Here is a 72,089-nt window from a genome sequence, read left to right on the forward strand (position 1 = left end):
TTGTACCAGTTCAAAAACTGGCTCTGACTAAATTCCTCTTTATCAACAAAAGTTAGTAATTGTGAAGATCAAGAAGTCTGGCATGAAACCAAGTATAACTAAATTGGTTTTTGGAAACTGAACCTTTGGCTTTATTTAACCAGATCATTAAGAGGCCTTGTTCAGCTTTCAGAAGGCTATCCCTGCCTTTGGAGGATTTTTTTTTCTAAATGTATTCTCTGATACCTAAAGTTATTAAACTCATGATTCTCAAAAACTGGAGTTTTATTTTATTTCTTGGAATTGAACAATAACAAAGTTCAGAATACTTTAAGGCTTTGTTTGGATTATTTTTCAGAAGTTCATAGAAAAGGGTGGAAAGTGAAAAGACAGTTATTACCAATAAAAGGAGGTCTGGGACCTTCAAGTGAGATCCCGAGACAATAAAATAGGCCTTTTCCTATTTTATTGCATTAATTTGCCTTTTTAAAAAATTGTAATTATCTTCCACAACCCCACATCTTTAGAAATAGGAGTGCAAAGAATCTTTAAAACATAAGGTTCGGGAATGTAAGTATATGATGAAATGCACTCTGCTGGGGAACTAAAAAGCACTGACTTAGGAATTTTAAAATGATTTATGTTGTCAGTTACATTGAGCCTTTAAAGAAATGCAAAAACAAACAAAAACTTTCTCCATAGAGCTTAAGCTTAAGCTCATGTGTTTGCCTCTCACATTTCAAGGCGATCTATTCAATCAATGACATCCTCCCTATACATTTTCCTCATTCCATCTGGGGCTTAGACAATGCAGACATAGAAAACACAGGGAGTCATACCATACTGTCACCTCTTTGAGGGAATACTTGACCATATATAGTCACTCCAGAAGTGAAGCACTCTTCGGGATGGAAATGATTTCTATAGAATGGATTTAGTTATTTATAAGCAATAACTAAAGAAGTTCAATGAAATTTACTCTACACATTGTTCTTTCTTAGATCACAGTCAATTACTTGAAAAGTTTTAAAGACAATCTTCAATTGCTTTTCCTGTTTAAGATAATCTCTTATTCTTGTCTACATGTAGGTATGGCTCCTCATTTGAAAGAGGATGAAAACAGATGTCATGTCTAATCATGAACATGGTTTATAATGTGATTGGTGTATTGAAATGATGTATCCCTTTGAAGATAGAAAAAGAAGATCAAAACTACAATTGCTGATCAGGTTATTCCATTTATATGTAACCTAATTAGAAAACTCTGGTCTCAGCATTTTTTAAATTGTTTATTTGTGGGCTCTTTTTCATATGTGGTTTTGTTTGTTTTAATAAAGTTAGTCATAAGATTTGGCAAATTACACCCTTGGTTTACTTGATTAGTAGCGTGAAGAGTTTAATAGAACTTCCACAATTTATCTACAGTCTAAATAAATATAATTTTAAAAATTTATTTGTTCTAATCAGTTATACATGACAGCAGAATTGTGCATTAATTGTACACACATAGGGCACAATTTTTCACTTCTCTGGTTGTATATGAAGTAGTGTCACACCATTCTTGTAATCATACATGTACATAGGGTAATGATGTCTGTCATATTCCGCTGTCTTTCCAATCCCCATGATCCCTAACCCCCCCTCTCCTTTGCCCAATCCAAAATTCCTTCAATAATCCCATGTCCTTCTCAACCTCATTATAGATTAGCATCTACTTATCAGAAAAAACATTTGGCCTTTGGTTTTGGGGGATTGGCTTATTTCACTTAGTATGATATTCTCCAACTCCATCCATTTACCTGCAAATGCCATAATTTTATTCTATTTTAATGCTGAGTAATATTTCATTGTGTATATATACCACAGTTTCTTTATCCATTCATCTATTGAAGGATATCTAGGTTGGTTCCACATTTTAGCTATTGTTGATTGTGCTTCTATAAACATTGATGTGGCTGTGTTACTATAGTATGCCATTTTTAAGGCCTTTGGGTATAGGCGAAGGAATGGGAAAGCTAAGTCAAAAGGTGGTTCTAATCTAATATATATTACATTTATTAATCTTTTATAATATGACTTCTGCTTTATGTCCTTTTTTAAAAAGCTTTCAAAATTTTAGGTAAAAGTAACTGTCTTGTGATTTCTTCTAGTGTGCCTATGTTTTCATGTTATAATAAATCTGCAAACAAACTAGGCCTTATTGTGGTTTAAGTTATGAGATGTAAATATAAATTTGTTTTTCCAAATATTTATCCAGTTGTTTGCAACACCTTATTGGAAAACCCTTTTTTAATCCATTTTAAATTACATTAAATTAAATTGCAGATAATTGCTATCTTTGTAAACTTTGATTCCACTTTAATGAGGACGTGGTACATCTGTTAATTTGTAATGTTTTCTTATTCATTTAGGGTTTCTTTTAAAATTTCTTTCTGTAAAACTTGTATTTCACAGGGCTTGGTGGCACAGGCCTGTAATCCAAGTGGCTCAGGAGGCTGAGGCAGAAGGATCATGAATTCAAATCCAGCCTCAGTAAAACTGAAATGCTAAGTGACTCAGTGAGACCTTGTCTCTAAATAAAGTACCAAATAGGGCTGAGGAGGTGACTCAGTGGTCAAGTGCCCCTCAGTTCAATCCTCAATACCAATAAATAAATAAATAAATAAATAACTTGTATGTCTCTGTTGAGTTAAAATTTCTATCAGATGATAAGAATGCATGAACCTGAAGTGCATGATTGGTGATTTAATCAATGCATTCATCTGCATAACCACCACCCAATCAACACAGTTGTTTCTATCCTTCCAGAAAGTTCCTAATGTTCACTTCCAGCCAAGGCCCACCAGCCAGAGCAAGGGCTATTTACTTTGCATCATAATAGATTAGTTTACCTGTTCCTTAAAACTTCTTTTGAGATTCACCCACCTCGTTGTGTACACCAATCTTCTTTTTGCTGACCAATATTCCATTTTATGCATGCACCACAATTTTTATTCATTCTCTAATTGGACATTTTAAATAGTCGATCCTTTAAATTTTGCCAATATTTTTAAGGCCAGCCATAGTTTTTATATTTCTTCTGAAAATATATAGAAGTAAATGGCCAATCACAGGTTCATTGTATGCTAAGAAACTTACTGAAAGCATGTGTAAACTTGCATAACCTCAGCATCATCTGACAGCTTCAGTTGCTCTGCTTACCAGTACTTACTTACTGGGCTCAGATGTAACTCATTTGTGTGGGTGTGTAGTGCTAACTTTAGGTTTAATTTGCCTTTGCCATTTTCTCATGATTAATGAAATTGAGCACTTTTCTGTGTAATTATTGGCCACTTGAATACCTTCTTTATTGAAAGGTCTGCTCAATTCTTTCTTATTAGAGTGTTTGTATTCTTAAAATATCATTTATCTCAACACATTATTCATGTAAAATGCCCTCTTTTAAAAGTATACAATTTGAGTGAGTCATGAAAAAATTCATATTTTAACCAAAACTAAAATTAAAACACACATTTCCACCAATTTGCCTCTTCCATTTTTATATCACCCACCCACCCCCCACTTGATTAGCTTCAGGTAACTACTGATGTTATTTTCTGTAACCATTGATTAGTTAATTCCAGAATTTAATACAAATGAAATCCTGCCATATGTGCTTTCTCATGTGGCTTCTTTCCCTAAGTGTAATGTGGTTGAGATTCAGCCATGTTAAGAGATGCTAGCATTCATGTCTTATTATTTTTGAACACTGTTCCATTATGTTTGATGGAATCAAAATCCACTGATGGATTTTGTGTTTATTTCATTTCAAAGTATAACAACCATAGCTGTTTTGAACACGTTTGTATAATTATTTGTTTTGGCACATGATTTTCACTATTTTTGTTTGTGGTAAGCATATGGAGTTTATAGTAAATTGCCAAACCATTTTACATTTGCACAGTAATATATGAATGTTCCCAGTTGCTTCAAAACTTCACAAACACTTGGTATATTCGGTCAGTTTAATTTTTAGCCATCTTCATGGATGTTTAGTGGTTTTCTCATCAACTGAATTTATATTTCATTGAAGACTAAAGGGCAGAGCACCTTTTCAAAATTTATTGGCAATTTTCATATGTTTTATGAAACATAAACATTAACACTTCACAAAAATATTTCATTGTGTTTTGTGAAGTGTTAATTCAAATATTTTGTACTTTTAAATGTTTTTGCATCTACTTACTGAGATAGAAGTGTTATTTATATATTCTGAATATTTATTCCTGGCCAGATGCAGTATCAAATGTTCTCTTCTCATTTGAATTTAGTCAGAAAATGTAAATATATAGATAACTTAGAAAGTATTTTTATTTTAGTTATTTTAAAAAAATTCTTTTTAGTTATAGGTGGACACAATACCTTTATTTTATTTATTTATATGTGGTGCTGAGGATGAACCCAACACCTCACATGTGTGAGGAAGGCACTCTACCAACTCAGCCACAACCCCAATCCCTAAAAAGTATTTTTAAAGCATAGAAAGTTTGGAAAGTTTACTGACACAGTGTGCTATTTTGAGTTAAGCATTGCTATTATTATAAAACATCATATAGTTTAATCCTATTTGATAACTTCCTCCCTTAATTTTTTCATGTACCTGTCAAAAGCAAAAATGTTGGGAACAGATATAAAAGTATTTCCATTTTCCTACATTGATAGATCCAAGTGGAATTTCCCTCCTGGTTAAATTGGAGCATAATTCTTGTTCTATCACTAACAAGGACTTTTACCCTTATGCTTTTAATAGAGAGCTGTTCACTATATAACTCCTCTACCAATTTGTGATTTTTGCTTAAATTTTAAAAATCTATTTGTCTTAAGAAAACTAATATTTTATTAAAATTAAAGTGTGTTGAATCTGTAAAGCATAATTAATTCTTAAGTACACGAGATTATATATTTTGTATACACATATTCTTTTCTAGAGCAGAAAAATTAAGATACTAATTTCCAAATTTCCTTTTTTTAATGGTAATCTCATACTAATGCTTAGTACCTTAGATCTTTTCAGGGGTCATTGTAAATCTATAACATTAAAATTAAAAAAAAATAGCCATAGTTGTATTTATATATCACTTTGTGTTCATCCATATATTGTGTTTATTTAAAATGAGTATTCAATGAACAAATGAATGAATAAACTAGATGAATATAAATTTTCCACTGTTGTATACAAAGTGATGTTCTGGACACAGTAAAGGAAGCAGTCACCTAAAGATTCTCCAATATGAATTAGTTATTTTCAGTTTTGGTCACATTACTTTGCTACCTCTGTATAAACATAGTTTTGACTTTCTGAAAGTAAACAAAATGTCTCAGGAATAAATGACATTTACTAGTAATTGTTGCATGTTGCAAAAATAGCTGTAATTATTTATTCTGTGATAGTTCAAAACCTTGTCACCAGTTAGCTGAAAAAAAATCAATCACATCTTGATTTTGGTTTTTCATCTTGGTATTTATTTATGGATTACATGTCAGAAGAATGTGCTTATGATGATGAAAAACCATGCCAGTCTCTAGATTTACTCTTTTAGCTGAGATTTAATTGAATGAAATACAGACAATGTTCATATATTTTCATTGGTAAGGACAATAATATCATTGGAAAATAGCCCTGGTAGGTGAGGAGGCCTGATCCACATGCAAACTCAGTATCTGCATGGCTTCATGTCCAATAAGCAGACACTTCTGCATCTTACTTTTGTTTGTAATGAAAGTTGGAGTGGGGTATATAATATCAAAGAACACTTCTGGCTTAATATCCTATGTATTTTAAATCAGAAAATTGAAGAGCATAAACTCAATTTGAACACTCTGAAAATGCGCCTTATGAAATGAGCCAGAACACCCTATCCACTGTGGATGATTCAATTTACATAATGTGGAAAGAAAATGTCTCAGCTATTGCAGGCATGGCCATGCATTGTTTATTTACATATAGGCAAGGGCTTGTGTGTCAGAAGAAATGGAAAGGAGGAGGATAGCTAGTTATGGAATTCTAGAAGAATCTTTCATGCATCTTTTTCTGAATCCCTTGACATGTCATGTTGTGCATAACTAATATATAATAAATTCACACCTGCAATGTGGAGTGCGTGTTTAACAATGCCTATCTAGGTAACATTTGTATCTGGGCTCAGAGAGTACACATCTCCAACTGTAATGTCTTGTTACTGACTTCTTGATCTCAGAGAAAAGTTTTGATCTTTTAATGTGTTTTTAAATTATAGCATCCTGAGATAAGGACCTTATTCTATACAGTTGTAATCTTTCACCAAGATTTTAGCATGCAAAATTAAAATAAAAAAATCCTGTTTTTTCGTGTTTTTTTTTTTTGTTGTTGTTGTTGTTTTTACAGTTAGCCATCCTCTAAAGATCTTACTCTCATTTCATAGTGTGTATATGTGTCTACAATGTAGCTGTTCAATTCCTCTTTCTGGGGAATCATATGGGGTCCATACAACTAATTCCAGGCAGTGAACTGTGAACAGATGCACTTCCAGGCTGACATGGTTAAGAAGTGAGTTTGTCCCATTTATCCTCTTTTCTGTTTAGAAGACTCTGATGTCTCAGGAGATGGCAAGATCACAAGAAGAACCCTAGCTTTCTGAATCACGGAGTGAAAGAGACAACTTACACAGTCTAGTGGACTGTTACATGAGTGGGAAAATAGGCCCGCTGAGCCATGGGAATGCTATTGTCCTCACGTGGCATTTACAGTTCAAACACAATGAGCAAAAATACTTGAAGAGATTATTTTCCATATTGATGTAAAACTATTAAAAGAAATCTCAATTGCTTCAACATAGTTTTTTTTCCTTTGACAGACTATTCTAGACAGACCTTAGTTCCAACATAAAGAATTATTGGGGAATAATCTTCTGCCTTATCTTGATACTTATTTACCCAGTATTACACCTCTGTATATCTGCATTATATTTGTTATGCTCAGTGGTTAACCATGACACATTGGACAATGATTAAAAATAACTGGAAAAGTCATTCTGTATTCCTGCTAAGTCTATCCCTGAGGCGACTAGTTTTCTCCCTCTTTTCAGTTTACTTCCTTCCATGATTCTTAAAGAGCAGTGGGAACAGTTGCTGAAGCAATCCTACAGCCTCTCTAGGGAGACTTTTGGTGAGGAATGTAAAAATCAGTGTTGATCAAAATGTATGCTTAAAAAAAACTTATTCTGACATCTCAAAAAAAAGTATTAAGTAGATAAGCATTTCAAAAAAAAGTTTTGTCTAAATTTTAGTGTATAATTAAGCAACTTCTTCAAGCATACTATCCAAGTGATTACAATAACAGCAACAATCTCCATTTGAAAATGACTCCTTTCAATTACAGCTTGGTAATTCTTACCAGCTTAAGATATGTAGTTAAGTTTTTCACTTGCAAAATGCTAGCATTATACAGATGTTCCTTTCAGATGGAAAGTACAGCTGACCATTTTCCATTTCATCCAAATGCCCCAAATATAAGTTAAAGAAAAGCCTTTAGGAAATTGAAGCATTTTCTTTTTCAAATTCTAGGATATATGGACTTTCAACCTTAGGGCATTCTAAAGGACAATGGCTTTTAAATTGTTACAAATTTCTTGAAACTCAGGAAGAATAAAATATGAAGAATATACATACACCATTCTCTGTAGCAATACTTTAAGAATTGTATCGAATATATGGTCAGTGACTTCATTTTTCAAGATTAAAATATCCAAATAGAAGGTATAGATTCAGAAGCGTAGATTTAATTTTAATTTTTCTTATTTTGGCATTGCTAAAAAACAACAACCAAAAAACTATCTTCAACTTCAATGAATTTGTGAATGCAATTAAGTGGAGTGGGTCACCTTTTTAAACATTTCCTAAATACTATTATGTGTAATTACCATGTAAAGAATCATGGAATCCTCCTCAAAATGTGTTGCAATATTCAAATGCTATATTAGGAGAAATACATTTATGTTCAATGGACACTAGATTTAGTATATTTACTAAATTTGTATCCTGTAAATTCTATTCCCTCTATTCAAAATGTGTTTCCTTCATTTTCTACTATTTTATCAATGTTAGGTTTTTGCACCAAAGTGTCTGATATGCATTTATAAATTAATATTTTGACCAATCTACTATCTTCTATGGCAGTATTTCATTTCCCATAATTTGTATCCATCTGTACACTTGAAATCATATCATATTCTGGGATAAACCTCATGGCTGGTCTAGGAAATGTTAAAGGAGGTACAGCCTTGAAATTAACTACCTTCAGCACCCCTAGATTGGTTCCATACAACACTGGCTTCTTTATTGTTCTATGTACACTAAACACCATTTTTTTAATGCCAGATCTCATGAAAGAATCTCAGACTTGTCCCTTCTTCATGAATCCCATCTTTTATAGTAGAGATCTAATCTGAGCTTAGGGCCTTACAATTGAGCTCCAGTACCTATGGGACTTTGTGACATAATACTAACATTTCTTAAATGTGGCTAGGGCCTCAGACAGGATGTCCCTGGGAGTTAAGTGGCTGAAGCTCAGCAACCTATTCTGGAACCTAAGAAAGTCACAAGAATCGCAGAAAGCTCCACCCTGCTCCACATTCCTGCCCCAGTCAACCAATACCACAACTGCCTGTCCTCAAACATCTCACTGTATGTGAGCATAAGTCCTGATGTATTGAGTTGCCATTCTACAGTAGTGTCTGCTATGAACAGCCAGACAATACTGTTAGCCAGTCTAGTCCGAGGACATCCTGTTTTCCTTTGAGAGCTGACATATATTCTCCCTCTGATAATGAAAGCAAAGCACTTCACCTATTGCTCTGGTTGCCAAGAATCACAGAGCCAGCTTTCATACTTAATTACAACATTGCTGGTGACTTTTATCATTGGTTTATATGTTCTCTGCTGCACGCTTCACTGTGTTTCTCTTCCTACTCTCATTCCTAGAGTATCTTCTGAAAACTCTCTACTAGCTTATTTGAAAAAGAATGGGCATGTGGATTTCATTTTGAAATGTGTTAATTTGCAGGTCTTCATAAGAATTATATAAGACTATATAAAATTAGATACATAATGATCATTTTTATGATTGATTCTCTGTTGCGTACCAGATGTCATTAATCATTAAAGGATTTCCTTGAGCATATATGCTTTACCAGGACCTAAGCTTGTGTCAGGTAGAGGGAGGAAATCAAGACAGTCATGGACTTAATACGGCTACAATTCATAAGATTGAATACAACTTAAAAATAATTTGTTTAGTGACTTTACATTTATTGGTTAGAACAACTAAGTGAATATTTAAGTCTAAATCCAAGGCAAGGTTATTTTAAATTGATGCTGACTATCAAATACCTGAAAAATAAAAATGAAAGATTTTTTTTTTTTAAAAACAGAACATCAGAAGAAATAACATCCACTTTTATCATGACTTCTTTTATCTTAATTTCATTTTTGTCTCATGAATGCTAATGATTTGGGCTGTAGTTTCAGTGAACTCATATCTTTGCTAATATTCAATGCCATGTTATTCCAAAAAAAAACAAAACAGCTGGAATTGTACATATTAAAAGCATTTTAAGAGGAATATCTGAGCTGGTAGTCTGCACAGGGTCAGCATTCCCTATGTATCTTGTTATTTGAAATGTTGCTTGAAGTCAGGAGAATATACCTGGCTGGGATAATTTGTTCTCCAGAGTAATAAAATGTTATAGTTTGAAAATAGGGCAGAGACTTGATAGCTTCCCAATAAATATAAACTGAATGAATGCACAAATAAAAATGCAGCACATTATAGAAAATCGCAGTTAAACCTTAACCCAAATAAACAGGTAATACAAAGAGCCAGAATTGGCACCATAGCATAACAACTCTACTGATACGGGTGTTGTCTGTATACTGAAGAATCCTCAGGTTTCTTGGGGTTTGTGAAACCAAGATTAAATTGAGCTCACTAGAAAGTAGTAATAAGTGGTTTTTGTTTTGTTTTGGCAGTACCTGAAATGGAACCCAGGGTCCTCTTCCACTTAATTATATTCCTAGCCCTTTTCATTTTTTCTTTGGAGACAGTCTCTTACTAAGCTACCCAGACTGGTCTAGAATTTGTGATTCTCCTGCCCCAGCCCCCGATGTTGCTAGAATTGCTGGCCAGGGCTACTGCACCTGGCTGTGATAGTGGGTATTTTTTTGTTGTTGTTTTGGAAGATTCCTAAGTCTGTTTATTTAAAGCTGGTAATTTGTGTTACAGCAAAATACTTATTTTGCTATAAATCAGGGTATTACTTCTGTAGGCTACTTTCTGTTATTAAAAAATAATCATATGAACTTCAAAAAACTTACCTAAACTTGCTCAAGATTTACCAACATGTATTTTTGTTGTTGTTTTGTGTTGTTTTGTTTTATGGGGTGGGGGTGTTTGCTTTTATAGCAGGGTTTTTTGTTTTTGTTTTGTTTTTTGTTTTTAATCACAGTGAACAGTCATTACTAAACAGGGGAGGGAAATTATTTGCGTCAACCCTGTCCTTTCTGGGGAGAGTAGGCAATGTTTCACCACAACCTCATAGAAAGCAGTACATTGTCTGTCCTTTTGCTACCTCTGCATTCTGCTCAGAGTAAATAGCATCTACTCAGTGCTCAGTTGTTTCTAGACTGCTGAGGTTGGAGACTAGCAGAGCATGCTCGGCACTCTCAATTAAATCTGAAGCAGCCTGTGTAGTCTCCTCATTTGATGTTCAAGTAAGAAGCTGTCGTGTGTATTGTACTGGGGACAAGGGGGGCCATCTCATTCCTAGAGAAGGACAGACTGGAGAACATCCTGTTTGTACAGTGTGGTTACAAGAGCACAGAGCCTCAGAGACAGCTGACCTTATTTTTAGGCTCTGCTGTATAACACAAAATTGCATGGTCACTTGTCAATTGGGATGTCTTGCCTACAATAGGACACTCATAGAAAAATGAGATGTAACTAAAGACTCAAGGAAAGATCTTTAAGATGCAAATTACCCCAAAATCCACCAGCTGTGCACCACAGGGATTCTCCATGGAACTTCATCTTCACACAAGGGTGACTTAGAAAGCCCACTTTTTAAACAATTTTCCTTCCTCTGTCTGACATTCCTCTGGATAAATCTTCAAATTAAATCGCCTGAAAGCTTTGAACACTTCCATCCATCTGACCCTTTGCTCTCTGTTTTTAAGTCTCCCTTGTCTTTTCTCCTGACACTAATCAATTGCAGATACTATAAAGGCCCCAAACATGCCCATTCAGTCAGAACATTGTAGATACTGACTTTAATTTAGTTCCAATGTTTTACAATAGTTATAATCATTCTCTTTTGTCTATGTAACAATTCTTTAAAGTATAAGGATATTTAGCTTCCAGATACTCACTGCCCTTTTATGCCTAAATAAATGGTTGTCAAGTAAATTTTCTCTCTTAGTGACAGTTAAAGTTTTATAAGACAGATGGTCTCATTAGCTTGAGATACCTGAAGATATCTATCTTTTCCCTAATTGGCAGTTCATCATTTTTTAAAACAATATCATAATAGAGATAGGCAAAGATATCTGATATAGAAACTTCTCTGAGTTAATACTATTTGGTTTTCATGTTTAAATACTAAAGAACAGAGCTTTTTGGATTGCATTCAAACAAAAGCAGGTTAATAAATATTTGATACTTACATTTCTGCAGTTAAACAATTTCACCCATCTCTTACTTTTCATTTAAACCAAATATATTGAATATATACAAGAGTGTCAGATTACAACTAAGAAGAATAGGCAAAATATTATACAAAGATATCCAGAGGGCATTTGAGATATTTATGACCTTGGGGGAAATCTACCTTGGGACTCCTTAGGGCATTGAGACCAACGTTTCCTCCATCAAGTCTCAGTTGAAAGGCAGATTGACTGGCTCCTGAAGGAGCACTTCCACTCTTGAGATTTCTTTCTATCACTGCCTCCTACATAGGAAACAAGTGCCATCCTCCTGTATTGTTACCACTGAAGGATATACAGGTATATATATATCCAATATATCCTGGAAGAATTTCTCTAATAGGTACTATGGTGGGGCAAGAGGTAAGAAAAAGGTAAAGAAAAGGAAATGATACGTACAACATGGTTCCCTTAGGGGAGATTAAATTCAGACATAACCTGGAATATGAAGATTTTAGTTAATTCAAATTGACAACACTTTATACTGCAGCATTTTTAGTTAAGCTAATGACTAACAAAATTATTTTCATGAAAAACAAAAGTGCATTTCCACTTTTAGCACATAGATAAGTCAAATGTGCTATGTTTGTAGCATTTCCAGATAGTTAATCATGCCTAGATTTAGCTATGCTCTTTTAAATATTGTATGTGCAATAACATGAAATCAGCAGAAAGTGACTAATCCAGTCAGCCAATTAACTCTACACAGATGAGGTACTTCTGCATCTTATACCACTTTGAAGCAAAAAAGGACAGAAATATTTAATCAGAGAATAATATTTTGTAGAATATTATGCATAAAATAAAATATATGTTGATTGGTATGAGTATACCCAAATTATTTGTATTAATACAATATCCACCCAGGCAAAATATTGTTTTGTCTAAACTGTTACTTGCACTGAGGTGTGGCAAATAACAAAACATTATTTGAGCTTCCAAAATATTATTTCTCTCTGTTTCATCATGTTAAACATTGCATCCTTATTTTGCTATAAATCAAATATACTTCAACATTTCTACTTGCCAAGCAATCAGTTTGTCCCATCAAATCAAGTCGTGTCTGACATCACATTTGCAAATAAAATGTACTTTTGTAATTCTAATCCTTATATAATTTTATATTAAAACACACATGCAAGAAAATAAAATGTTGTTTTGGGATGTCTTATAGTAAAGAATACATGCCCTTTTTATATACTTGGAAGCATACATATAGGGTTTGCATCCAACTTCAGAACCTTGCAGCAGCATTTGTGAATAACCTTAGACCTTTCTTCAGAGTGGTGAGAACTTAGTTGGTGAGAGACATTTGGTTCTCTGAAGGGCAAAGAGTATTAGGTCTCTAAGAAGAGAATATGAGTCTAATAATTATTAAGAAAAGTAGAGTAAGGCCAGATGTGGTAGTACATGCCTATAATCTCAGCAGCTCAGAAGGCTGAGGCAGGGGGAACACAAGTTTAATGCCAGCCTCAACAACTTATCAAGGCCCCAGAGCAACTTAGGGATACCATCTCTCAAATTAAAAAATAAGAAAAAAGCAGGCTGGGGATGTGGTTCAGTGGCTAAGTACTCCTGGGTTCAATCCTGGTACAAATAAAATAAAATAAAATAAAGAGAGACTGGGAAAAATGGAGGAAATAAGTTATGCAGAAGGCAAGAATGAAATGTTCAGCCATGAATTAATCAAGAACAAATGATCACAACAGGTTAAGGAAAGGAAAGCCACATGCAAACTGACAGTCAAATGCTGGTTGGCTGAGTCCAAAATGTAATTGGTTGAACAAGCTAACATTCAATGTTTTACTACTTTCATGGTTTCCTATCCTCTATCATTATAGAATTAGGGTGTATCTATCGGGTATTATCAGTGTTAAAACAAATTATAGACCCAAAAGAATTTTTTAAAACAATGTTCTTAAATAGAGATAGGGGAAATGAAAATTGATGATAAAAATTACACATGTTCTACAAACATTGTAAACTGAGTAATATTTTCCATTACTTTGAACATGAAGATTGTACTGTGAAAATATATTTCCAAAATTTCAATCTAATATGGCATTGGCATTTGAAAAGTGTTGGATAGGATTATTATTTTTTAATGTTATATTTTACAAGATGAAAAGAAGAAAGACAGGAAGGCAGGCACTTTTAATTTTATGAAAATAGTGACGGTTTCTTTTCAGTTAATAGCTATTTGTGACTACCCCAAATTCATTTTTCTTTTTTAATTGTTTTTTTTAAAAAAATAAATGACAGCTGAATGCATTACAATTCTTGTTACATGTATATAGCACAATTTTTCATATCTCTGGTTGTATATAAAGTGTGATGACACCAATTTGTGTCTTCGTACATGTACTTTGGATGATGTCTATCAAACTCCACCATCATTGCTAATCCCCTGCCCACTTCCTTTCTCTCCCACCCCTCTGCCCTATCTAGAATTCATTTTTCTATGCATATCTTAGTAAGCAAAGTATTTATGTTTAAACATATAGTATACTTTCTTCCCATTAGATATTTTAAACCACACTCATTTAACCATACTTCATTAAATTTAATTTGTGTAGTATATATTGTTTCCCTTTTCTGATCTAAGAAAACATTATCTTTATTGAAATTGTGAAAAATATATAGTATCATGAGGAACAGTAAATAAAAATCACCTTTAATGCTATCTCCAGGTTAAAAGGAGGATGTAGAAAACTGAATTGTTTCTTAGAAAGAGTTTTTAAAAATATAAAAATGGAAAGAAGGAAAAATACTAATATCAGGAATATATGCGTAAATATCACTATATACCTAATAAATATAAGAAGATAATTTTTGAATATTCTAACATCAATTAATTTAATACTTTAGATGAAACATAAAATGTTTCTGTAATTTATAGTAAAATTTACTCAAATTAAACAGAAAATATTAATTTTGTATTAATTTTGATAATAAAATTTGTTATCAAAACTACTGCACTAAGAATTGTCCATCTCAGGAGGCATCACTGGTTGAGTTTTATTAAGTATTTTAGAAAAACTCAAACCCATTCTGATGAATTAGTTTTTAAAAGGAAGGGAGAATACTTCTCATTACATTTTATAAAACCAACATTATCCTGATAGCAAAAGAAAAAAAAAAAAAAACACCCTTCATAAGACATATATTGGCCCCCATTTATTCTGAGCCTAAAAACAAATCTTAACAATATTAGAATATATTGATATAAGATATATCTAAGATTAATATATTCTTAGAACAAAGTACAGTTTGTCCCTGAAATCCAAAGGAATCAAAGTAATTCTTCATTATTCACAGACTAATAAAGAAAAAGCATATAATCAATTTAAAAGAGGCCCCAAATTACCAAAATTCAACATCTGTTCACAAAACAAACCTCTCGGTAAACTAAGAGTAAAAAATAAAGTCTTCAAATTGACAAAGCGCAGCTACAAAGAACCTATAGTAAAAATCAAACTTAGTAATAAAACTTAAACATTTTTACCCTATGAATGGGAACAAAGCAAGTATTTCTGCTTACTGAAGTTTTACGTAGCATTTTATTTTTTTTAAAGAGAGAGTGATGAGAGAGAGAGAGAATTTTTTAATATTTATTTATTTTTTTAGTTTTCGGTGGACACAACATCTTTGTTTGTATGTGGTGCTGAGGATCGAACCCGGGCCGCACGCATGCTGAGTGTGTTACCGCTTGAGCCACATCCCCAGCCTTTATGTAGCATTTTATTGGGATGCTAACCAGTGCAATAAGTGCAGAAAAAGAAATTGAAAGCATACTTATTGGAAAGGAAAAAATAAAACTGAAATTATTTATTAAAGACATGATAATAAGAATTTTAAAAATCCATACAAATCTACAAAAAAAAAACTTATTGGCAAAAATAAGTGAATTTAACAAAGGTGCAGATTAAAATAAATATAAAAAATCATTTTTATTTTGTATATTAAGTGGAAATTATAATAAACACAATATAATTTTCAGCAGTAAGTCTTGAAATATTTTGGAGCAAATTTTAAAAATAGGTATAAGATACTCAAATCATCTCAAGCAATTACAGAAATGCAAGTTAAAACTACACTGAGATTCCATCTCATGCCAGTCAGAATGGCAATTATCCAGAATACAAGTAACAACAAATGTTGGCGAGGATGTGAGGAAAAGGGACTGCTCATATATTGTCAGTAGGACTGCAAATTGATGCAACCTCTCTGGAAAGCAGTATGGAGATTCCTCAACAATCTAGGAATGGAACCACCATTTAACCTAGTCATCGCACTCCTTGGCATATATCAAAAGAATTTAAAATCCACATACTACCATGACACAGACACATCCATGTTTATAGCAGCACAATTTACAATAGCTAAGTTATGGAACCAACCTAGATGCCTGTCAAAAGATGAATGGATAACAAAATAGTGGTATATATACACAATGGAATATTACTCAGCCATAAAGAATAATGACTTTTTAACATTTGCCAGTAAATGGATATATCTGGAGAATATCATGCTAAGTGAAATAAGCCAATCCCCAAAAACCAAAGGTCGAATGATGATATCTGGAAGCTAAATCACAATAAAGTGGGGAGGGAAATAATAGAGGTGCAGTAAATTAGACATGAGACTGAAGAAAAGGAAGGAGGAGGATATGAATAGGAAAGACAGTAGAAAAATATATATATATATATATATATATAAAACATAATTTTCCTAGATACACATAGGAAAATACCTAAGTGAATTCTACCATAATGCTCACCAACAAGAATAGGGTCCTAATTAGAATAAGATGTATCCCATTCTTATATACTTTTCCAAATGTATTCTACTGTCATGTATAATTAAGAAGAACCAATAAAACTAAAAATGATAATAATAATAATTTTTTAAAAAGGAAGCTGTTTTAAAAATGTGGTGAAATATTGCAAATAAATTATTGTTATTAGCACACACACACACACAAAAATCCCTGCAAATATTAACCAGGCTCAGTTATGCATTTTTGTAATACCAGAGACTCAGGAGGTTAAGGCAGGGAATCTTAAGTTCAATCCTCAGCAACTTAGCAAGGACCTAAGCAACTTAGGAAGAACTTATTTCAAAAAATAAATAAATAAATATTTGAAAGGTAGATAATGTATGTAACTCCATGATAAAGCACCCTGGGTTGAATCCCCAGTACCAAAACAAAACAATAAACTGCAAATATGGCCAAGAGAAATTGAAGATCTATTTAAACCAATAAGAAAAAAATATATTTACAGATTTAAAGAGTCAAAATTATTTGTTGCCAATTCTTAGAATATGTATTAGTTGATAAATTTAAGAAAACCTAAATCAACATCCAAATAGTTTTTCTTCTTTAGGAAGGCTTATTAATACTATAACTTATAAATAATAAGTTGAATATTACCTGGAAATGCAAAGGATCCATAGGAGTCAAAATCATTTTTTTAAAAGAACAAGAGTAAGGTAATTAATAATATCTGATTTCAAATCTTATTATAAAATTACAGTAATTAAGACAGGAGGTATAGGGAAAAATACATCTAAAGATGTTAATGGAAGCGTATGAGGGTTCTAGAAGTAGACCTGTACATGTATAATAAATAAATTTTTGAAAAGAAAAGATGAAAGCCAAAGTTTTTCAATGAAGAAAGGGTAGGGCCTGGGCACATGACTCTAGTAAAGTGCTTGCCTAGTATGGGCGAGGCCCTGAGTACAATTCCCAGCACTGCAAAAACATAAAAACAGAAAGAAAGAAGAAAAGGGGTTTCTAAAAAAGCTCTCTTGGACCAACTGGATATTCATTTCAATAAAACAACAACAAAATTATCATCACCACCTAAACTCTTGCTCAGGTCCTGTTGAAAAACTTAAGTGGATTGCATATTTAAATGTAAAACATTGAGCTGAGGGTGGAGCTTAGTGGTACAGCACTAATCTTGCATGTGTGAGGCCCTGGGTTTGATCCTCAGCACCACATAAAAATGAATAAAATAAAGGTATTATGTCCATCAACAACTAAAAACCATATATATTTTTAAAAATAAATGTAAAACATAGGATAACTTTACAACTTTTGAGAAAGGAAACATGCTAAAATGAAAAAAAAATCACAAACTATAATAAAGCCTGATAAATCTACTTTAAGACAATATGAAGAAAGTGAAAAGGCAATCCAAAATTGGGAATTATATTCAAAACGTCTGTATGTAGGTTGGAACTATGAAGGATGTGGAAGCCTTGTAATTTTCAAAGGAAGGCATGGAAAGTAAACCATAGTTAATTTTAGTCACTTTGAACTCTTGGCTCTGTAGCAGTGGCCAGTCTCCCTCCACAGCTCATGGCAGGAGTACAGGAGTCACAAGGACAGCCCATATGCAGGTCATGTTGATAGGAAACAGAGCAAATGAAGCAGTGGGTACATGAAGTTGAGGAAATAATTCTATTTTTCCTCTGTGCTGACCCCTACAAGCTTTCTTTTCTATAATGCATTCTACTTGCAGCCCTACCTGGCTTAAGTCAACAGCGTATGATACATTCCTCTGTAAGGGACTTGTTATAAGCCCAAAATGCGATGGAAGAACACAGGTTACCCTGAAGGAGACTTCTGTGACTCTTAGACTTAACAGATCCCAGTATTCATGGAGATGAGAATAATTCTCCCTAACCAGAAACACTGTCAGAACAAGCTCTAGTTAGGACTGGTTAGCATGGGCCAAATTGACCTAGAGTTGTCATGGCAGTGGGGACTTGAAAGTCTGATGTCATCCTGATGTCAGTCAAAAGTCAAAAAAGGAGGAGGGCTCAGGACTCTCAAGATACTCCCCTGGGACCATATCATGGCATATCATCCATCCCCTCTCTGAGAAGACCCACTCTTTCCCTGGAGAGTGTCCCCTTTTTCCCTTCCCTATCCCTTCTAATAAACTCACCCTGTTACCTTGAGCTACATGTCTGAAATCTTTCTGATTTGATCACAAGACCCTGGGTTTGAGGAGGGACCTTCATGCTGTCTCAATTTCCCAGAAGGCCCAATGTTCAACCAATGGTGAACTGCAGCAGGGGAATGGAGAAAGGAGAATAATCAGGACTTTTTTTCCACCATCTATTCCCTATATGGTAGTGAAGAACAGGAAGATCTCTCCATACCATACCCTCTCCAGAGTCACGATTTCCAATCCTTGCTCATTCAGGACAAAGCCTCAGGTACTCCACTGCTCCCAGCGCTTCCTATACCTTTGTAAATGCCCCTCTCACCCTTAGTGCAAATGATTCAACTGGAATATGCCTTCTGTTTCCCAAGAGAACTGATAAATTCACTTTTTTTCTATTCACATTTTTATTATTCAGAAGCATTAAAACGTATTCATACATAATGTAATTGACTATATAATATTTCATGGAATTTACCTTTTTCCTCATTTTCCTCCTTTGGGACATTTGAGTAGTTTCCATTTCTTCAAATCATAAATGATTTAATGAACAACATAGTTGTGCCTCAAGCTTAGATTAATTTCCTTCAAATTAATTCTCACATTAAAATTGCCAGGTAAAAAGTATAAATAATTTAAAGATACTTAATTTGCAAAGCCAAATTGCTTCTCCAAAGTATAATGCTAATTTATAAGTTCAACCAACACTATTCAAACTCTTCCTTTCCAGGATAATTGACAATTTCTAGTATTATTTTAAATAGTGACTAATATTATACAATTCTTATTCTTTGTATCTGCTCAGTAATGAAAAATATAATACATTATACCTTCTCTAATTTATAAATGACAGCTTCCCTCTGTGGTATAGGTAAATAAATAAGCTTCTTGAAGTTTTGTGTAGATATAGTTTTTTCCTATCAGAGAGGGCATAAGCTGACAGAGCACGCAAACTTGCTTCAATCATGTAAGGGTACAAGATATTCACCTGTATGTCACACTAACAAGAAGTGCTTTGAGAAGTTTGAAGTCCAAACCGAATAGACAGTCCCAGCACTGATTTAGGATGCATTGAAGAAGACCAAGAACAAGAAGAGTAAATAGTGCAGATGTAAAGACATACAACTAAAAGCTTAGAAATAAGAATTGAGTGTGAAACCAAATAGATAAGAAAACTCAAGAAAGTAGAAGTGTTAACTAATGAAATGAATAAGCAATGAGATTCAGTGACAGAAAGGGCAAAACCAAGTAATTACTGGAGTTATGGTAGTTTTTAGATTTAATATTGGTGTAAAGAGCTTAGAATAGTAGCTGGTGCATATTAAGTACTGTATAAGCATTTGTTAAGTAAATAAATATGAATAATTTGCTCCATTCATATCACCAACATATACAGAGGTCAAAACAATAAAAATAGCAAAATTAGGAAAAAAAATGCTAGTTTTTAAGTTCTTAAAATGCAGTGTTCTTTTGGAACTTAGTAGTTGATTTATTATTTTTAATTATTCACAAATATTTATTCAAGGTTTATTTATGTTTCTAGTTCTAGTCATCAGGGATATAGCAGGCAATAAAACAGATAAAATTGTTAGCAAAAGGGAGATTATAAAATATATTATATAAATATTTCTATTATATGGAAATATAATACACTAGCAGATTGATTTAAAATTTTTTTTGTATATATATATATGCACAATTTAAATTATATATTTTTAATATATAAAATATATATATTTTTTTCAGTTGTAGATGGACACAATATCTATATTTATTTATTTTTATGTGGTTCTAAGGATCAAACCTGGTGCCTCACACATGTGAGGCAAGTGCTCCACCACGGAGCTACAACTCCTGCGCAGGTTGATTTAAATTCTAATATGAAAATTAAAGTAGGACAAGGGTTTATATATAGTATGACTGAAGATGATGCTGGAGATAGAATAATTAAGATAAGCCTCCATCATATTGTGGTATTTCAGAAGACAACTGATGGAAGTGAATGAATGGGCTATTCTCACCCCAGTGACATGTATTCCAGGAAGATGGCACAACAGATTTAGAAGCATATCTGGTATATTTAAGGAACACTAAGACACCTGGATGTCTGCAGTTTGGTGCATGGAGAATAAAGAAGATGTGGGCTACAAGTGGCATCCAGAGTCTGGACTATGAAGGGTTTTATATTAGTGAACAAAAACTTGTCTATTATTTTATATATGTAGAGAAATAATTGAAGAATTTGATAGGAAAAAATGAAATGGAGATACCAAGGATAAATTCAAATTTCAGAGTGTGTAATTTCATGAATGGGGATGTATTCATGAAGAAAAAAATAGTGAGGTAGGTCATTCCGGTGGTAAATTCTGTTTAAAGACATAATTATAAAATTGAGAAATATATTGAAAGTAGTTATATTGAATGTTTTAGATGGGATTTCTTAGGGAGTAAGAATGGATAGAGAAGGAAACTCAGGACAGAGCAATGAGGTACTCTAAACTTTGAAGGTAGAAAAGTTAAAAAGGAACCAGTTAAGGAGTTTTAGAAAAGACTTGTTGAAAAACAAACAAACAAACAAAAACTCCAGAAAAGCATATTTGTACCATATTTTCTTTATCCATTCATCAGTTGACAGATACGTGGGTTGATTCTATAACTGGGTTATTGTAAATAATGCTACAATGAACATTGGTTTCTGGCATCTCTTGAACATATTGATTCCAATTTTTTAACTTATACCCATTAGAGAGAATTACTGAGTAATACAGTAATTTCTGTTTTAATTTTTGGAGGAAGCTCTATACTCTTTTCTAAAATGGCTATATTGATTACACTCCAACAAGAGTCTACCAGGTTTCCCTTTCTTCATATTCTCAACAATATTTGTAATTTTTTTCAAAACGAAGACATACAAATAGACAATGAATAACTGAACAAGACCACTAACCATCAGGGAAACCACAACAGATAAGATTCTATACCTATTAGAACAGCTAATATCAAAAAATGGATGTCTTTAATAACCTAAGCTAGAGTGATTTCAAAATAATGGTAAGTATAAATTCAAAGGATTTGTAAGAATGGGAAGTAAGAAGAAAAATATAGATAACTTTCAAGTAATTCATGAATTGGGTTGATATCAAATGAAATTTGGGTTTCAAGAGAAAATAATTTTAAGGTAAGGCTTATTATGGGTTATTTGAATACTGATACTAATTATCCGCAAGATTAGGAGGAGAAAGCTGATGATCCAAGAGATAAAGTGGGCAATTATAGAAGTCAAGTCTTTGAGAAGAAGACACAGAAAGAACCAAGTGCCTTTATTCATCTGTGGTGATAGGGTAAAAATTAGGTAGTAGGTGTATTGGAGAAAAAATGGAAATTTGTTTCTGTTCCCTTATAATTTCAGTGATTGACCACATAAGATCATCAACTGAAAGAAGGTAGAATTTTCCATCAGAGTAGAAAAGAATTGGAAGAGAATTGCCTGGTAGCACATTTGAGGCTTTTGTCTTGAATTTAGTGAGAACAGTCAATGGAATCATCTAGATTCTTGAACACTACCATGACATCAATGAAGAAATGGGTGAATTAAATACAGGGAAAGAGGGAAAAGACAGCTAAGGATGGATAAAGGAAAGATAAGCTAGTTAAAAAAAAAGGCATTAAGAATGACAGAGAATTGAGACAATCCAAAGCAGGTAAACTCAACTATAGGGCAATCAAAACAATTATTAGAGCTGGTGACTAGAAGAGCCTGAGATGGAAAATCAAAAGTTTATAATGAGAGAAGGGGATCATTGAAATTGAGATTTTGAAAATGGCTGAGTTACTGGTATGGATGAAGTCTAGGTTATGATCCTGAAGTGGAGATCTAAGCTGAGGAGAGGACCTGCTGGATGTTTGGAAGTTTTGGACTTGAGAAGCACTTATTGGAGTCATCATCTGTACATATGGGGACATCATAACAATATTAACAACTTAACATATCAATTATAATCCTCTCTCTTGAAGGCCCCAGCTCACACCCCAGCCTCTTGCCTCTGCTCACACCTGCTTACCCAGCAGTAGCCCCTCCCTCTCTACACCTCTACAGCTCTTCAATCCTCCCCCACTATCTATAGTACTCCCTAGAGCTTAGACTCCTGTCATTGCCAGTAAAATATGACTCACAGGATCAAAACTGGAGATCTCAATCCACCAGATGAAAAGTTATTTTTCTTACCAGCTTTAGTAAATAAAGTTCTTGGTGGGAGTGTAAATCCATCCACTGAAAATGCTACCCATTTTCTTTTATGTAACTCACAGAGACTGCTCTTTTAGAACCAAGAGGCTAATTTCCTTGCTCAGAAAAGGAAAAGCATATCAAACCAAATAAAGGAATATGCTTTAATTAAGGCCTATGGGGGATAAACAGCAACTCCAAAGTGAAATTTTTCAAGTCAACAGACATTGACTAACCCACCAAATGTGTCAGCTATGTTGCTGTTGAAGAGGAGGGAAGTAGAAAGTCAAGGCAAGATAATGATCTTGAAGAAAAAGCTAGCAGTGTGAAGGTCATTAGGATAATGGGCAGAGCCATTCTGAACATCTTCAGAAGAGAAAGGCAGAGAAACAAGTAGAATCTGAGACAAGAGCAGTGAAAACAAACACAAAATCTGCTAACGTAAAAGTGAGTCCAAAAGGGTCAACAAAGACAGACCCAGGATGACCGGTCATCAGAGAGTGACAGAGGTGGTAAGTGAAGAAGACAAGAAAGAAAGGTCAAGAGAAGAACAAACTAGAAAGCAAGTCTGAAAGGACTAAGGACAGAAGAAAAAAATAAAGCAGGTATTAGGACAACATCTGATTCTGAAGAAGAAAGAGATGATTAAGAAGGTGAGAAAAGAGAAAAGATGGAGTAAATTCTCAGGCTGCTCACAGAATATTCTGAAAGGCCACAAAGAAATAAGCAGTAGATATAGAATACAAACAAGAAAGACAAAAGGAAATAGCATCATAAAAAGATGATGTCAAAAAGTCAGAAGTTAGAAAGGTGGAGAAAAAGCAAGAAGCATTAGTGGATTCTTGACTTCAAAGAATGCTCACTTCAGATCTTTCTGCTGTGCTTTTTGTTCTCAGTTTTCATGGGCATTCTGGCTTTAAAATAGTCAACAATACCTACACCACAGTCTGCATGCTGGGATGTTTTGAAATTTTCTCCACCTGATGATAAACTAGCCTGTCACCTTTAAAGTCAGCCTCCATCAAGTCTCATGGACAAAATGTAGACACAAGTTCTTCCTCAGAATAGAATGCAAGAAGCCACTAGTTCAAATTCCAAGAGAGTTTTCATTTCCATCTGAAAACTTTTAAGCTTGGCCTTTTCTGTCTGCATTTCTATCAGCATTCTGGTCTTCTGAGTTCCCACAGAAATCTCCTGAATGTTTCTAATCTGGATTTCTCCAAACTTTTCCAAACTCCTCTCATAAACCATTGCCAAAGCTTCTAAACCACATTGTCAGATTTAGTCACAGTAATAACTTCATTTTCCATACCAAATTTCTGCATTTGTCAACTTTCCATTTTTAAGAAAAAGTACCTGATATCAGGAGGAAAAATTAATTTTGGCCCTTGGATTCAAAGATTTTAGTCCATAGTCACTTGACCACTTTGTTTTGGGCCAATGACAGCACAGTGCATCATTGCAGAAGTGCAGGACAGATGAGGCTGCTCACCATTTGGTGCTAGGAAGAAAAAAGAGAGGCAGGGAGGGACCACAGTCCCTATATCCCCTTCAAGGGAATGCCCCAGTCAGGGATAACCTGAGTTCCTTTCACTAGATGTCACATCCTAAATGTTCTAACACCTCCCAGTAGGATCATCAACTGAATATCAAAGCTTCAATACATGGACCTTTGGGGAGCATTTAAGGGCCAATTCTTCAATTGTAAGAATCTTGAATGATTGGTATTCTGGTCTGGTTTTTAAAAGCCTCATTAACTCCATGTATCCACTTAACTGTGCCTCAGACCAAATAATTGCCTTTTTCCCCTATTTTTCTTTAAATAAAAACAATAAAGCCCTGACTACCTAAAACACAATACATGTAGGTGGTCATAATGAGTTTGAGTGGTGAGAAATGTTCAACTAAGTAGTTGGGTTATGCAAATCAGATGTAGGAAAGATTCCTGAACACCTCTACTGTTAGGTGGCTCTGCATCACAGCCTCCAGTTAGGGACGTCATATATGCTACATCCAGGCTCTCCCCCAAACTCATGCAATCCTCCAGGTTTGCAGAAAATGTTGCAAAACTCTGAAGACCTGAGAGATCAAGGAAGTTACTAGATGGAAGAAACCTGGTTTCCTGAATATCTAGAGGCCTAATATCTCCTCTATTCAGCCAAAATTACATTGAACTGTGAAATGATGAAGAAATATAACTTTGTCATTTTCATCTACTAATATTTCTAAGTTCTTGGTTAGAGAAGCCAGATATGATTCACCTTGAGTCAACTTGATCTGAGTATTAATTCTTGTTACACCTACATATCACAAATCAAAAAAATTAAATTGTGGCTTAGTTTTCTCATGTGTAAAATTTGGATGCTGATACTTATTTAAAAGATTATGTTAAACAAATGAAATGTTTTCTACAATGCTTATCAAAGGGTAGGATTGACATTTGGCAGGTATTATTATTATTTATTTATTTTGGTACCAGGGATTAAACTCCAGGGCACTCAACCCATAAGCCACCTCCCCAGCCCTATTTTGTATTTTATTTAGAGACAGGGTCTCACTGAGCTGCTTAGTGCCTCACCATTGTTGAGGATGGCTGTGAACTCATGATCCTCCTGTCTCAGACTCCTGAGCTGCTGGGATTACAGGGATATGCCACCTTGCCTTTCTTGGCATATATTATTACTAAATATGGTTTCTAATTTAATCCTTTAAGTGTTACCACTTTTCTTTCAACAATGAGAACACATTTCTAAAGTTAATTATTCATTTTCAGGAAATCATTTTCTCTTAATCAGCATCAAATGACAATAATGACTACCATATGTCCCTGAGATGTACATTCTTGTGTAATATCCATTTGATAACCACTTCTTTCTAATCATGTATCTCTTACTCATTGATATGAATTGCATCACCTCTAATGCAATGTGATGTTGCATAGTTAATTATCAAATTCATTACAAAGGTAAATTTCTCAAAAATTATTCTTTCGCTCTCTCAAGAATACTTCACACTCGCATTATCTATGTCAACTAATTCATCAGTAACATTAAAAACATTAAATACTTATGCATCACAAACACAAAGGATGATAACAAAAAGCCTTGCCAGACTCATTTGTTTTTTTCTTCTGAAAAAAAGAGAATTTTAGATATTCAGCCCATCCTCCTATTTATTAAAGAAGTCCTCTGACTTCACTCTCAATAGGTCACACAGCCTCTGGTTGAACGCTGTTAGTGTTAGGAAGCTCACAAGGCCACCTATTCTGTTTTCAGAATTTATCTGCCTAGGGAAAAAAATCTAAACATTCCAATACCTGATGCCCTGAAAAAAAATCTATTGTTTGGCCTTTGTTGTGATCTCTCAAGCAAATAAAGCAGATCTATTCCCTATTACTGTCATGCATTTTTAAAGTGCTGCTGAAGGTAGAATTTGTTATAGAAATACATATATACAATTAATACAACCTGAGGCTGGAACCTAGCAGGAAATAGCTGGAGCCAGTAAGTGAAAAGTTACAAGAAAACCAAACAGCTTCTTTCTGTATATCAACTTCAATCATACCATTTTTTTTTTTTTTTGCAGCCTACTTGGCTGCAATGAAAGGCTTCCATGGTCTGAGAATCTTATTGTCTTTCTTTCATGTCAACTAATTTTGATGGTGGTCAACGGGACTACCAGGGAGTGAAACTATACTCTTGTAGTGAAAAAGTCTTCAAGCAGGGCTCTTTCTAAGGTTTGTAAATCCCCCTGCCTCAATCACAAAAAGTCATTTAACCCAGCAACCCCACTTCCCTAACATTTTTAGACATCTTAGCTATCTCACATATTCTTGACATATGCCTGTTCAAGATATTGCACTGAAAGAATGTCTTCTTCTAGTTTATACTCAGTAGATCTTCAGTAATTTTGAAATGTTTTCAGGACTAGAGAGAAAATGCCCTCCATTTTATTCTAATGCCAATATTGATATATTTAAATATAATCATATTTTATTTCAAAAATTTTTATGATAATATTCTATGTTGAAAGTATCATTTTAAGGGACAGCCTATTAATCATTCTATACCTATTTAGTTATTAGTCTTTTATATATTTTATCTGTCTCTTAAATTCAGAGGTAAATTTCCAGGTTTTTTGCATTTAAATGTGTGCTATAATGGATACATTTGCACATAAGTATCTCTTTGGGTGGCTTTTCTTGGTTGCTTTGAAAGGATCTGGCCAAATGTGTGTTGCTAAGTTGATTTTCAGAATGTCTATGTCAACTAGACTCACAAATGTGAACAATATATCATCCATTTTTTTCCTCTGAAAAGAAAGTATTCATAAACAAATATAGTACCTATTAATCTAAATCCTATGATATTTAGATGCATCAACACCAGGCTCAGCTTAAGAATTAGATTTTATAAATAAGTCCTATGAATGCTACTTATAGGTTGTGTGTGTGTGTGTGTGTGTGTGTGTGTGTGTGTGCTATCAATTGGCTATTTCACTTTAAATTAATATTAGCTGACTCTGGGTCTATGTATACTATTCTGACCCCTTCAAAGTCTTTTCCATGGGGCTGGAGTAGTGGCTCAGTGGTACAGTGATTGCATAGCACGTGTGAGACACTGGGTTCAAGCTTCAGCACCGCATAAAGATAAATAAATAAAGGTATTGTGTCCATCTACAACTAAAAAGTAATTTTAAAAAAGTCTCTCCATACTACACCTAGATAGTCTTTGATAAAATGTGAATTTGTTCTTATATTTGAGCCCTTTTGTTCTTATGGTTATGATGAGACTATTTGTATGGCATAACATCTCCCAAAGTATTTCTCTTGATTTCCTCACCAACTTCATCCATTACTACCATTCTGTGACTCTGAACTTTATGCATATTGGTCTTGTCTCTTTGCATTGTTTGTATCATGAGGCCTGCTGCTATGAGGCCACTGTAAATATTGCTTCCACATACTGAATGATCTCTGAACCCACCCGCCCCACCATCTTATTAATTTGGCACTGTTGATAAGACAGCAAAGAATGATCTTTTTAGTATGTAGTTTATGAGGCAAATGGACAGTTGAGTAAAAGATGGAATTGCTAGTATCAGTAACATCTCCAGCATAAATAAATCCTATCAGTATTGTGCAACAATTGGAGACTTGAGTTCTGAGCCCTTAGGAAGAAGGATCTCCACCAACTACAAACTTGCTGAGTCAGGAGCTAGTATTTACTCTCAGTCCCTTTCTCAGAATGGAAGTTGTATATACACATATATGTAGCTTTTAATTTAACATATATAATCAAATTAATATATACACATATGCTGACATATATATACCTATATTTATATACTATTAAAATACTTATTTAAAAGTAAAATTGTTGACAATTACAATAAGTAAAAATATTTTATTAGAAATCTTTAATCTAATATTATACCATGTATTATTAATTAAGAAGATTCTAATATAGACATTCAGTGTTTATTCTCTAAGGAACAAAATGGTAGAATAGCTCTTTTTTCAATAAGTAGCTTTCCATTAAGAAATTTGGCAATTAGATAAATACATGTTCTCCCCCGCCAAAAAAAATACCACTTTCATAATGAAAAACTATTGCTTTTAAAATTGCATTTTCACAATAAATTTAAGAAACCTAAAAGAAAACAAATTCAAACATAACTAAATTATTAGATAAAAATCTAGCTGTTAGATAACATACTGAATCAGGATAAAGGCTTGTAGCAGCCCCATAAATTTGAAAGTACTCTTTCAGTAGAGAATGAACAATTTAATGAAATTTTTAAAATGCCTGTGTATTTTACATTCCTAAATGGACTGCAGAGCATTTAAAAACATAATTGTCATTGGATGCTGATTTAATTTGTTTGACTTTCATCTCTCCAGACTATGCCATCATTTAAACTCATATATATTTTGTAAATGATTTTCTTTCCTTGGTCTCAGTAGACCTGGTATCTAATGTTTGCTGCAATCCAGTCTCCTTAAAGGTTTTACTGTACTAATTGAGCAGTTCTTACAAATTACCAATAGTCTAGATTCAAAACAAGATATGGCTATCATTAGCTCTCAATCATTACTATATCACAGATAATTATTTTTTTTAATTTTAATTTTTTTTATTGGTTGTTCAAAATATTACAAAGCTCTTGACATATCATATTTCATACATAAGCTTCAAGTGAGTTATGAACTCCATTTTTGCCCCAAACACAGATTGCAAAATCATATCAGTTACACATCCACATTTTTACATAATGCCATACTAGTAACTGTTGTATTCTGCTACCTTTCCTATCCTCTACTATCCCCCCTCCCCTCCCCTCCCATCTTCTCTCTCTACCCCATCTACTGTAATTCATTTCTCTCCTTGTTTATTTTCCCATTCCCCTCACAACCTCTTATATGTAATTTTGTATAACAATGAGGGTCTCCCTCCATTTCCATGCAATTCCCCTTTTCTCTCCCTTTCCCTCCCACCTCATGTCTCTGTTTAATGTTAATCTTTTCTTCCTGCTCTTCCTCCCTGCTCTATTCTTAGTTGCTCTCATTATATCAAAGAAGACATTTGGTATTTGTTTTTTAGGGATTGGCTAGCTTCACTAAGCATAATCTGCTCTAGTGCCATCCATTTCCCTGCGAATTCCATGATTTTGTCATTTTTTAGTGCTGCGTAATACTCCATGGTGTATAGATGCCACATTTTTTTTAATCCATTCATCCATTGAAGGGCATCTGGGTTGTTTCCACAGTCTAGCTATTGTGAATTGTGCTGCTATGAACATTGATGTGGCAGTATCCCTGTAGTACGCTCTTTTAAGGTCTTCATGGAATAGTCCGAGAAGGGCAATAGCTGGGTCAAATGGTGGTTCCATTCCCAGCTTTCCCAGGAATCTCCATACTGCTTTCCAAAGTGGCTGAACCAATTTGCAGTCCCACCACCAATGTACAAGAGTACCCTTTTCCCCACATCCTCTCCAGCATTTGTTGTTGTTTGACTTCATAATGGCTGCCAATCTTACTGGAGTGTATCTCAGATAATTATGAAACACATATATAGGAAGGTAGCAAAGGACATACAGATCAAATAAAAATCAAGCTGTCAGAAAATATGCGAATTAACTTTATAGAAAAAATCTCAAGTGAAGAAACAGTAAGAAAGTGATAATATTTTTTATAGATGCATGTATCAAGATTTTAACTGAACTTAAAAGAGATTCCCTTCAAGAATATTTCAAGTGCAATTACCTCCCTATGTTGTTTGAACGTTCAAATTCTGTTATTCATTCTTAATAAATTTCACTTCATAAGCTACTTCATAAGTTAATGACAGTAGTCAAGATCTTTTACAATATCTCATCACAAAACTGGCTTTTTCTTTGACATTTTGATTGAATTTTTGTTTTTCTACTCCAGAGTCTTACTTTATCTAGAAATATAATAAACCAAAAATTTTCCCTTGAGCTCTTTTTAATATTCATACTTAGATAAGAGGAAATTTGGGTCCTTTGTTGATTTATCAGCATAATTTCTAAGCCTAAAACTTGTATTTGTACTTTAATTCATTATTTAAACATGCTTTCCCTTTCTCTTCAGACTTAATCACATTTGAAAAATTTTAAGGCTTTGGTATCCACAGAATCCCAGGGGATCACAACTATTCTCTGCCACCTTTCCCCAAAATCTTGGCTTTAGGGAAATTTTTTACACTTAATTTATTTCTTTGCAAACAATCACTACAACTATTCAGCCCATCCTTCCTTTCTTAGGCACAAAGTCTTATTTACATGTGAACTCTATGTAAATTAGCAATTTAAGTAATATTCACAAATGCAGAAAGGAGAAAGATACGTGGGGAAAGGCAGGAGAACAAAGGAAGCCTAGGACATATAAAAAGGGCAGAACACCTGCCTCTTGGGATAGCATGATACCAGCTATGGCCCCCTTCTTCCCCGTGGGAGAAGTCTATGTTACCCCTTTTTAAATAAACCCTGCTTCATATGCTTGCCTCAGCGAGCTTCTCTAGTGTTCAAACTTCAACATGTGGGGAAGCAGGACTCACCAATAACAGGCAGTATTATATTTGGAGGTTCCACCAAGGTCTGCACCAAGGTAAGCTCCTCTCCATGCACCCCACATCTGTTTGAGGTGCATCTTCCTGTCCCTTTCATTTTGAAGGATGATGGGCACCTGTTGGCTATTTAAATGCAGTTAGTGCAGCCATTACTCTTCAAGACACATGTGAAAGGTTTCCTAATCTAGGCAGCTCTCATTCACTTGTTCAATACAGAGCAGGTATGTTAGGTTCTGTGGAAGCTGCTTCCTACTCTTCTGTTCAGGCCCGGAGAGCAATTGGTGTGAGTACACAGTGTCCCTAGTCTCCATATGCCTTGGATGGATGGAGGTGGATGAAGAAGTATGGAACAACTGCAGAATTTGTGGCCCGGGCTACATTCAGGCGAAAATCCTAAGGTTCCTTTTCTGAAAACTCCTCCCGACTGCACTAAGGGGTATCTAAGGTGATCAGTAGATGAATGGCACTGAGGGAAAGCCCTAATTACATTTGCCTCCGCGCAGGACACACAACACTCCCAACCCTGCATCTATTCCCTCCTGGATGCTCCCTTCCTTTGCCAATCAGAAACACTAACAATTAAGATTGTGGAACTGAGAGAAAGACATGGGATGATTAGCAAGAAAACATCCCGGTTCCCTTTGTTCGCTTAGTTAGCCTTCACAAGCCAGTTTAAAATCTCCCATTACTATTCCTAAACTCAGATGTACATAATGTACTCAAATAGAGGCACTCTATTTGAACCAACTCCTCCCATAAATTCCTCCAAGAAATTGTGTTTGTTATGTGCTTAACAACCAACAGATGTTCCCCTTACCCCTAGGAGATTCCCTTAGTCTACAGGACAGCAATTAGGCACAAAAGGTTATGACATATACAGTTATCCCCTTTTTTTTCATGGGTTTTTCATAATCAGGAGTTATAGTGACAGGGAGGAAAGCAGTAATGCTCTTGAATCCTCTCAGGGTCTCTGATATAGGGCAAACTGGAACCCTAGCACTTTGTCAGAAGAACCCAGAAATAACTTTCGCAAAGGCAGGTGATGAGAGTAAGATTTTCTGGACCCTAATTAAGCTCAAGTTTAGGGAGACATCCCTAATCCATTACTCAGGTGGGGCTTCTCTCTCAAGTCAGTTTGTAGATTGACCACAAGTCCTCAGACTGGGAAATTACAAGTGACCAGGAAAAGTGCCTCATTTTCCTGTGTTGTCAGGCCTAACCTGAATGTCTACCAAGAGGGAAGGCTTTAAGGAATCACCTACTGAGGAAGAGAAATCAAGAGGACCCCCCCACACACACACCAGCTTAAAACAAATAATAACAAATTCAGGGAAAATTTCAAAGGATCTAAATAAATATATTGGGATGTTTCTAAACTTATGCCAGGTGCTTGACCTTACCTGGAAAGACATTATATTATTACTTAGCAAACTTTAGCCTCCAATAAGAAGGAGGCCACCCTAAAGCAAGTAGCTAAACAATTTGGGGATGGACCTATATCTTGCCCAGGCCCCAACATCACAAACTAGAAACAAACCTAATTATTCATCTAGAGCACAGGCAATTTGCATCCTGACTGGGGCCCAAATGATGAACAGGATGCTTAAAAGATTACACATTTCTAAATGTTGCTCCTTGAAGCCCTCAGGAAGACCAGGCAAAAGCCCATTAACTATTCCAAGGTCTCTGAAATTACTCAGGAGCTCCTGGAAAGCCCTGCTTTTTTCATGAGAAACTCAAGGAGACAATTAAAACACTACCCTAAATCCTGAATCCATAAAGGACCACCTACTTTTAAAGGATAAATTTACCAAAAAAGTTTACTCCCCCTCTGAGTTATGAACAGGTTTTGGAAGCCTTTAAGACATTAAAATGGGGGGGGGGAGGGGTGTCTTATTTTGAGCCCCTGTTCTCAACTTACCTATGGAGCAAAATTTAACCTGTTTGTTGCTGAGGCCCTAGGAATCCTCACACAAACTAATGGACCTGCTCAGGAAGGAGCTTAATATCATAGCTTTGTTCTCAAAATTAATAGAAAATGGGGTATCATATTTTTCAACATCCAAACCTGACAAATTACCAACTAGAAAAAAAAAATGGTTAAAGTGCCTTAGGCATGAGGTTTCTGCTCAGAATAGCAGTTTTTCCTGCTCCTTCCAGACCTCAGCCAGGACTTACATTGAAACACAAATGAAAGAAGCCTGTGAGCTCAGTAGGAGACTGATCTGAGGCCCAAGGTGGGGAAAAAAAGTAAAAGTGTCTTTTACCTGAACTCAAACTAGACTAAACCAAAAAGTAAATTGTATGGTCTTTACTAATTACTGGCTGGTCATTTTTTCCAGGACTCTTGCTTTTACTTAGATTCAGTATTTTTTTGAGCTCATGATTGATTTTGATCCTACAGACCTAGGTTAATGTTTTTCTGATCTGTTCTATTTTTATTTAACGTGGAGTTTTTAAACATTTTTTTCTTTTTTTATTGGTTGTTCAAAACATTACAAAGTTCATGACATATCATATTTCATACCTTAGATTCAAGGGGGTTATGAACTCCCATTTTTACCCCAAATACAGATTGCAGAATCACATTGGTTACACATCCACCTTTTTACATAATGCCATACTAGTAACTGTTGTATTCTGCTACCTTTCCTATCCTCTACTATCCCCCCTCCCCTCCCCTCCCATCTTCTCTCTCTACCCCATCTACTGTAATTCATTTCTCTCCTTGTTTATTTTCCCATTCCCCTCACAACCTCTTATATGTAATTTTGTATAACAATGAGGGTCTCCCTCCATTTCCATGCAATTCCCCTTTTCTCTCCCTTTCCCTCCCCCTTCATGTCTCTGTTTAATGTTAATCTTTTCTTCCTGCTCTTCCTCCCTGCTCTATTCTTAGTTGCTCTCATTATATCAAAGAAGGCATTTGGTATTTGTTTTTTAGGGATTGGCTAGCTTCACTAAGCATAATCTGCTCTAGTGCCATCCATTTCCCTGCAAATTCCATAATTTTGTTATTTTTTAGTGCTGCGTAATATTCCATGGTGTATAAATGCCACATTTTTTTTTATCCATTCATCTATTGAAGGGCATCTGGGTTGGTTCCACAGTCTAGCAATTGTGAATTGTGCTGCTATGAACATCGATGTGGCAGTATCCCTGTAGCATGCTCTTTTAAGGTCTTCAGGGAATAGTCCGAGAAGGGCAATAGCAGGGTCAAATGGTGGTTCCATTCCCAGCTTTCCCAGGAATCTCCAAACTGCTTTCTCCATGATTAGCTTTCCCCCCACCCTCTGTCATTACTGAGGCACTTCCCACTGACGGTTTTGGTTGTTGTTTTTCATTTCTTCCTTGTGTAGTGTTTTGCTCAAGACGCTTTGCAATGCTGGTTTTCTGGCTGCAAATTCTTTTAGCTTTTGTTTATCATGAAAGATTTTTATTTTGTTGTTGTACCTGAAGCTTAATTTTGCTGGATACAGAATTCTTGGTTGGCATCCATTGTCTTTCAGTGTTTGAAATACGTTGTTCCAGGATCTTCTCGCTTTCAGCGTCTGTGATGAAAAATCCGTTGTTAACCTTATTGGTTTACCTCTGAATGTAATCTGCCTCCTTTCTCTTGTAGCTTTTAATATTTTCTCTTTGTTCTGTATATTGGCTATCTTCATAACAATGTGTCTTGGCGTTGGTCTACTGTAATTTTATGTGCTCAGTGTCCTGTATGCTTCTACAATTTGTATATCCGTTTCCTTTTTTATTTCTGGAAAGTTTTCTGTAATTATTTCATTCAGCAGGTTACTCGTTCCCTTGGTTTGAATCTCTGTACCTTCCTCTATTCCGATGACTCGTAAGTTTGGTTTTTTATGTTATCCCATATCTCTTGGATGTTTTTCTCGTGATTTTTTACCAGCCTTTCTGAGTTGGCTAGACTCTTTTCAAGATGATATATTTTGTCTTCATTATCTGATGTTATGGCTTCTACTTGCTCCACTCTGTTAGTGATACTCTCAATTGAGTTTTTAATTTGGTTTATCGTTTCCTTCATTTCTAGAATTATTGTTTGATTTTTTTTAATAATCTCTATCTCCTGATAAAGATGCTTAACTTCTTCTTTTATCTGTTTATGTAATTCATTTTCAATGTGTTCTTTCACTGTTTGGATTTGCTTGGAGCTTGAATGCAGCCGATCCGGGCTCGGTGTGTGTTCTGAGAGGCCCAAACTGTTCGCCCTAGATCCACGTCAGCTCAGCATTGCGTAGTGATCCTGAGAAAACAGCATTTAGACAGTTTACGACTCCCTATGCCCGTGTAGCTGGAGAGGTCAGAGACTTGTTGGATTGACCCGCAATCGAGTTTTTAAACATTGCAATGGATATTTCACCTACAAAAAACTACAATGCCTTTACTATTGTGTTATATGTGCACACTTGTGTTATGTGCACATGATATATGGACATACGCACATATGTCTATATGATGCACATGATATATGTGCATGATATATACTTTATGTGCACATGATATTTACACATACGCACATATAGACATATGTGCGTATGTCCATATATCATGTGTGTGTATGTCCATATATCATGTACATGACATGAAAATTGGCAGATATATAAGGAGCGCTCACAAAATTTGAAAAAAAAATTGATCCAAATATCTTTAATTCACGTGATTCAAATAGTTCAATTTATATTGGGTAAACAGATGAAAATAAAGATATCTTTAAAATAAGCTTACAAGTCTTTCTAGGTGGTCAATAAAATTAATCTTAGAAGTCTTTCTAGGTGGTCAAAGAACTAATAAAATGTTTATGTCTATAAATTTTCTAATATCCCTTGGTTCTAGAACTTTTCTTCAACAAGGAAGAAATGGCTAATACTGTTAAATACACTTTTTCTGATATTTTGGTAAAATAAGTAAAGTAGATTTGAATGGGATTATTTATATTTATAAGTAATTTTCTTAGACATCCAATTAATTTACAAGTTTGAAATGCTAAATGTTAAATATACCATCAAGTATTGATGTTTTTATAACTTGGTAAATGAAATAAAAGGATTTAAAGTTGCTTTGCCATCACTGAAAAATGTTACTAAAAATTTAAAGTCCCAACAGGTTCTATATATTTAAACATTGTGTTTTCATAAAATGGTAAACAGATGTGATTCTACATACAAAGGTTTATAGAAGATTTTATATACAAAAGCCCAAAAGTTTCAACTGTTCCAATTAAAAGTACTGTAAGTAAAATAAAGTATTTCTTTTTATTAAAATAAAATAATTTGCCTAAATTCAGAAATTTACAAAGATTTTTTCAAAATGTGAACAGAAAAGGAGGTTAACAGATAGGATGGAGGAATTAGAAGTTTCTAGGTATGGAAACCATATTTTTAATAAAAGGGAAAAAGTGTTTCTGGATAAGAAAGTCTTTATGTGATGAAGTAAATAAGAAGGTTTATTTAAGTAATAAAAAATAAAAAGGTCTGTGTAAGTTTGTTTTTATAATCAGTCATATGTTAAAAGGACAAAGATTTCTTAAAACATTAGTTCACCCATAAAATTGTGTTTATTAAGTTTTATTTCTTTTTTCTAGAGCAAGTAACATTAAAGAAATTAAACAACTGGTTAAACAAAAACTCTTATTTTAAAGCATTGTACTGTCATTTATTTAAAAGGTAAACTTGGTTAATATAGAAACATCTATGTAATTGGTGCTATTACTCTTCCTTGTATATTGTATGTGTTCATATCTTCCAGGTATACAAGTCTTTAAGGTTAAAAACTTTAAAAGAGCATTATATCAAGCTGGTGTTCTCCAAACTAAAGTTGTATGGTAATTTTAGACTTAAAAGAAAAACATATTGGGGATTCATTTATATCATTTAATGTTCTATAATTGGACCTGGTATCAATGAGATATATAAAGCTTTATGTTACTTTTTACACTGGGGTAAAATTTAAATATATTTTTAAGTTAATGAGAGCCTAATCTATGTAAAGGTTAATACTGTAAAACATAAAAGTATTTTGCTACTTTTCCACAAAAGGTTAAAACCTTTCAGCCTTCCTTTAATTCATGTTTTAAATGTGATATCATATTGTGTTAGGTAATATCATGTGACCTCAAACAACAATTTATGTAAACTTTGTAAAATGATATTTAAGAAGCAAAGATCAGCTTCACAACTATAACACTTTATTTAAGATTTATGAAGAGCCTTGCCTTACCTGAGATAAGGTTCTATGTCCCATATCACTACATGTCAGAATGACTCCACAGTAGACCAGATTTCAGTTCATTTAAAGTTGTGTTCAAAAGTTGGTTTTTGTCAAGATTACTAGGATCTCAAACAGGAGATATAATGTATAACTCAGCCAAAATTCAAGGTAGCTATTACATGAACTAAATATGTTTTTATTCTTGTTAATCTTATTTTGTAGTTTCCTTATAAACAGTCTAAAAATTGATTGCCTGTTAATGTTTTGCAGAGGTATTGCTTTAAGAACACACAACCCAAGTTAATTTAAGATAATAAGCCATCACCTATAGGACAGAGAGATAGACATTAAAACCCAGTAATTTTAAATAAGACAGATGAGACTGACTTGCTAGATGTTTAAGATCAAGACTTAAATTAAAATTAAATTAGAAGGGCCAAGAAAACCAATATTTGGCTCTTGCCCTCTGAGTCAGTCTGAATCCAGGGAACAGGGGACTTCTCTAAAGAGCTTTGCAACTCTGGGCCATATAACCTCCGAATCAGGGAGATTAATGAGACTCCTGGAGAACAGAAAGCCAATGAGTATATTTGCTATGAAGAGGACTGTTATTGGAGAAGGGAGACATCCCTGATGCATCTAAGGGAAGCCACATGGTCAAGCAAGACCTGGACCCACCCTAGCGCAAATGGCACTAGCTAAGAAGCTGCTCTCAAGGGCCCCCAGGAGTGACTCCCATGGAAACTCAGCTGACTATTAGCAATAGATAGAATCAAAAGTCAGTCTGACCGCTTCATCTTAAACACCTAGCAAAAACAGGAAGGAGAACGATGAGAGGGGGAAGGCAGGAGATCAACGGAATCCTATGACATATAAAAAGGGCAGAACACCTGCCTCTTGGGATACCATGATACCAGTTATGGCCCCCTTCTCCCTTTTGGGAGAAGTCTATGTTACCCCTTTTTAAATAAACCCTGCTTCATATGCTTGTCTCAGTGAGCTTCTCTAATGTTTAGACTTTAACAAGACATGTGAGGGAGCAGGACTTGTCACCGATAGCCAGCGGTATCAGTGTCAAAAAGAAGTATTCTTTGTTTCTGTTGTTGTTTAGAATTTTGAAAACATATTTATATTTAGGAATGACTGATTACTGCAAATTTTGTATATTTGAGATTTATATGGATAAATAACAAGGATCATAAGTCTACAACTTCAAAAATTCACATGTAGTTCATTTTCAATCAAGATGCTCAACCAGGGTAAAAGAAGCCTGATATGCTCCTCAGCTCTACTACTCCCTCAAGGAGTAGCACAGGACAGGCCTCTATCCCTCTGAGCTTCTGTGTACTCCACCATTAAAAAAAAGAGTTAATGATCTTTAAGATACTGCCCTTTGCTCTCATTGGGAACAACATTATATGTAATGAGATATTTCTGATGATAGAAGGCCTGAAAAGGGAAACCATGGGTAAAAATAATCTTTAATTTATTACTTATGGTTCCCAAATTGTACTAAAAAACAGTCCAGCGTTCTGTGAGTTTCTATCAAGAGTCTTGCCTCCTGAGCAGCAACATTTTGCCCCATGTATTGCTGCTCTCCTGGTCATGGATGACTGGATCAAAGTCCAGAGTAAACCCAAATAAAGTGGATCTTACAAAAATAAAAATGGAGATTTTCAAAGATACCGGAAAAGCCTAGAAAATGTACATAACAAACAGAACCCATAACACAAAAGATACTGAATTTAGAAAAGGAGTTTCTGTGAGAGGTTAACAACAGACATAGGGAAATGAGTCAGGTAAAGAGAAGCAGAAAGAGGAACAGTTATATCTATGCAGAAGTAGCAGGGAAGGACAGCTGATCATGCAATGACAAAAGGCATGATAGTTTGTAAGACAATATGCAAGATATAAAGGGGCAAGAGGGGCACTAAATAGAGGAAGGAAGTTATCAGGGTAGTTGTGAACTAAGAGGCCCCAGTTATCAGGGTAGTTGTGAACTAAGAGGAACCAATTTAAGGTGGATCAGGGTTCTGAGAAAGCCAGTAGAAAAACAAGATGAATTCTGTGATATCAGATGCTATTATGGACTTAAGTCTATTCCCCCAAATTCTTATTTTGATGTCCTAAATCTCAACATGATTTTCTTGAGCCTTTAGAGGGGTAATTAAGGTTAAATGAGGGCATAAGAGCAGGGGCCTCATCCCTCACAACTAGTACCCTCATAAGAAGAGAAAGAGACAGAGTGCAAGGGATAGAGGAAGGGCCACATAAGGACAAGAGGAGAAGGTGACCATCTGAAGCCAGGAAGGATGCTTTCTCCAGAAACTGAATCGCAGACACATTGATCTGGGACTTCTCATCTCCATGTTGTGAGAATAACACAGAGTTTATGCTGAGTTTCTATTCAGATTTATGAGATGCTTTTTACTAAGCAATAAAATGTGTGTCTCTCCCAGGATTGTTCTACTAAGGAAAAAGGGGATGACAGATTTAGAAAAGATCCAAAAGACAAATGAGTGGATAAAATGGATCCACTTCAAAATAAAATTTTCATTTACATTGTACTCCACAGCTTCCAACTTTCATTATGTCATGATGATTTCTTCATTGTAGCAGAAATCAATTTATTTTCTACTAGCCCGTTAATCCACTAGTTCTAGATTGACAAAGTCCAAGTGTATCTGAATCAATGCATTTTCACCAAGACATGTCAGTATAAATAGTTTCAAATTAATTATTTGGTTGGAATAATCATGTCAGCCTGCAGGGATTTTGACTTCTGCAAGACTGAGAAAAATCTATTTGGTTAGAAAATCTGACTAATATGCCTATGATACTAAATGAAGACATTCTAATTAAAAATTCAGCTTTAATAATGTGTACCTCAAAACAACAGATTCCAAGTTTCTCTTGATACCAGAAAAAGATAATGTAAGCATATATTCTCAAGACTTGATTATAATTTAAAACCCATGTGATCAGTATTTTTAATTTTGCCAACTCAAGTGTGAGCATGCAAACTTTCATTATGTTTTTGTCACTTGAAGACATTTGAAGGTGTAAAGTGCTTTTTAAACATTTACATTAGACTGTTTTTTCTTCTTTTGTTCAAGAGGTTAAGTATTTGATTTATTTGCCTGTATGTATGACTGAATTGTTAACATGCATTTTATGACTTTTACATAGATTTTCATAAAAGAAATTAGCCTATGATTTCATTTATTTTTTCAGAGTTAATGCTTATGAACTAATTACATTTTCTAGTAATTTGGTTTTCATTTCTTTTTGAAATTTTGAGAAAAAGAGTTTGTCGAATTAATATCTAATAAAGATTTGATCGTTTACCAATAGTTTGGGGTGTTTAGATACCTCTGTCAAATAAATGGGAGTGTATTTTTGCATAATTTTATTGTAATACCACAGATAGTTCTCAAATTTTAAGTTTCCTCCCTCTCCAAAATCTGTCCCTTGGAACTGATTTTCAGCAAAAGAATTCAGAGTGCAATGGAAATAATTTGATTTCTGTTGAAGAATGGTAATTTTAAGTGTACACAAAGTCAAAAGATGGCAGAATTCCTAAATATCATACTTTGCCAAAGGGCAAAATTAGGAATAAATAATTGTACATTAAAAATGGAATGTTCATATCCATTTTTCTCATAAATTCAGACTTAAAAGTGCTCTATTAGTGACAACCAAGAAAAATCTCCAGATCAAATCTTATACTTTACACCCATGTATATAAGAATCTATCATCATTATCAGATATCAGTTGCATTGGACAAATTCTGTCAATGCAGTTGTTGTCTAAGTTGGGAAACTGATTCTTGGTGACACTCCAATGTCTTCCTGGTGTCCTCCTGAAGAATTTTATGCATGGTAGTGATACAATAACATATGCACTCTTCAAAGGTCATGGTAGGTATGAGGCATATACAAACTGGGTGAGAGAAGATGGGAGAATAATTAAGGAATTGTGCATACACTAGAAAAGAGATTACTATAGCCATAGCTAGGATGTACAAATCAGATACAGAGATAAAATCAAGACTCAGAATATGCAGAAGTTGTTGATTTAGTAAATTTGAGGCATGAGAGAGATGAACCAAACTCAGATTTCTGACTGGGCAATGATAGTAAATAATTCTAATCTGTTTTATTACAACTATTCCAAAATAACCCTAAGTATCATAAACTCTTGCACCTACCATGTTTTGTGTGAATTTTCACTTCTTCTATAGCACATGGAAATTATATATCATCGTTTAATCCAGGTTTAGTTATTTCCATAAATTTGGATAAGCTAAAGACTTATTACCTATTATTTTCTAATTTCTATTATGATTTTATTTTTCATTCATGGGTCATTTGAACATATATTGTGTCCAATTATCTGGTTTTATCTAATTATTATGTTTCTATTATTCAGCTTAATTCCACTGTAGTCAGAACATACTATATTTGATTTCATTTCTGTTGCAGTTGTTGAAACTAGTTGTACAATCTGGAGAATAGTGACTTTTTACTGACTTTTAAAAATCTTCTCCATATACTAGAAAACAATTTTAATATCCTGCATTTGTTTCATGCAGTTTTCTCTAAATGTCTGAGACAAAATATATTAGGTCTTTCTGTCAATTCCTGGCACAGAGCTCCTAAGAATTCCTTGTAATTTCCTGAGAGACAGAAGTGCTAGAAGCAACTTTTATTATTATTAACAATTATTAACAATTATTAGTAACAATTATTCTAATATTTAGTCTTTGATCCTGGTACTGGAAACAAAGCTACTAAATCTATTGGAATTTTCTAGAAAAAAGAAGTATGTTTTGTTTTATAATGAGGTAATTCTTTGTGGGCTCCTTGATTGTTTTAGGATAGGAGGTCACCATTAAGGTCACTTGATTAGAAATTTGGAAATTTCAGCTACTCCACTCATCCTTTGAGGAGGGGAGGGCTGGAGATGGAATTAGTAATCAGTCATGCCTACATGACCAAGCCTCCATAAAAATGTTCAAATAATGGAGCTCAGAGAACTTGCAGACTAATGAATATATTCATGTGCCAGGAGGGTGGTGTGCCCAACTTCATAAAGACCCTTTTAGTCCTTGTCCAATTTATGTCTTCAGCTGTATTCTTTATAATAAACTGTTAAATATAAAGTTTTTTTTCTGTGTTGTATAAGACATTATTGCACATAATCAAACCTAAAGAGAGAGTTGTGAGAACTCTCACAGCCAGGTCAGACAAAAATGTGAATACCTTGGGCCTCAATATTTTGAGGTGGAATCAGAGGAGGGAGACCGACTTGGATTTAGTCTTTAACCTGTGGGCTCTGCGCTAATTCCAGAAAGTGCTAGAATTGAATTCAACAGTAGGACACATAATTGGAGAATGGCTTGGTGTGGAAAATCCATACTTATGATGTCAGAAGAGAAGTGTTCTGAGTATAGAATAGGACTTTCTCCATTTGTGTCAGTCTTTTTAATTATGGTGTGTGTGTGTGTGTGTGTGTGTGTGTGTGTTTGTGTATGGGGTGTGTGTGTGTGTGAGATGGGTGTGCTTTCAACTATCCAGACTCTGCTTCCTCTTGTGGACAAAAGGAAAGCAGTATATGGAAAATTGAATTTATCTCAGTCAGGTTCCCTTCCTTCTCAAAATTTGGCTTTTCAAGTCTTAGAAGCCTTGGAAGATATTTGAAGAAGTTGGAAGGAAGAATTTTAAGAGTTTTATTTATTTCAGTTTGAAAAATATTCTAAATAGTTTATTTTGCCTTTCATGTTAGCACCCCAGTCACACATTAGAATCACTGGATAAAGATAGTAAGTAGGTAGGACAGCAGAAATGGCTGTATTTAAACTATTTATAGAACCAGAGAAAAATAATGACCTCTGTGTGACTTGAGATTTTTAGAAGCTACTCATTTCTCATAAGTGAGGATTGGTTCATTAGAACATCCAGTTTTCCAGAAATTTCAGCATGGGTGTTATATAACACAGCCTGATTTTTGCCTTCAGGCTTCTTTATATTTAACACACAAATTTTATGCCTGATGAGAAAAGGTATTAAGTCTACATTGCTTTGGAGAAATTGAGTATTTAATTTTTATCGCTTTTAGAAAGACAGCTTGAAGTTATATAGGATTTTTTTTCCTCCCATTTGTATTCCTTATACTCATTTAAGAATATTTCATGGTTTATTGTGATTTTGTCTCTTAGAGGAAGTTTGTGAGATAATTAAATATTCCTGGAAACTAATTTATAGTGTCACAATCAAATATAAAGAAACCCATTGATCACAAAGAATGCAAAATAAAAGCACAGCGAAGAAGACATGTATAGAGTGCTTAACCTGATGTTTTCATGTATGCTGGGCACTGTAACCTTCAAGAGGACACTGTGAAGAAGACCGTGTTAACCACATTGTATAGAGGAGCAAACTGATATTAAGAACTTATCTTGGGCTGGGGTTGTGGCTTAGTGGTAGAGCGTTTGCCTCACATGTGTGCAGAACTGGATTCGATTCAGCACCGCATATAAATAAATGAATAAAATAAACATACATCAACAACTAAAATACATACATATATATATATATATATATGTATTTTATATATATATATATACATATATATAAGTTTTATTGTGCTCAAATATAGATATTTATAATCAGATTGAATCTATAACCCTAGGGTTAACAAATAATGTATAGACATTATATAATAAAGCTAGAAGTCTTCTACATTAAACTTTTAAACTAATTTGCTGCTAACTTTGGACAAATAATTTAAGCTTTCTAGAAATTAAGAGATTTGTAAAATGAAGAATATGATAATAGTAACTCCTAAAATTTTATTTTCATTGTTCTTCTTTGCAATAAACACCAGAAATCCTTTGAAATGGATATTAAGCATGATTATGTTAAATTCTCAGGCTTAATTATTTAGAGATAAGAGTCCTGCTGAATTTCTTATTTGAATTTGTTTAGGTTGCATTATATCCTTAACAATCATCAAACAACAAATGAAAGAAAGAAAAAGAGCATAAGGAAGAAAGGGAGGGAGGTAAGGGGGGAGAGAGAAAAAAAGAAAGAGGAAAAATGTAATCTACTTTTCTGTGACTATTATTCTCTCCATAAGTTGAATGCATATGTTTTTGTTTGAGTCTAAATTCTGGAAAACATCAATAAAACTTCAAAAATATGATTAAATAGTTCATTAATAAACAACAGTAGAATACCGAATAGAATCAGCACCAAAGTATTGGGGGTAACTGCCCTTAGGCCTGCCTTCCATCTCCAGATTTTCTGTGGTATCATAGTGATTGAAGTGTATTACTTAAATTTAATTGACAGAATTTGCACACCATTAGTGCCACTAATGAGCACTAATGAGGCTCTTCATTGTCCTTGCTTGTCCCAGTTATGGTGCTGATGAAATAAGTGGAATGCCCTCTTCTTCTCCATCTTAATTAAAATCTTCTTTTTGCAGGTCCTGCTATTGTTTTCTGATAATAAAATACATATTTTTTACATTAGTACCTTAAATATGTCCCTGTTTTACTGGAATGACCATGGTGGTGGTAGTATTTGTATGTATGTGTGCAGAAAATGGAGCTTTCCAACCCAAGAAACTTTGGTTATAGGCAGCACTTTCTCAGATACCTCAAAGTGTTCAAGCTATACACAAAGGTAGTGAATCTCAGACTCCATTGTAAGCATTGGGTCTGTGTTCTTTATCCTTCCATATAATCTTAACACTGTATTAATCTACTATAAAGTGGAGATGAGTGTTTCTTTTTCCTAGAAGTTTCAGAGATGAAGATATTCTGTGGGATCATTCTCCACTCTGAAAAACAATAACAAGCATGTTTCTCTACTATGTTAACATCCAGGACTCTTAAGTACAGCCACATATTTGAAGTACGTTAGATGCTGATAGTAGTTAACGCTGAAATCTAAGGTTCTGGGATGATTTATTAACTATCATGCAAAATGAAATTATTTTCAGCAGAGACAGATCCTAGATAGATAGATAGATAGATAGATAGATAGATAGATAGACAGATTTGAATGAATATTTGATTATTAACCACACTCTGCCTAGCAGCTTTCAGTAAGATGTTTATTGAATAAGACTTTCACGAAATGGAATTTATTTGTAATGTGAATTTTCAGAGTAAAAGTTTAAGTTCAGTCCATTCTCTTTAATATCCAGAACTAAGCTATTTGCAATGAAATCTAAAATATGGTCACAAAGACTTACACTGGCTGGGGATATAGCTTAGTTGGTACAGTGCTTGCCTAGCATGCATAAGGTCCTGGGTTCAATCCCCAGTGCCACCAATCAGTCAATCAATGACACTCAGTATTTGATGATAAAACACATATGGATAAAAGGAAATAAATCATTTTAAACAGAAAAACTTTTATTATATTCCTTTTTGTTTTATCTCATCAGAATCGCATGAGTGCTCATCATGGACAGAACCAATCTAGCTGTTGCCAGCCAAATGAAATTGAAACATAAAAATGAGAAAAGTCTCCAGCAGACCTCCTTGTCCACTCCCTGTCATTGTAGCATGATTTGTCATTATTTATGTTCCAGATCTTTGCTTTATTTATTTGAAGTTTCTTTGAAGTTTATTTAGTACACAAAAAGATCACAGTGAGTTAACACTTTGATATCTTTGAGTGGGTTTGTTTAAACATTTTTTTAAAAGTGCACACATGTTGTATTTTCCTTCATTTGTATTCTGATTAAAATCTGTTGAAGCTGTAATAAGCATATGTCAATTAGTTATTTTAAGTTTCACTAAATTAATATTAATGACCATGGGATATGGAAAGCATGTGCTGAGAAGAGTTTGCAAATGAAGACTGCAACACCTTAGATCCACACAATTTCTATCTATGGAACTAAAAATTGTTGTTTTTATACTTAGCTCAATCACCCTAAGCCCATGATGGGAAATCATCTTCAAAGAAGCCTTTGCTGTAAATTATTTCTATGAAATCAGGGTCCCTAAATGTAGATTATACTTAATCTGAAATATCAACATCAATTTAGTGTTCTTATTTACACTGATTACACAGGACATGCTGTGCATAATAACCCCTGTTCTGCTACAGTAACCAAATTTTTGTTTCAACAATGGCAGCTGAATAAAAATTACAGAGGAAACATTCTTTCTACTGATGTGAAAGTGGACCAAGCCCTCTCTGCTGACCTCAACAGGAGAACAATTTCATCAGTATCTGAGAAGGTTATTGTCACAGGGAGAAGAAAAGAGAGAAATGGTCTCTGTTTCACTAATTATAGAAACTTACAAAAATAGGGGTACTACTGATTTGGGATGAATGTCAAAGAACAAAAGAAAACAATAGACAATAAACTAGTACATTTAGTAAGGATACATTTGAGAAGACCATACCAAGTAAAAAGTTAGTGATTTTTACCTTGGAAAAGTGGACATCCAACTTCTGTCATGGATTTAGAAAGCTATAATAGAAATTTAAGAAAGAAAAGTAGAAATATGACAAAATTTATGTATAAATAAAAATATTTATAACAATCAGTTGATTTATGGCTTGTCTATAATTCCTAAGAACTGTATAATTCCCAAGAACTAAACATTAGACTTAATCTAAAGGAACATAACAGAAGGTAGCAGATAAAGATTGTATTTTTTTAGCATGTATTTGAAAAATGACTGTTATACACATTCAATCTTCTTTTTAAAGAATTTTTTTGTTTTAATTAGTTATACATGACAGTAGACTGCATTTATGCACTTTGATATATCATATATGGATGGGATATAATTTCTCATTTTCTTGAGTGTACATGTTGTAGAATCACATTGGTCATGCAGTCGCATATATACATATTACTTAAAGCAATGTCTGTTTTGTTGTACTATCCTTCCTATTCCTCCCCTTCCTTCTCCTCCCTTCACTTCCCTCTACCTAATCTAAGGTAACTCAATGCTTCTCTAGTGCCTCATCCCTTCTTGTGAATTAGCATCTGCATATTAGAGAAAACATTTGGCCTTTGATTTTGGGGGGATTAGCTTATGTCACTATGAAAAGCAGTATGGAGATTCCTCAGAAAACTTGGAATGGAACCACCACTTGAACCAGCTATCCCACTCCTTGGTTTTACCCAAAGGACTTAAAATGAGCATACTACAGTGATGCATCCATCAATAGTTACAGCAGCTTAATTCACAATAGCTGAACTATGGAACTAACCTAGGTGTCTTTTAGTAAATGAATGGATAAAGAAAATGTCATACACACACACACACACACACACACACACACATTTAATATTTATTTTTTACTTATAGGTGGACACATATCTATTTTATTTTATTTTTTATGTGGTGCCGAGGATTGAACCCAGGGCCTCGTGGGTGCTAGGCAAGCACTCTACCTCTGAGCCACAATCCCAGCCCCTATATATATATATTTTTTTTTCCAATGAAATATTACTTAGCTTTAAAGAAGAATGAAATTATGGCATTTGCCAGTAAATGGATGGATTTGGAGAATATCATGCTAAACATTCAATCTTCTTTTAATTTCAATGATGTTGTTTGTTTTATGTTTGTTTGCCTACTATGGGGAAGATAACAGAGTAAAGCACTGTTACATTCTAATCAAGTGTTTTATGCCATTGCTTTTTAATATTCTTTGAACCAGAAATATCTATATTTCCTACAAGCTTGCTAGAAATGTAGAAGCCCAGGTTCAACCATGCCTGAATGAGAATCTTCAAATCTACAAGATATCCGGGTGATTCGTATTGGTTTTAAAATTGGAGAAGCGTTCACGTGTAACTACAATTTGACCAGTGCACCCAAAGATGGCTGCACAGTAAAATTACCTGGGGAAATTTCTATAGATAGTAATTTGCAGGCTCTTCAAGCTGGAGATTTTGATTCCATCAGTCTGCAGTCAAGACTGGGAATAGATTATTTTAAAAGTTGACCACAATGTGTTTTTATGACCATATAAATGGGTTAAGAGGAAAAAATATGGAGAATGTTGTTTTTTTTTTTCAAAATATCTGTGTACAAGAATTATTTTCTACCTGTTAAAATATCATATTCACAGAGCTATATCTAGAGAATCTGATTCACTTCTTGTAAGCTTGGGGTCACAGATTTTAAAATCTATTGTGACAAGATCCCCAGAACATTTTCTGGACTTTGCAATTTCCAACATAAAATTCCACATGGAGGGCTGACTTTATTTATTTTGACATCACAGGCAGCATAGGTTCCCTTTATGGTCAGATCTTTGGTGTTAAGTTTCCAAAAATCACTCTGCTTTTAGACATAACCTTGAAACATGGTTCATTCAGAAAGTTCTAAACTTTCAGAAACAGATAAAGCTCACTTATCCTCAAATCTAAGTAACTTGTACCAGTGACCTTAATAAAATACTAATAGATAATCAGCTGAGCCCTTATTTGGGGTCAAATATAAAAATGCAGAAATAGTGTTCTGTCTCTCTGTTTTCCAGGGCAGGGCATTCCAAAAGTGCCCTGTATACTAGTACAGAAGATATTTTATTGCTCTGAAATTTCTAAGCTGAATTGATTAGAAGTGAAAACCCTCTTCTATTGTCCTGCTAAGTAGGACAAAGTTCAAGAACAGAAAATTAATTGTGAGAAAAGCATCTTCTAATAGGCATCTGCAATTAATCGACTTTCCTAAAATGTGTAAATTCTAAACATAATTATAAGCTATTATAAATCTTACCTCCTCCTCCTTAAGGCAAAATAGTATTTTAAAAATTGCCCTAAGTATGCAGTTCAACAAATTGAAAAAACATGAAGCAATGAACTGAAAATTATTGAAATACCTAACCAATTTGGATAGTTTGGATAATAGAACTAAGACTAAAATAGAAGAGATAGTTTGTACATATATTTTTTAAAGATATGATCTATTTTTAGATTGCCTGAAAAAAATCAGATCATTTTATGTTCTCTTCTTAATCACTGGCACTCAGGTAGGAGGAGTCCAGGTGACCCAGATTGGGTTAGCTGAAGCTGTCAGCTAAAGGGAACTGTTTATATATGATCACTTCAATCTTTCATCAGTGCTGCCTTTATAATGACTAGTCAAATTGCTCTAGGTTACGGATGAGGGTCATGAACTTTTGATTTCATGTATTACTTGTAGAATGCAATGAAATTCTCCAAGAATTATGTTTTTTTTTTGTAGTCAAAATATAAAGTTTTATAAAGATTCTGTGGTTACTGGACAATGATCCTCTCTAGAGTATATTAAATTTGCAGACATGTAGTATTATTTGGTGCACTAAAACATAGAGATGAGGGGCTGGGGATGTGGCTCAAGCAGTAGCGCGCTCGTCTGGCATGCGTGCGGCCCGGGTTCAATCCTCAGCACCACATACAAACAAAGATGTTGTGTCCGCCGAATACTAAAAAATAAATATTAAAAAAATTCTCACTGTCTCTCACTCTTTAAAAAAAAAAAACAGAGATGAATTTTTTCTTTTGTTTTGCTTCCAAATATAAAACTAGAGAATAGACTAGATACATCAGGAAAGGGGGAAATTATAATTTATAATCTGAAGCTTCTGAAACATTTTACATTATATGTAAAATCACAAAGCAAACATTGTTCTAAATATTGATGCCAGTATTTCTCCTGGGGAAGAATTCATTTTTCTTGAGGTTCTGTTTTGTTTTGCTAGCTTTGTTTTGTGTTGTTTTGTTTGGTTTTAAAAGGGATAGAACATGAGCACATGACAATGGTGAGATTACACAGATACATTTTTTAGTGCTTTTATCTAGTAAACATTCTAATGATCTACTTCAAAGGCAGGCTGGGAAGAATTCATTTTTCTTTAAGAAAATATCTTAAGTCACTTGAATAGAAAAGCTTAGGCATAGCTCAGTCTTTTAGAAAATCTTGAAGTAAGTAAGGAAATAATTGATTTCTTAAATCATTTTAGGACATTGGCTAAATGAAGGACAAAAAGGTAATTTTAAGTTTGATAGAACACCATTAATTTATTCAAATTATACAGTCTTTTTCCTCAGAGTTTCTTTTTTTTGTTTCTTGGCAGTACTGGGGATTGAACCCAGTGCCTATGTATATCCTAGACAAGTGCCCTAACCTCTGAGCTACATCCACAGCCCTTTACTCACAATTTCATAATGCCTTGATGCATTAACTGAACAAGTTCTATATATGAAGTATAAATCATTTTTAAAACTCCATTGTTTCTTGGTTATACTACTTTGAGAAAAATGTTTTCTTTTCATTTGTTTCTAGTTTAACAAATGGTACTTTATATGGGGCTGTTCGTAAGAGAAATAAACTGCCATTCTCCTTTAGTCAAAATTTTATATTATCCTGACAAAGTCACTCTCTGAGAGAGAGACATTAACTAAGATCAAGCACAGCTCTGGGAAATTGCATCTTCTAGATTCTGCTGCTGAAGAAACAATTAAAAGCTCAATGAGACAAAAAAAATTTAATTTCAGTTGAATTGTTTATAAAATTAAAGGAGAAGAAAGAACAGTTGATCTTTGATGCATTGATCAATCATCATCTGTAAGGTAGTGAAGCTTCTTAGAAAGCAGTTAAAATTAAAAAGTAATTCTTAAACTTAATCTTCATGCAAAATAAAAATATTTTTCATTTCATTTTTCGTTGGAATTAGCATAGAGAAAGCATTACATAAAAAGAGAAAAGAAAAAGATCTGAGCAATTACTTAACATGTGACCATCAGGTTTCAATAATAAAAATGAGATTCAAAGCCACTCTTTCAAGGTGATAGAGTGGCAAGATCATTTTAAAGTTATATTAATTTTTTTAATCTTAACTACCAACACTAATTGTGTTTTCTAAATTTAGCAATTTAAAATTTAAGGAAATATTATCATTAATTTTCTAGTATTTGTAATCTACATCATATTAAACACATTATTGGCCTGAGTCATATTTTTAAAGATGATATTTAGATTATATTCTTAATCTGAAATTGAGTGCCATGCTAAATTCAACTGAAAAGAAAAATATAATTTTGGGGGATGTGGCTGAAGTGGTAGCGCACTCGCCTGGCATGCATGGGGCACTGGGTTCGATCTTCAGCACCATATAAAAATAAAATAAAGACGTAGTGTCCACAGAAAACTAAAAAATAAATATTAAAATATTATCTCTCTCTTTAAAAAAAGAAAAGAAAAATATAATTTTAAAAATTAAAAAGAACATTGCTTTCAAGTTTTTAGGATTATAACTTTTTACTGATTTTAAGGTTGTCAGTCATAAAGAATTCTCTCTTACTTAAGGGTGGATCAGCCTTATTATTTTATTCAATTCTGCAACTGATTGGATGAGGCCCACCTGTATTATGAAGGGCAATCTGCATTAGACAAGCTATATACTTAAATGTTAATGCTATCTAAAATCTCCCTTGAAAAAATATCCAGAATAATATTTGAACAAATATCTGGGCAGCTCATGGCCAGGTCAAGTCAAGTCACAAAATTAACAAACACAAGACACATACAAAATGCAACCACAACAGGAGGTAGAAGAGGTATATGTCATATGTCATATTAAAATAACTAAAATTTTTTATTAGAGTCATCTAAAAAATAGTTTATAGTTAAATAAATAAGGGGATGGTGCTTCCTAATGGTTGATTGAGGAGTTTTGCAAATCTCTCTCCAAAAGACAAGAGAACTGAGCACCATTTGTTAAAAATCAATCATTTTCTTGGAAATTGTCTAAGATGACATAGAATGTATTGAAACTCTACTGAATATCAGTAAAACAATGGAAGTCTGAAGTATTTTGGCCCAAGAAGGGTTTCATCTCCCCAACTCTGTAACATGGAGAGTCTGTTCCTGTTGGTCAGGTTAGGAATGAGAGGGAAAGCTCCCAGCCACCTCCACCTCCCTGCTGGGACATTTCTAATTTGGGCAGGTAAGATAGGTTGTGGGAACTGGTGGATCTCACTCTTTCCATTTTTCTATAGCTCCTATAAGTATCATTAATTATTTTCTTAGTATCTGCCTCAAGTAAAATATAAGTCTCAGGTAAATGACTAGTCTGTTTTGTGCAATGCTACTATATTTAGCATTGAATATAAACATAAATATATAACATTGTTTATTGTTATATATTTATATTTAAACAGGCTTCAATTATTTCAATGGTTTCATTTTATTTATGTTGATTTTTATTGTACGTATATGTGAATAGATTTCAAAAATCTTATTTTGTGTTATTTGTCCTGCTTTTTATGTTTCCATTATTAATCATTTATTTTTCTTTCTCTCTTGACTTCACTATTTCTTTTTTGGGTGTTTGTTTCATTTTCCACTTTCATGCATTCTCCTGTATTTGCAAGTTACACATGCATTAGTTGTATTAATGTTTAAAATTATGATGAAAGATAAGAGCAAATATATTTATGGATTTATGAATTTTTATGCATAATGGTAGCTGGATATTACATATAATCTATTTTACATTTACACTAAATTTATTCTTACAAGTCTAAGGGAAAATATGTAGTTGACAAAACCAAGTTTAAAATGTCTATTAATTTATCAATGATGAAAATAAAAAGAAACACCTTCCCCCTAAAAGCAGATAAATAAAAAATCAGCTTATTAAATAAGCATTTTAAAAATAAATCTGAAAAAGTTGATATTTTATGTGATCACTTATTTTTAGCTTTTCTTTTTAGTTATACATTTCTTGACTATTTTACATATACAAACAAACAGAGATACATACATACTTTGGAGCATAGGGAATGTGGTGGAATAAAAGATTATATATTTTGGAGGCCTAGTGAGATTTTGATCTCACTTTTAGTTTCAAATCTCCTTATGGCTGTTTTTACTTAAAATAGATACTTTCAACTTTTAATGACGTTCTAGCTATGTTATGCATACTTATCATATTTTTATTGAAAGTATCTAATAAGGTAACAAATATGAAAATTATTTGACAAATAAAATTTGTATAGCATATCAAGTGTTTAAAACTGCACAGAAGTTAGGGATGTGATAGTCTCTCAAATTAAGTATACATAGTGATTACTAGGGCCTAGGAGAAGGGCGGGGCTTAGGTGGGGGTAGGATAAGGGTGGCTTGGTATGATCAATGTTTATTGTATGCATGTATAGAAGTAGCACATTTAATCCATTGATATGTACAGCTAATATGTGTGAATAAAAATGTATAAATATTTTTCCAAATCAATAATTTATAGCCTCATTAATTACAAAAAACAAATTATACATACAAAATAAGTTGTCCTCCAAGCAAAGAAAACACCATTACTTATGATTTATTACTACTTATATATTGTATGCTGATAGGACATTCTTTCATGACATTTTTATCCCTTTAGCTACACTCTTGAAGGACAGTTGATGTTGATGAGGGACAGCTCAGTATGGCTTTTCATAAAAATTTGAATATACAAATAGTATAGTAATTATTTGGTTTAGACCTAAAATAGAATGAAACATGTCTTTGTAATTTCTATATTCTACTTTACAAAGTGAAGTAATAAATATTATTGATAAGTAGAAGTGAAAAACCATTTTCAGGATTCATTGCAACTCTCTGAAGGAACATCTGTCTTGTCCTCTCATGATCATAATGTGGAACAAGAGTGGAATATTTCATTATTTACCTTTATCATCAGTGTTTTGTGTCTGCTCGAACAAGGTTGAGAAGGTTCAGTGGTGTCGATATTTTTATATTTTCTCGAGATCTTGTTTATAAACTGTACATCAATAGTCAGAAACAATAAAAAATTGGGCTGGGGTTATGTGTCAGTTGTAGAGCTCTTCACTAGTACGTGTGAGGCACTGAGTTCAAGCCTCAGCATCACATAAAAATAAATTAATTAAATAAAGGTATTGTGTCCATCAACAACTGAATTTAAAAAAAATAGAAAAAAAAACACTATATGAGTAAAACTGACATACTAAGGAAAAATTCAACACAGATATTTTGAAAAATAGAAGTACCTCAGATATTTTTCATTAACTGACCTATTGTAAAGCTACAATAATAAACTGTATCATACCACAAAATGTTCAACAATTGTGGAGAAATGTTCATAGACAACAAGAAAACTAATTATAAGAAAGAGGCTCTTAGATATTAGTGGTCATTAGGCAGTGGATGTAGATCTGTGTCAATCTCCATTGTGGATACTAGAGCAAATAAGCCTACCCAATATAATCCTTGTGCCTTAATAAAAAAAAGAAAGCGTTTTGTAGAAAAACATGTTGCCACATGTCTACGAAAATCTTAAATTAATGTTGACTTAGATTTCCTGTCAGATTCAAAAACAAGGAAGACATAAAGTTTTTATTATCAATTTGACAATGAATCTGTGATGGAAAACTTTGAAACATCTTTAATAGCAGGAAAAATTATTTTAAAAACACCCTGTAGAACACAACCAAAAATAAATTTCAAACAGCATTTCTATAGGAAAAAGGAAATATGTCATGACATGCATTACATTTCAAAACTAGTTTCTTATAATTTCTTCTAGGCTTTAATTGTTGCTCCTCATTCTCAACAAATGTCTATTAAAAAACAATCTAGCAGCTAAAAGCATGAATATGTTTCTAATGCTTAAAAAAAATCACAATTTAAACAATCATTAATCAAAATAGAAAGCAATTCATTCAAAAATGACAATATTTTTCTGCTACATTACAAGAGGAAAATTTAAAATGTTAAGAAATTGTCGATTATTCAATTAACAGGCATAATTTAATTGAGATCATTTCCTTGCCAATTATATGGATTATTTACATAGTCAAAGTATATTCAAAGGGTCAAGGAGAGTGTTTTATTTGCTCCTGCTAGGCTAAAAAGGTATTGAGTTAAGTATAATAATGCAATAAAATTCTGGTGATTTAAAAGAAATATTTAGCTAACTCATGATTTTAAGTGAAGTAAGCTATGACCTAATCAAGGTGAAAGGATGATTTTTTTTTCTTCCTTCCTTATTGAATCAGAGTTGGTTATGGACACTTTAGTGGTGTTTTACACAGTTGTAAGGAAAGACCTCAATCACATCCTAAGATGGCATTTGGATGGTGTCTAATTCTGTTCCCTCAATTATTATAAAATGCCACAGAATGTATAATTTAAGATTAACAGCAATGAGTTCTTACAGTTCTGGAGGCTAGGAAGTCCAGGGTCAAGAAACCAGCAGATATGCTTTCTGGTAAAGGTTCACTCTCTGCTTCCAAGATGGTAACTTTTGCCCTCTCACAGGGCAGAAGGCAGGAATACAAAAGGGACAAGGACACTCACTCCACCCTTTTATAAGAGCACTAATTTTACCCTTGCTGGTAGAGAGCTTGTGACTTGATCATTCTCCAAAGGCACATCTCTAATTATTATTATATTGGGTATTCAGCTCCAAGATAAGAATTTTGGAGGGATATAAATATTGAAACCATAACAGATAGCCTCTAATTTATTCACAGTGGTTACTTCTACATCTTTATGTGTATGCAGCATCTCATGTAAGCCAATACTTTGTGACAATATTTTTGTTGGTATATCATTTCTTGATAGCCAAATGAAAAATATAACCTTAACAGATCAACAAGAGATAAATTTAAGAAGTTGTTATTTTATTTCACCCCAAATCACTTCTAAATCTACTGATGGCTAATCATTTACTTTAAAATCATCAATTCTATTATCTTTATTTTATTTGTAGTAGAATTAAAATTATCAGAAAGCCATATTTATGAAGACTGCTAGTGTATATATAGGTAAAGAGGTGGAGAAATCCCTTTCCTCATTTTAGTAGTTTTAGAAATCTGGTTCATTTATTGAACTTTGTGACTTAAAAATAATTTTAAGATCAGTTTCTTTTGTTCCACTGCATTTTAGATTACTTTGGTGATTAACTACATTTTTAAAATAATAAGGTTATTCACCTCTAAGGTGATGTGGCTCCCCATTTATTAGGCTGTGTTTATATCATCAAAAGAAGCTAATTTTCTGTTTAAAAAGTCATTTTTGATATGTTATTAATATAAAGCACCTTCTTTATTTCTATTTTATTGGGATCTCTTGCTTTTTGTGTGTGATTATTACTGGTTAAAAATAACATTTTTTTAAAATAAGTCTACTAACCTTGATATATCCTTTTAATACTAGTCTTAGAGCTTTCTAAAACTATTCCAGGATTTTTTAAATTTAGGTGTGTGGTGATCCTTTTATCTCTCCCTGTCCCATCCTCATATTTCTTATTTTCATTCTTTATCTGGTGTTTCTGCCTAACATCTCTAATCTTATGTTGAATAAGATCATCAATAATGTGGGTGTTGTTTCTCATTAGAATGACACAATGTCATTTTTTTCCCCTAAAATGTAAACCTTTAGTAAGGTAATATAGATTTTTAGCAGATATACACTATCAGATAAAATTGATTCCCATTCATTCTTTATTTCATTAGGGCCTGGGTGTATTTTGCTCATGTGATAGATGTAAATTATTTTGGCCACGTAGCTAAGTCTTGTAGATTGCCTGATGATTACACAAAAATTTCTCAGATCCCTTATGTCTCTATAGCAAAAATTCCCCCGTTTTCCCCTTTGTTATGAATCTGAAATGACCCCATAATTTGCTTTCAACAATCAAATATAATGACAGTAAATTAGTTTGACTTCCAAGAATAGACCTTAAGAGAAATTATGGCTTCTGTTTTCACTACTGTGTAACCCTGAGACCTCTTCACTCTCTGTGTCCAGGCTACAGAAAGATAAACTGTGGAGCAGAGCAGAACAAAATTTGTCTAACCTACAGCCAACACAACTGCCAGGTATGTATGCGAAGCTACTTTGAATCTTCCACTTTAACCAACACTCCATCTAAACGGAGCTGCATGATGGAACCCAGACAAGTCAACACAGGAAAAAGATTTAATAATAAATATTTCATATTATAAGCCACTAAACTGTGAAATGTTTTGTTATGTTGCAACAGATCACTAAAACATTCAACATGTTGTTTGCAATCCTGTTATACAATCTTTCTTTAATTTCCATTTTAATAGTAAAAATTAAATTCTTCCTTTTACCCAGAATAAACATGCTTCATAATTTAAGACATGTTGCTGCATCTTCTTTTGCTTGGCCTATTATTACCAAAGTCATCTTAAGACCACAGGTGATGTTAAGTAACTTAACAAAGTTAGTTAAGACCACAGGTGATTCTGTTGTGGGAATTTCTTTCAATTACTTAGATGGAGTTAGTTTAAATCATTAGGACCTAAATAACTTGATACGGGAAATAATTGGACAATGAGGCATATTTAGTTTTCCAATTCTGAAAGCTCAAAGGCTTCAGCCTGTGGTTTTCCTACAGCTAAGATGGAATTTAGATTTTAAAATAGAGTGAGAAAATACCTGGAAATGTATCATCCATGGAAACTTCCTGTAAATGTCCATAATATAATGAGTTATCTGGAAACACAATCTTTTCAGAGCAAATCATCTGGACTCATTTACAGGAGAGAGAGTACATGAAAAACAAATTGTAATAGGCATCTTCTTTCTGAGTGTAAAATCTAAACAACGATAATTAAGCCAAAAAACTCAGCTAACTTGTATTGTTTATTGTAACTATCTATACTCACCAAAGGACTGTATGAAAGTAGATTTAACTCTGGCAAAAATTTCCAAGTGCCTCTGTTAGATGGAATGATGGTATTGCTGTTATTCTCTTTACTGAGTGGTTTATTAGGTTTTTCTAATGACCATCTCCCTTTCTACTGATGTTATTTTTCTTAAGTAGTAAGTATGAAGTTTAGCTAAATTTGGAGCTATTTACTCTAATTTTATCTACAAAAATTATTTATGAAAACTAGCACTGGGGTAGCAAAACCGGAAATCCAATGCTTTCTTTTGAGAGCTTCTTCGAATTCTGGAGGAAAAAAAATTGCATGTGTTTGATTGATCATTAAAAACAAAACTAATGATGAAGATGATGATGGCAGTGGCAGTACTGGAATTGAACCCAGGGCTGCTTTACCATTGAGCTACATCCCCAATCCCCTGCTCAACACCATTTTTCATTTATTTTGAGACAGGTTCTCACTAAATTGCTAAGGCCAGTCTTGAACTTGCAATCCTCCTGCGTCAGTCTCCCAAATCACTGCATTTACAGGAATGTGCCACTGAATCAGGCAAAAGAATATCCATTTTTAAATGTGACTTTTGGCATTTTTCTGCCAGTTATCACTATCCCCACTGTGATGAACACACAGGAAGTTCTAAGTAAGAATTGGCTTAAGATTTCTTACTAATGTTGAAGACAATTATAGATCATCGGTTAAAAATGATTGCTTCTATTTTCATTGTGACAAATGGAATGATGGATTTTCAAACTGTACTTTTAGCAGAGACTGAGTTGCAGCTGAAATAGATGGTAATTTTAATTATTCATTCTCTCAGCAGATATTTATTGAATGGCTACTAGGAACCGGGAAATTGTGTGTGGCAGATTTCCATGTATGGAAAATAAATCTTTCTCCTCATAACTCTTGCATTCTATGTTTTTGTGTTCCCAACACATTGAAAATCTGCATGATCCTGGAATTGAGATTTAATAGTGTATCACTATGTTAGATAAAATTTATAGTATCACAGCTGTGTGACTGAAATGTAAAATCTCATTTACTTTGAAATATCTTAGTTCTTCAAGAAAATTAAACCCTTGGAAATTAGCATGTATTTTTAGATCAAACCCTGCTGCATTCATAATGAATGAAATAGGATCAAATGATTTCAATTTTTAAAGAAGCAGTCCCTTGACAGTCATTTTGCTTTAAATCATTTTAAAATACAATACATTGTAGTGTATAGTCTTTGGACAACGACTATCTGAAAACATACACAGTATAATGGAAGTAAAAGCTTGTGTTATATGGTACCTGCCCATTTTTTAGTTAATGTGGTTTTCAGAGTCACATAGAAAAAAATATATTTCCCTAATATGCAGCAATAAATAAAAAAATGCAGGGAAGAGCCATTTTCATGAAATAAAATAAAAATTCTTTGTTCATGAGCTCAATTGTCCATGTAAACTCACACTATTTGTAATATCATTTGGTCTTACAGTTTTGCCTTTCTTCTATCTTCTATCTTCTATCTGTAATCAAACTTTTGTCCCTATAGAATTCACTGCTGAATTCAAAAATTCATCTCCTGCTCTTTCCCCTAAGACCTGTTCACCCACAAATTTGTTCAGTTTAATGAACATTTTATCCTTTTGAAAGTCCTAGGTAAATCTTGAAGTCCTACTAAACTTTTGCTTTCTTTCATACTCTACTTCTAATATTTTTTGAAAATATATATATTGGTTCTGCCTTCAAAGTGTGTGCAACATCTGATCACTCTTCATTACATTCTCTGAAATGATACCTTGGACTGAGTTGCCATCATCCCTAATTATTTATTTTATTTTTATTTTTTGGTACCAGGGATTAAACTCAGAGGCACTTGACCACTGAGCCATATCCCCAGACATATTTTAGTATTTATTTTGAGACAGGATCTCACTGAGTTGCTTAGCACCTCGCTTTTGCTGAGGCTGGCTTTGAACTTGTGATCCTCCTGTCTGTCTCCCAAGCTGCTGGGATTATAGGTGTGCACCACCGCACCCAGCTATCTCTAATTTTTTATTAGTGTAATATCCTTCAAATTGGAGATCTACTTCTACCATTATACACTACTATAGGATGTACCTTTAGAAAGAAAAATTTCTGTTCTTCTACTGACAATCCTGCAGTGGGTCCCCTTTCACACACATGTGAAAGTCCTCATGGTGGCCCCCTTTTCTCTCTGACTTGGTCTTCTACTATCCCCCATTCCAGTCATTCCTCCATCTAGTCTAACTGGATTCTCCTCAACACTGGGTCTCTCCATAAGGTATTCACCCTTGTCTGGTCCTCTTATCACCCTCTCAATGACTTTGGCTCAGACCATCCTCTTGGGATTGCAACTGCTTCCCTCCCCTAGAAGGCTTGATCACAATGTTCCTGCTTCTATTTTCCCCATAGAATCTACCATCTTCTAAGACCCCATGTAGAACATTTATTCTTTCTGTTCATTGTTTAATTGCATACAAGTAATATATATTTCATGGGTACATGGCTTTTTATATGTGATATGTGACTAGATTAATGACTGGCACTTTGAAGACCTTCAAAAGATATATTTTAGATGAATGCATAAACTTTTGTTTTTCAGTAAATCTTATTAAATGGTTAACTAAATTAATTTTTTAAAATGATAAATTTAGTGAAACTTCACTAGAGAGAATATGAGTCTTTTACCATTATTTCTTTTATAGTCTTACCTTGGTAACATCAACTGCATTTAGTGTCATTCTCTATTAAGTGTGCTGATAAATTCAGAGTTGGGAATGTAGATCATGGAGTGCTTGCCTAGCACACTGAGACCCTGGAGTCAATCACTAGCACCACAAACAAACAAAATTCAATTAAGGTGTCTTTCTCACTGGCTTCTGCCAATAGGGGTATAACAAATCTCCATTATTCATGTATAAATGTTGAGTTTTCCCAAAGACATCACAGTAACTATTAAGATTATCATATAATCTTTCTCTGTTCATTGCTTAAAATGCTTAAAGTGTTCAACTGCTTTAAGACCTTCTCATCATAAGTGAAGTTTGATTTCATGATAAAATCAATTTGACCAGGTTATACTATCTTTTAATATATTTATTTTATTTGCTGATACATTAGAAATTATCTATCTAAATTCATGAGTTAAATTAGACTATAAGTGTTTGTGTTTGTGGTTTTAGCTCTGTTAAACTTTTGTTTTATGTTAGTCTTATACATTACATTATAATGTTATGCTATTTATATCTTAGCCCATTTTTCTAATTAATAATCACTTTTGAATATTTTGCAAAACATGATTATTAAAGTCATCATGCTGGGTTTAATCTTGAAAAAAATATTTTTAACTAAAGAGATCCATTTTCTTTAATAACTATAGGAATATTCAAGATTTTTCTTCCATTTTAGTTCAACTTACTAGGAATTTGTGCATTTCATCACTATTTTAGTTTGTTTTATATTTTAATATATAATTGAAAAGTAGAAATTATGTTTATTTATGATATGCAGCAAGATTGCTGCAACCTGCATGGCCATTCATTCAGAAAATTGGCAAAGGGTGAGGTAGGGACAAAGACAGACAGACACACATAGAGAAAAAGCTGGGACCAAGTGGACAGACAAGCTCTGGTGGAGCTTGGCTGACCTAGAGCCAGCTCAGCATGTTTATTATATAGATTTTGTCATCAAAAGGTTATTTGTGAGAAAGTTTCAGAAAAGCAGACAGACTTAAAGATGGCAAAGAAAGCTGCAAGACATTGAGGTCATCTTGTTATGCCCAGAATTCTCTATTCTCGGGAGTTAGTGCCTGAGCTCAAGGTCCCCACTGATGCAGCTACAGGCCTTAGCAGGTGTCCTCCTCTAGCCAGGCATCACCATAGCAACTGGGCCATCTTGACCTTCACCTTCACACAAGCAGTTCCCAGTGCAAATGCAGCCATGAGGGAATCAGAAACCAGGGTTCAAGTCATTGCTCTCCACACAAGATGTTCTTATAAATAGATACAAATTTGAATGGGTAGGTAAAGTTGTTTAATATTTGTATTTCCTCACATCCTTGCCATTTTTAGGGTGAGAACACTTAAAATCTATTCTTATAGCAATTCTCAAGTATACAATATATTGTTTTTAGTTATTGCTACCATGAAATAAAATAGACCTTCTGAAATTTTTCTTCCTAAGTACAACTCAGTGTCCTTTGGTCACAATTTCCCAATTCCTCCATCTAAATCATGGTAATCATAGTTTTATTCTTTTCCTGAGTTTGATGTTTTTATGTTCCAAATATAAGTGAGATTATGCATTATTTGTCTTTACGTGCACCACATTACTTTTACCCATTTATCCATTGATGGACACTTAAGTTGACCTCTTATCTTGGCTACTATGAATAATACTCCAGTAGACATAGGAGTGTAGATATACCTTCAACATGCTGGTTGCATGTCATTTGTAATTATTACATACTAATGTAATATTAAAGACTAATCCTTTGATATGTTTACATATTATTATGTAATATAATTAGTGAGCTAGCTGGTCATAACACAGTTCTACTTTTAATTTTTTGAGAAACCTCCATTCTGCTTTCCATAATAGCTTTACTAATTTACATTCCCACCAAGAATGTACAATTGTTCTCTTTTCTTTAGATCCTCCATCATTTCTCTCTCTTTTTTTTGATAATAATCATTCTAAATGGATATTTCATTGTGATTTTAATTTGAATTTCCTGATGATCCATGATACTGAGAATTTTTCACATACCTGTTAGCCACTTGTATGTCTTCTTATTTTGAGAAATATCTATTTAGTTTCTTGGCCCATTTTCAAATTGGGTTATTTATTTTCTTGCTATTGAATAATTTGAGTTTCTTATGTGTTTTAGATATTGACTCCTGAGCAGATGTATAGTTTGCAAATATATTCTTTTAATTCATAGGTTTTCTATTCACCTTATTGGTGGTGCAGAAGCATTTTAATTTGATGCAATCTTATTTGTTGCTTATTGTTTTTGTTATCTGTACTTTTTGGGTTGTATCCAAAAATAGTCATTGCTCAGATTGATGTCATAGGACTCATGTCCTCTGTTTTCTAACAGTTTTAAGTTTCAGCTTTTAGATTTAGGTCTTCCATCCTTTTTACATATTTTATTTGGTGAGAGAAACAGATACAGTTTCATTACTCTACATGTAGATACCCACTTCTCGCAATTCCATTTATTGAAAAGATTTTCCTTTCTCCCTTTATGTAGGTTACTATAGTAAAGTGACTTCTATATATAATTTTATTCTTTATGTCTATATCTTTATCAGTCTTCTCTGTACAGAAAGACAATTGTGGGAAGGTTAAAATTAAAGTATAAAACACATTGACATTACATAACAATCTTCTCTGATATAAGTAGCAAGTATTCTATGATAAGTAGAGAGTGTTCCAAGAGGTTATGTTACTCTATTTGAATTCTGAGCTAAAGTGTTTAAAGACACCCTCCTGTCAATTATCATTTTGCTCTTCTAGATAACATTAGCTGAGCCCATCTTAATGGCTCTTTGCTTTGCTGCCTATTCTCATAGTCCTTAGATTTGACAGGCTTAAGCATTATAAAAACCTTAGAGAATGGCAATATTGCCTAAAATTTTGATAGAAGTTTCCCGATCTCTTCTTAGGTGCATGCTTAAGAAATACACATAGGGCTGGGGTTGTGGCTCATTGGTAGAGTGCTTGCCTAGCACGTGTGAGGCCCTGGGTTCAATCCTTAGCACCACATAAAAATAAATAAATTAATTAAAGATTAAAAAAGAAATATACATAAATGTGTACACATATATTTTTTCTGTACCATGCATGTATGTGTACATAATTTATTTCATTGAAACTAACCACTTTTGCATATATCTAAAACTCATATTTCACAGAGGAAAAAAATAGCCTCATTTTGTGAACCTCACAAATCTATGGTTATAATACTTCTTTCCAGAAATCATTATTTTGGCCAAACTATTAAATTTTACAACATAAAATGGCAAAATCTATTCATTCAAACTTCAGTGTAATCTCCTAATAGACTAAATCAAGTGGAATATATCTGGAAAATAATGCTTATGAACCATTCATTTAAATAAAGCCTTAAGAGATTCTCTTAAGATAACCTTTCTTGCTAGGCATGTTTCTATTTTATTTTATCAAAACTTAATGAAAATTGAAAATATCATTAAAAAGCTTGGAGTTCATTATATTGAATTGATAATCTCTGCTTTTATAACTAGACAAATTCTATGTTCCAGAAGCCTGGTTTAACCTTTAGGCAAGAACATGATTATTTATTAAAGCAGAACTTTTATAACTGTTGGAGTGTCTACCTTTAACTCATTCTTCAATATTACATTAGAACCTGAGTGTCTATTTTGAATTGGCCTAGATTTTCTTATGTCAAGTATTGTTCCATTCTATTTTGAGATATGTATCATTGCAGAGTACAGCCTACATTTTGCAGTGTTTTTTTAATACCAAAGAGATATTGTTTTAAATCTGTTTATTATACATTGATTTTCTTTTATTTTTATATAGTTCTCCGTAATGCCACATATATTAAACCAGATCCTGCTCTATAGTGAACTACAGAAATTCCTCAATTTATTTATACAATATTCAGATGTGTCAGTTGAAATTTATATAGAGTTATTTGTCTAGCAGTCAGATTAATATTAAGTATTCATGTTATATTATTAATCCCTGCATTACTTCTTATGTATTAAAAATGTGGAAGTTTTGGCTGAGCATGATGGTGTACACCTATAATTCCTCCAACATGGGAGGCTGAGACAGGAGAAACAGAAGTTCAAGGCTAACCTCAGCAACTTAGGTAGACCCTCAGCAAGGAAGGAGACCCTGTCTCAAAATAAAAAGGGCTAAAGATATACTTGGTGGTAAAATGTCCCTGTGTTCTGTGTCCAGTGCCAAACATCAACAACAACAACAAAATGAGCAACTTTCTAAATTGAAATCCCAATTCATATATGCAACAAAAGTCATAGTGTATCCCATTCTTTTTTCCACTATCTTTATGGTTCCTTTGAAAGGCTAGACAACTGTATTCACCCTCTGAAAGCCCTCATGTAGTTAAAAACACCATGAGAGAACTCGACTTAATATTTGAAAAACATCTTTTAAAGTCTTTGTTTTCAGGCTATAACTATGAGGATCAAAACTTCCATGTTCATTATTTTATAACCCTTAGAATTATATTTATTTCAAAATGATTATCATTCTTAATCCCAGTCCTTTTGTGCAGCATTCTAGTTGCTATGTGCTGAATCCAAAGGCAGAAATTAATAAGAAATGATCACAATGATTTTAGAAGAAAGTAATGATTACTGGGTTTTACTCGCTTATTTAACAAACATAAATTGAGTTTCTCATATAATCCAGATGAAATCCTAGTATCTGAAGATTCAGAAGTATGGAAAAACATGTGTTTTCTTTAGCACAGTGGATATTTACTAAGTATTAGTTCTCATCTGCCTAGTATCCTTCCTTTCCATTATCATATTTCTTTTCATAACAACTTTCATGATTTTATTCATCTTTGAGGATAATTTAGATAGACTTTGGAGTGATATCTGCAGCTTTATAATGTGAAAATTAGAGGTTTTCAATATAACTTTTTCTAACATTTCTTGCATAACCTTTGGAAAGCTTTTGTTTACTACGAGATCTCAATCTTATAGGTAGCCAAAAGGCATATTTTTACACTTTCATAACCTGGGTATTTAAGAGTGATAATTAGTTGTAGCTATGAAATCTCAGCTTTGGAAGCAAGTGAGCATAGAAAATTGAGACCCACTCTACTGCTGATTCTCTTTGATTGGAAATAGGCTTCTTTAATGCTTTCTCATGCATTGGGACTCTGGAATGACTCACCTTGGAGAGAGTTTAAGTTTGAAAAATAACACACTCAGAAATTCTGATTTAAGTTGGAATGAGAGAAAAAGAAAGACTGATGTAAACATTCAGACCCTCTTTACAAGGTAGTCCGGGGCCTCATCCTTGTATCTTAATGAAGAAAGGCAGAAGGAGAGGAATGGTTGTGAGCAACCCCCCAAAAATGGAATAACTTAGTCTCATACATTTAAATTCCTTTTCCAGTATATTCACTAAAGGCACGAGAAACAGAACATGAATTTTTTCTGCCATTAAATAATAGCTTTACATCATGGTATTATGGTTCAGATATGGCTTGTGTTTCTCTAAAGGTTCATGCTATTGGAGGGTCGCAATATGGGGAGGTATTCTGAGTTCTTTAAGGGGTGGAGCCTGGGGAGAGGACTTTTAGTCTTTGAGGGCCTTTTCTTGGAAGATAGTTCTTATGCAATCCCGGAAGCTCACATGAGAGTTTTTATAACAGAAGCAAGCTGGCTGCACTCAACTTCCTCTGTTCCTGGTTTGAGATGCAGTCACTCGGTGGCTTCTGCACAAAGTAATGCAGCCAAAGGACAAACCTTCTGAACCTGTGATATGCCATTTGGACTTTCAGTCTCTGACACTGTCACCTAATAAATCTCTTTTCTTCAGAAGTAGCTGTGTCAGAATATTTTATTATAGTTACCCAAAGTGGAGAAATATAAATAATGACCCATGGAGAAAAACATTTCCAGCTTTCTTCTAAAATGTATTAGCAGCCAGATATTTATGTAGCATACTCTCAAGTCCAGCATAAAGGGTTATGTGGTTTTTTCCCAACCTTCAGACAGGTATTGATGTAAGTGAAATCCCATTTTAGTTAATGACACTGTATTGTACACTTAAAATTTGGTATGAGAGTTCATCTTAAGTGTTCTCAAAGTGTACACTCACACAACACACATACACACAAATGGTAACAAGGTGAAATGAGGGATGTGTTAATACACTTGATCTTAGCAATCATTTCACAATGTATATAATCAAATCATCACCTTGTACCCTACAAATAAACAGTATTTTGTTAATCAAACCCCCATTATATATGGAAAAAATATAAAATAAAACCTCAGCTTATCCTTTTATGAACCATGTTTTTACTTTTTACCAAGAAGATGCCAGATGCTCTTATGATACTTTTTATAGGAAACAAAACCAAAACATTTTTAAAAGTTTTAAATTAATAAATAATTTAAATATTTTATTTATGATTTTAAAATAATTTTATACATATACAAGTTTATAATCTGAATAAATATAACATAACATGTTGTAGGATACTGAAAGCAGTATTTGACTCATTAGCAAAAACAAAATAGTAGCCAGACTTCTGATGTATGAATGTAAGAATTATCAGGAATTGGCGAACCATCTTAACTAATGATCGTGCATATGCTTTGGTTGTTACTGAAAGGGTACATTTAGAGATTGTGTAAGCTGCAAAATTACTCTTAAATTTCACTACAAATAAAAACCTAATTTTCACATTTTGGATAAGATTGTGCACCCAATTAAGTTTTTAAAATTTATTAAAAAATAAACATTTCATTGGTACAATACTAGCATGTAATCTTTCAAAATGTTTCAGTTTTAAGTAATGCAACAAAAGATGTAAACTTATTAGACAATGAATATCCTAAACAGTAGGCTCGACTGACCCACTATGTTATGAACTATATTTCAATGTGGAGAGATAACTATAACTGCGATTTGCTTTTATCTCTTTTTAAAATTGATAGATATTTAAATAATTCAGATTCTTTACCAAAGTAAAGATGAATCATTTTTAGGTCTTGAGTATAAAATAAATCTTTCACATACATTTACAAAATAATTTTTATGTGTGTGAAAGTCCTGAGAAGTTATATTTTTATTATAAACTGAAATGTATATATTTTTTTGTTTCTCAGAGGGAAAGAGGTCATGTTTTAAAAATATGTGGGAGGATATCAGCTGTTTTTATGTGATCAAGTAAGGCAGCAAGATGCTTGAATTTTAGAAGCCATGAAGATATATAGCAACTAAAGAATTCGTGTCTGATCAATAAGGGTAAATGTGGAACATACGTATTTCTACCTTTCCTGAAGTGTCTATGACTGATGTCACTCACGAATCTTGACTTAATTCTTTGAAGTGCTCTCAATATGATGCAACCACTAAGATTCAGTTTGATGGTGATTAGCTCTCCCTGATCTGAGAATTATGCACTGCCCTTGGCTAACCCAGAGTACTGGTCTTTTTACTTGTGTCATTACAGGGGTTTCGAGTCCTCAGGAAAACTTGATTCTCATGTCAGCCAAACACACATGATTGGTCCTCCCTTGGGTTAAGCAGAATGCTATACTGGCAATGTGTTGCAAATCAAATCATACAATAGCATACAATGTGACATAGCAAAAAAACATATATTCTAGAATGAAAAAAAAGTTTTATCATGGCTCTATTACCGTTACCATTAGATGACCCATAAAGAGAGCATATTGATTATTCTGACTTTCAGCTGTTCCATCTCTAAAGAAAAATAATATTATCTACCCCACAGAAACTCTAGAAGGAACAAAAGTGATAATGCTTATGTAACTTCCTAATACAAGACCAAAGACCCCAAATAATCTAGGAATGGAATGTGTTCAGCTAGAAAATATTGTTAATTATAAATTTTTATTATTAATTTTAATTTCAATTTAGAATCACAGGGTTTTCATTTGTATTTTTATGTATTTTTATCATGTTTTCAATAAAAATTGCATACATATTTATATTTTATTCTGAAATACATTGAGAAACTTCATATGATAATATCAGTATTGGTATTAGCAGGAAAACAACTGAGCAATTTGTAAAATTTATTTTCTTGGAGTATCTCTCACTAAGGATTTGCAGTCAAACAAATATGCTCTAAATCACCTGGAATAATTATTTTCTAAGCTGTTTACATTTGCTTTTCCCTGTACCAATTTTTTCTCCTAGTTGTTGTCTTTTTGATTTATATTAATTTTGATTAGGCAAAACATTCACATGGTTCAAAGATCAAAGCTACTTAAAAAGATACATTCAAAATCATCTTATTTCTGTCCCTAATCCATCCACTCCTTTCTGTACTCCCTCTCCTTGTGAGATTACCATTTTTATTTTATTTATTTCTAATGGAAATACTGCCCAAAATAAGCAACTGTGCATATACAAACTTACTTCTTATTTTACTTGGTTGTTAGGCAAATTAAACATACAGGATGCATAGTTCTTCCCCTGATACTTTTCACAGAATGGTGAGTTCAACAAGGTTGCAAGATACCTGATCAATAAAAATCAGTTACAGCACTATATACTAAACATAAGTAAACTAAAAATGAACTTAATAAACAATTCCATTCTATTCAACTCCAGGACTGTAAACAGACTGTTTACACATTCCAAAGGAAGCACTGGATGAAAGGACTCAACAGAGAGGATATTTTATTGCTCTCTGCTTGGCAGCTGCAGGCTGAAATACAACAAGAGGGGAATGTGTTGGAAAGGGGTGTGCCCACGGCACAAGTGGGTTTCCTCAGGTGATTTATGAGTATGTTCCTACAGTTCACAATCAAGGTCACTTTGTTTACATCCTCCAGTGAAGTTTGGAGATCAGTCTCCCTCTGCACTTCCTTCATTATCACATTCTTTGGGTTTTTTTCTTTACTACAAAATTTTCCTATGTATGGGTTAATGTTAACCCAACACATTACCAGTGCCATAAAAACACAGTTAGGGGCAAATAAAATTTTAAAAGATATGTAAGACCTTATGAACGGAGAACTACAAACTGCTAGAATAAATAATGGAGGATCTAAATAAACAGAGAACAGTTCATGCTCATGGGTCATAGAACTCATAGAGTTAAGATGCCAGTTATCTTCAAGAGGATTTTTACATTCATGCAAACACCTACAAAAGTCTTAGTAGGATTTGTTCTTTTTCTTTTTTTAAAAGAAACTGGCACATATCCTATTGTTTATATAGAAATACCTTTCATTTATTTCATCATACAATTTGAAATCTTTGGTGGGTTTCTGCCTACTTGTTTTCTGCTTGATTTTGTTTTATTCGGTTACTTTCTCCCTCGTTCATTCTGCTCCAGATATTTTGTCCTTTACCCTAATTCCTGATTTAACAATACAGCTCTTTACTCTCAGGTCATACAGGAGCTGTTTTTTTTCCTCCTGCATCCTCCTTAAAACAAAACAAAACAAGATAAAACAAAAACACCTTTCAAACCCCACCACTTACACATGTTCTCACTTCATCTGGAAAGCACCTCTTCATTTTTTAACTTGCTACCTGCACCTCATTTGCTAGCTTTTAAAATCACCCTTCCATATATTGTCCCCATTGTTATATATTTATATACCCCCTTTAATTGTGAACATGTATTTCATGACACTAACACTAAGTAATAATTGTTGAGAGAAAATTCTCCATGAGTTTTTCTCACATTTCTGTATAGCTTTTAAGTTGACTACCTTTATTCTGAATTTTCTTTTCAAGGATGTTTTTATAGCAAACATCTTTGGAAGAGAACTAATATTTTCTTCTGAAACAAAGATCAGGTTTGTTTACTGTCTGATATAATAAAGGTAATCTCTCTCTGGAGCAAAAGTCATGGGGACTTAATTTGCTGTACCCCCAGGCTTTGGGCTCTTCTTCTCTAATAAAACCTATGGATGTGCAGGAGTCCACTGGTCCTTTTTATTTTATTTTACTTTATTTTGCCCTGTAGAATTAGCAGGACTAGAAATTTGCATAAGGGCTGATACTCCAGTTGCTATACCTAAGAGTAATAAAGGCCTTCTCTGGTTCAGGAATCCTCTAGCTTCTTCTAGCATCCATGAGACTGATTCAGACTAACTTCTAGTGTTTAATGATAACATTAAAAAGACACCACAGAAAAGTACAGGCCAATATGTTTCATGAACATTGATGCAAAAATACTCAACAAAATATTAGAAAACTGAAGTCAACAAACAATATATTGTATATCATGACCAAGTGGGGTTGATCCTTTGCAGGCAATTCTGGTTTAACATATGACATCAATCCATATGATATATACTACATGAGCAGAGGGAAAAAAACACATCTCAATTGATACAAAAAACATTTTTTTTGAGAAAGTTCAGCATCTTTCTTGGTAAAAATTCTTGGTAATTTAGGTACAGAAGGAAAATTCCTCAACAAAATAAAGGTCATTTATGAAAAACCCACAACTAGCATCACATCGTTAACAACTGGAAGTTTTTCCACCAAGATCTAGTATGAGGGAAGGATATCCACCCTTAACCACTTGTATTTCAAACTGTACAGGAAGTATTAACAAGAGCAATCAGAAAAGAAAAAGAAATAAATGGCATGCAAATCAGAAGGGAAGAAGTAAAATTATGTGTAGAAGACATGACCTTGTATGTATAAAATTCCAAAGATATTAATATTTTAGTATGCTATTTTATAAGAATATGAAATTTGGGGGTTATTGAGGAGGAAGAACCAAATATGCTGCTATGATTAAAATTTGAGTATTCTGATGCATACATGCAATACATAAACATGAAATAGAATGTATTATGTAGCACATACAATATTATATTTAAATATATTAATAAATTACTTAAATATTATAATTGACATTTTCTTCCTCATAAGACATTTTAAGTCCAAATATATATTATATAAAAAATTATACACCAAAAAACAATAAGTGACACAAGCAAACTGCTTAGCTGTGTTTTTCCCAATAACAGAATAAGTATTTATTAGGAGCTTTTAACGGTTACGTTACTCTAAAAGAATTTAGTATATTGACATTGGAAACTCATATTGCCTCCTTAAACATATGTATCCAAAATTCTTTTTTTTTTGTAAATTGAACAAGCCAATTGATAATAAAGAGTATATATGTATCCTAATTTTTAATGTTCTATCTTAGAAACATTTTGGTTCTAGTAAGGACTACAGAGCACTCCTTTTTAATCTCTGTAAGAGAATACAGATTTTTATATATAAGTACATTTGAAATGTATCAATATATATGAATTTTTTATTAATCAAATTGGAATATATTGATAAAATTTTAGAATACATGTAAGCACATTTATATTTACATAAAAATTAATGCTTCATTTTTAACATAG

Source organism: Spermophilus citellus, assembly GCF_964194105.1.
Source record: "Spermophilus citellus genome assembly, chromosome: 16".
NCBI lineage: Eukaryota > Metazoa > Chordata > Mammalia > Rodentia > Sciuridae > Spermophilus > Spermophilus citellus.